The sequence below is a fragment of the Miniopterus natalensis genome, chromosome 5 (assembly GCF_054644295.1).
Source record: "Miniopterus natalensis isolate mMinNat1 chromosome 5, mMinNat1.hap1, whole genome shotgun sequence".
Lineage (NCBI taxonomy): Eukaryota > Metazoa > Chordata > Mammalia > Chiroptera > Miniopteridae > Miniopterus > Miniopterus natalensis.
The window spans coordinates 89,970,798-90,042,886 of NC_142085.1; positions in this window are offsets into that span (position 1 = coordinate 89,970,798).

Below are 72,089 nucleotides of genomic sequence, written 5' to 3' on the forward strand. Positions count from 1 at the left end.
GAGGCAGCCTCCCCTGATTCGGACGGTAGTAGAGACGTACAGGGAGCTCCGTGCAAGGTTAAATCCACCATCAACGTGATCGCACTGGTTGTTCACATCTTTTATTAAGACGTCTTGCAGTGAGAACACACACAGATGAGGCACAGGAACGGAGGCAGCCCGGTGAGCGAGGTGAAGGCCCCGTGCTGTAAGCCTTCAGGATGGAAGGGTGACCCTGCTAGAATAAACGCTCACAGACGCTGCACAGAGGCTGGGTGCAGGGTGCAGTTGGAACTACTCTTAAATATATTTTAAAGTAAACAAACCAGCTCCATGAATAATGCAGGACCGCTTGGCTGAATGCCTGGTGGCTGCAGATGTCCTCTGGGGACAGTAAGCTGAGAGTCTGCATTTATTAAAACATGCAACAATAATAACAATAATAACAATAATGAATCCTAAGGCTTGTTTTTCCGTCTTATCTTTCCTTTAGAGATGCAGAATCCTCAGAGCCTCTAATTACATAAAACAAAGTAATAACAATCTCCCCGAACTGCACCGAAGAGCTGAGGGTTTGAAACTCCCTTCCTGGTGCACGAGGGGCTCTCTGGCTCGGCCCTTCGGGAAGCACCCGCCTCCCTCCCTCCTCCTGGAGACGGGAATGGGCCCGAGACCCAGACCCAGGCGCTTCCGATGCTCCCGGAGGCTTCCCTGGCTCTCCCAGGCCGGCTGCAGGAGCGCAGGCCTTTCCCCCTCCCGCCTCCCTGCCTTGTCTTTTATCATCATTATGATGACCTGTACCTTGGTATTTTTATAACACTTGGCAGCTTTTAAAGACACTTGGTAGCTGTTGTTTCTTAAGGGCCTGCAGCCACCCTGCAAGGCGGGCTCGGTAAGTAACGGTGAGCCTTGCCTGGCAGCCCTGGCCCTTTTCTGTGACGTGGGCTTTCCGGCTTCTGAGGGTTACCTTATGCTTCTGTGCCAGCCCTCTGCCCTCACCCTCTGCCAGCAGGGCTCCCTGCCCTCGCTCCCTTTACCCAGATGCTCGGGAGACGCGTCTGATCTCCAGCCAGGCAGCCGGCGGGGCCTTCTCTGCTTCTCGGGGCGCCTCCTTCACGCGGACGGAGGGCCCCCCCGCCCGTTCCACCGCTCAAAATTGCACCTATTTTTTTTTTTGTTTGTCAGACTGGCAAAAAATATATTTTTGTGTGTGCCACGGGGTTTTAGCAATTAGTTTCTGTGCCACGAGATGAAAAAGGGTGAACACCGCTGCTCTAAAGACAGTTTATACTTTCAGGAGGCTGATATCGGTAAAGCAGTCTTTCCCCCCTTTTGACACATTTTACAATGTCTGCTATTAATTACTGTGAGTGTTTCAGAATCATTTATTAACAAACATGGCATTTCTCTGGCACGAAAATTCACATTAGTGCCTGGCTGTAAAAGCCCCACAAGTGCAGCTCTAAGTACTTCATCAGCTTCCTGTCCTCGCCTTGAACGACAGCCCGGATCATTAAGAACAGTCAGCGCTAAGATGATTTATTTCCACCTAAATAGAGATTACTTAATGTAATTAATTATGCTTTCTGCATTGCGATCGCCACAAAGTGGTTCCTGCAAGCGTCCAGCTCACTGCTCAGTGCAGCCCTGGCCTTGGCGGAGCACTGAGGGGACACAGGCTGTAGCCCTTTTAGTTGTACTTTGTAAACATCTTTAAAAATTCAAGAACTCTCCGGAAATTCTGTGTTGGCCCATAAAACTCACAGAGCTCCTGATCCTTTTTAGCTAAGGCTCTTAAAAATTTTTTTTGTACTTCTGTGATTCTGATTTGCTTCTTCTGCCTGTATTTACAACCCGAAGGCTGGGGATGACCCCCCCGGCCAAGCATTAAGAATTGCACTACATTTTTTATGGCTTTACTTAATTCACCCTAATTTTTTTCATCTCTATACAGAGGGACAATTTTCCTCTGCCAGAGCTTCATTTTCCAAGTTGGAAATTTTAAAATGAATCCGTTTTACAATTTAAAATAAAATTTGCTGTTTTCAAACTATGATTATACCGCATCTCGTCGAATTCTCATTACCCTGGCTGTCGTTTCTCCTGGGGATAAACATAAGTTCCCCTCACGTTTTTCTCACTGGCTTAGATGGCAGCGATTGGAGGCCAAGGTGGGCATGGTTGGTAGAGGTCCGGGGGGCGCCACCACCAAGCGCTGTGAGTAATTCTCAAGGATTCTGAAGTCAGAGGGACCGACTGACTTTGAAAACCAATTTTCTACCCCTGACTGTGTTGATACAGAGAGGTCACATTTTCTCTCTTAATTTCAATTCCTTTATTTTGTAAAATGACAATTATAATAGTACCCATGGGAGTGGGTTATTGTGAGAAATAAATGCATTAATATACATAAATTATTTAGCACAGTATGTGCCGGGTGAGAAGCGTTCAATAAATGACACCTTTTATCAGCTACCTTTTATTTAGCCCAGTTTTCACGCTGGATTTCTCTACTTTATGTGCCTCAGTCTTTACCTTTACATTATCTCTGCAGGGTAAATTCCGTGTAACCATTTTATAGGCAAAGAACTTGACGATTACTGACGTGCCCCAGGCCGTAGAAGAGAGGACTGCTGGAGCAGATGTCACCCAGGTCTAGGCCACACAGCATCAGCTTCTCTACGCAATGTCGTCCCTCCAGAATAGGGACATCGAGAAACAAACCAAGACACAGCAGTAAAAATCTTGCTCTGGACGCTCCAAATAGAAGACGCCTCCCCGCACTACTCCTTGTATTTGCCTGAAGGTAGGACACAGAGCCGCACACCTGTGTCCGGATTGGATTAGACCCTCCAGGGCAGGGTCCCACAGACACCGGTGAGGTTGGGGTCTGTCAGTCACGCATGTCACAACCTCACAGCTGCCTCCAGCCGGCCACCGGGAGCTGCCAGCGTGACAACCGGAGCCTCAGCCTCCGCCTCGCGATCACACACAGCGTGAGGGAGGAAGAGCCTCCTACCTACCTCAGGGTCAAGGGCACATGGCCATGGCCTGCGCTTCAATTTCTAAAACTCAGTGCGCCACGTGGAGATGTAACTGCACAGAGGAAATCTTGATTTTCCACTTTGCGGCCTCTCCCCGCACTCCCGGTCTCGGCGGATGGTGGGGGTTCCTATTTCTCCGAGAAACAGGAGCTCTCGGAAGAGACTTCCCCCAATCTGTGCCCACCACCTCCACCCACCTGAACAGAGTGCCCCTCACAGGCCTGCTTCCCAGACGGGGTGCAAAGATGCCCTCCAGGAACCACGGCTCCCCGGACACAACCCCCAGGGCTCCCTGACCCCGGGCTCTCCACGGGCGACCAGCCCTTCCAGCTCCCTGGGCTACGGGACAGCCTCTGACGACCCCTTAGCCACAGGGCCCCAGGACGTGCCTGGTTTATTTTAGGACAGGGGTTCCCACGTGGGGACTCGTGATGATCTGAGCAGAGCCAAGCTCCCCCCGCTCCCCAGGTGCTAACGCGTGGCCTCCGTTGCTGACCCTCAGGAGGGCCTTTCCGACATTCACACATATTTCTGCACAAAAACTAATGATCCAGTGAGCCAGGAGCTCGCCTGTGACAGCCGCTCGTGCCAGCTGTTCGGGGGAAAGCAGAGGGCCCCCGAGACGACGCTAACCGGGAAACTGACGCCAGCGAGGACCCCCGTCTGGCCAAGGTGGGCCGCCGTCACGGGGCCCCAGGCGAGGAGTCACTGCTGGCGACGTCTCATCGCAAGTGCTGCCTCACAGGCCATTGTTTATACAAATTACACCACGCGCGTTATGAACAGTTGGTAACTATTAACAGTTACCGCACTTTTCAGCAGCCGCTGACAATTTCCTTCAACTCGTACGATGTTAATAGATGAGTTAATCACGGCACTAAACAAGGCATTTAACGAGATAACTTCATTGCCACTATCTGTGGATGGAGAAAAGGGAATGTGGAAGGTGACTTGATGAAACAGCGCACGCTGAGGCGTTTTCTTAGATATCGCAGTGATGACAACCCTAGGTGGCTCGGGGGGAGTTTTAATAGTAAATTTAGAATATAAGAGAAATATATGGGGCATGCGCCTCTGTTCCCTACAGTTACTTATGTTAGATGGGGAAAGGGAGATGCGTAAGCTAAATAAAAGAGGTTATACTCACAGGGTTAACCTCTGGCCAGCCATTGAAATTGATTTTATAAAATATATTCATGAAGTAAGTAATGGTCACAGAAATGTGCACTACATGACTCATATGTTACCAGTCTACTCACCTGTTTACATAAATGAGTACTCACAGGATTTGGGGAGAAAATATACATATATGTCACAATATTAAAAATGGTTTTTCTGATTGGAAGGATTATATATATAACCTTTATCAATTTTTTTTTGTTTGCAAAAAAACATGCATTACATTGTAGTATAGAAAATGAGTTCTTTTAAAAAGAAAATTCAATGCTACAGTTGCTCAAAACAAAAAAGATCCTCCCTAGATACAGGCAGACACCCTCTCTAACAGTTCCCTCTAGAATAGTTGAGGCAGGTTAGAACTTTCCGGAAGGTCTTTAGTAAACTGCAAGACACAGAATAAAGGCAAATCAGCAAAGAAAACAGAAAACAAAAGCAGCCAAGCTCCTAAGCCTGGGTTTCGATGCCGTCTCACTGCTTCCCGCTCGCAGGCCGGGCTCCTGCCCCGTCACGCCCGGTCCCGGCGCCTGAGGGTCAGGGCCCGGCTCGGGCCCGCGCCTCGCACCCGCCCTCTCGGCTCCCGCAGAGCCTTAGCCACCCCGCGGGGCTAATAGCTCGGTCCTGAACGTCAAAAACTGGTAATAATCACTCCTTTCCAGGCGCAACACTAAATAGTCCAGCATCATACGGATGTATCATGCAGGAAGGGAAAATAAAGTAAAGCGATTTTATTCTATTTTTGGCTGTTACTGCAATAGGATTATATAAACTCCCGGAGGCAGGAAATGTATTACAACCTTTCTCTATCCCTCTGTGGACACCCCTGCTGTGCGTTTGTGCCGTCAGGCTGGCTGGCTGTCATCACTTCCTTGGGGACATCCTAAGACACCCAAGGGTGACAGGACCTGGTGGGAGCCAGCAGAGTTACAGGGGGGTTGGTCCCTGACCCCAGCAGCCTGACCATCTCTCCGCCCCTAGGTGTCCATTTGTCTCATTCCCATCACGAGGACAGATGCCTGGTCAGAAGGAAGGGGTTTTAAATTTAAGCAAACTCTGACTTGTCTATCTTCCCAGATTCTGAGCTTCTTGAAACAGTCAATCACGTTTCCTACTCATGCAAAATTTCTGAGGCCTTTCCCACCACCACTCACTCAAGGGGTGGACTGTTCACAATTAATGTGAAGAAGAAAATTCTGTTATAAATACAACATCACTGACACCTTTTAAAGCAATGCTTTCTGCCCCTGATATCAACTAATAAATATCAAGGGCAGCTTATTTAAAAAAAACCATCACATTTAGTTAATTCCCTCCACCGTAGAGTACTTATATATATTATTTATTACTAGTAAATATATTACATATTTTATATATAGCATTAAGTATTTATACTACTATATCATAATATAAATATTATTATTATTATTAGATAGCCACACATTTATTTATATGTACACACACACCTAGAAAATGTAGACCAATCTACCTATATGAATACTGTTACATTCTTTTTAATAAGTCATAATCAGTTTTATATGTAACTAAATGATCTTTGAAAATATAATTTTGGATATTAATAATATTCATCATTGGATACTTTTGTTATGAAGTAAACATTTGATCATTTGATAACTTGACTGTCCAGGGGTATTTTACTGTTTCTAAACTCTAAGTATTATACGTAATGTTCGATGACTATCCTTAATAAAAACCTTTGCCTGCATCAAATTTTCCTTGGATTACTTTGTAGGAGTATGAATAGTTTATGAATGAGAGAGAGCTAAGTTACCATCTCTCAAAATGTCCAATTCTTAAAAAGTATATGAGAAAGCTCATTTTTTCCCAACTTTTCTACAATTGGATATTACCATTCAAAGAATTTCACTCATCTCTCAAGCAAGTGTTATATTTTTGTGTTAATTTGACTTTCTTTGATTATAAAGCTCAATAATTTTAAAAGTTTTATCAATCGCCTAATTCTTCTCTAATAGTCCTGTTTATCTTTCCATTAAATTTAAGCATTTTTATTACCTATCTTTATAGACTTTTTCTACAATAATTTATTGTTTCTTCTCAGTTATATTTGTTGTAATTATTTTTATTATTTACATTTAAAAAATTAAGTTTGTGAATATTTTAACATCTTCAAATTCAAATTCATATTAACTATTTATTTTCTTCTTTTGTATTTCTTACTGATTGGGGTTTGGGAAGTGACTGGTTTCAAAATCAGATATAAGTTCTATAACTTTGTTTTTATTCTCTGTTTTTTTATTTTTAATGTAAATAATGTATTAGAATTTTAGTGTTTCTTATGAAGTGAATCTCTAAGGATCATTTTTTATTTCCACAATATCAAAATTAAAAAAATTATACTTACAATCCTTGCATGACTTTCTTTAAACACAGCTCCACTCTTCCTATTTTTTTTTAAGTAGGCGATCTTTCAAAATTTTCATTTTGAAAATGAAAGGAATGCATGAAAAAGATAAAATTCACCTGGAGAAACAAGACGAAAGATAAACTGTGACTCAGCGTTGCTGGTAAGCACCCTCCGTCTGCATCAGGTGAGCGAGGAGGTCAGAGAGCGCATCCGGGTACACTGATCAAAAAGACGCAGTGGCCGGCGAGGACGCGGGGCGGGGACAGTGAAGGAGCATGAGTGAGGGACAGTGGGGGAGACTAACCCCTGCCGGCCCCGCTCGGCCCCCCGCGGTCACGCCGCTCCCGTGAGGCGGCCGCCCTGACGCAGAGTTGGCGACAGTAACAGACGGGCCACGCTGATGACGGGAACCACCGAGGCCCTTCCCTGTGTGCGTTTCTGAACATCCCGGCTCTGCCTTTTCCCTGCTGTCTCCTTAGATGACGACAGCGGGAGCCTGGGGACAGGTGCCGAAGGCAGCTGAGAGCCACGCGGCCCTGAAACCCGGGAAAGGCTCCGTCCGCAGCCCCGGCCCCCGAGGGTGCAGCACAGGACAGGGAACTTACTGTCCCTTGCCCAGTGTCCCGAGGCTGGAAATGCCCACTTTTCTAAAGGAAATATTCGGGGGAGCTTTTTGAGATAAAGAGAATTAGTGAGTCAGGGCTCCCCTGACGTGAACATGGCCTGGGGTCTCTTTGTATCCACACTTCCCTGGGCCAGGCCCCGGGGGACACAGAACAGAGCCTGGGGTCCCCAACCCGGCCCTGGGCTCCCCCGGATTTGCATCAGGGAGACAAACGGCTGATTCACTGGAGCCGAACGGTGCCGGTTTCATGATTAACGGGAAGCCTCTCTGGACCGGGCTTCATTTATTTCCCCGGCCGTGAAATATGGGTGGATTTATATTTTTTCATTACTACACAAATACGAGCAGTTTACAAAGCGCTGGAGGAATTGTCCAAGTTCGATCTCCGGTTCCGAGGCTGCGGGGGGGTGTCCCCGCTGTTCCCTTCTTCGCGAAGGCACAAGCCCAGTGGAAGGATTTAAAGAAGAAAATCTATTTAATTACATTGTTTAAAAGGGGGAATAAATAGACTCCGATACTCCCGCTCGTTAATCCAGCTGGAGTCAAACCTTTGGTTTCTGGAACTGAAAGGCCGCTGCGGAGACGTGGACCACTGCCCTTCCCAAGGTATCGATTATGAATAACGACGGCATTTGAATCACAGTGTCAAGGCTGTTGTTTTAGTAACGTAATTATACCGTCAGTTTCGGGGTGTCAGAGCCTTGGGTGTTCAGCCACCCCAGGGACACGTCAGTGTCCGCCCTGTGCCGGGGGCCGTCTGGGAACTGGGAGCCAGGAGGAGCCGAGAGGAGGGATTAGCCGCAGGGAGCCGACTGTGATGCGGGCTCTAAGGTGTCCCGGCGGCACCTGCCCACGGTGCCAGTCCTGTGTTTCTCCTCCTTGGGTGTACCTTAGACCATTGCTGCTGATCGACAAAGAGGAGCTGGGGAAAGTGATGGGGTTTCGCTTCCAAGACGGTTCCAGGAGACCGGGTGCCCTTCCGACTCTTGCTCTCAGCTGCTCTGCGAGGAGACGCCAGCCTTGCCGCAGGCTGCCAGGGGAAAGCCCACGGGACGAGGGCCTGAGGTCCCTGCGAGGCGTCACCGAGGACAGGAGCCAGTGAGTGGCTGTGGGGCAGGACCCCCCCCCCCATGCACGAGGCGGCCACAGGCTTTGCTGTCCCCTGTGAGAGACCCGGGGACAGGCCTCCAGCTCAGCGGCTCCCAGGCGCCTGACCCTCAGTAACTGCGAGATGACAAAGGCTTCGCTCAAGGCCGCAGCTCTGGGCGGCGACATAACTCACAGGCTCACGTGCTGGTGGCAGCAGCAGGTAATAAGTGAAAAATGACGCCTAAGCTGAGGCCAGGTTGCCCTGGCTGGTGCTGAGCCTCCAGGCCGTGATGTTCGCAGGGTGCTTCTCTGTGTTTCTCGTGTTTAAGGAAAAAAAAATTTTTTTTTTAGCTTCTTGGAATTGTGGGTGTATACGTTTTATTAAATTTGGAAACAAAGTAGTCAAAAAATTAAATTAAGAAAAATCGATTTTGAAAATTTAAACCTGGAAAGTTTTTCCAATATTTTTTCTGCCCCCTGATGCCTCCGGAAGCCTGGTCCGTTTACTGGGCTGTTGGGAGTTGCCCCACAGCTCAGACCTGCCCGGTGCATTTTTTTAAATTTGGTTTTCTCTCTGTGTCCTTTTGCGTGGCGTCTGTCCTTAGTGTTCATCTTCACCGGTCTCTGTGTTGTTGCTGTTAAGGCGAATCAACTTTTAATTCTCTTCAGGGAACTTGGCGTCCCATCCACTGAAACTTTCTCCTCTAGATTGAGGTCTTCTATGTCTTCCATGTCTTCACTTAACTTTTTGAACATATAGGATTACAGTTCCAACAACCGTTTTAATGTATTTTCTACTAATTCTCACATCTATATCAGTGTTGGGCCAGTTTTCGTCGAATGATGGATTGATTTGTCGATGGATTGATTGATCTGACTCCTTATTAGGAGTCATTTTCTTAGAGGTTTTTTTTTTGCATGTACAATAGTTTTTTAATGAATATCAGAGTTTGTGAATTTCAACTTGTGCGTGTAATTTTTTATTGCTATAAATATTCTTGTGCTTCATCCTAGGATGGGGTTCGGCTGCTTGGAAACAGTTTGACTTTGGGGGTCCTTTAAGGCTTCGTCGGGCACAGCCCAGCGGCGCTCGGCCCCGCATCGGGCTCCCCAGGCCGCGCCGGGCCCCTGCTCAGCGCGTCCCGATGGGGTCTCCAGCCTGGCCCCCTCAGGCAGCACCCGCAGCTGCGTGACGCTGATCCTTCTAGGGGGTGCTTTCCTGGCCCGGCAGCTGCCTCGAAGGCGCACGCCGGGGGCTCCGCGGGCGCCCGGGCCCTGGGAGACGCCCTGCCGCCGTTCCTTCTCTTGGGCTCTCCGTGTCCTCGACGGTGTCCCAGCATCGACAGGGACTTGCTTCCTGCTCAGCAGAATCCCGAGGAGCTTCACCCAGGCGGCTGCGGGCACCAGGGGCTCTGGGTTCCGTCCCGAGGGGCAGCCCTGGGACAACTCTGTCGGTCTGATCGACACCCACCTGAAGGGCACCTGGCTCCTTCCAGCTCCCGGCCGCTGTGAGGAAAACGTCCTTTCCTTGTAACACTGACAAGGAAAGAAAGACTGGCCCCAGCCAGGGCCGAGACTGAAAGCTCCCCCGGTCCCCGTGGACTTTCCCTGGGTTCCCCAGCTTCGTCCACCCCAACGTGCACACGAGGTGGACCGTGTGTATACTGTCCTGGGCGAGTGGGGGCTGAGTGTGCCCTGCGACGAACGCCGTCCTGTCCTGGCGGGTCCCGCCACGTGCCCCGAGCTGCAGGGAGAGGCTCCGGCACCCCAGACCCCGAAATGGAATAAGTGGGTTGGAAATTCTTTTTTTTTTTTTTTTTAAATTCATCTTTCTCGAAGTACCTATAGCTCACATTTATTTCACTGTTAACAACAGAAGTCTTTGGGGTCTTCACTTAGAACTTTGTTGATAGTTTTGTGCCATAAGAAATATTCCATAGAAACTTAACTCTTGTTTGTGTCAACTAACCTGGGGTAAAAAATGGGTTTTTTGTGTGTCACTTTGCTTAGAGGTGTATTTTCCAAGAACCTCTCACCGACATTAAGTGAGGAATTCCTGTGCAGATTTCTGCGCGAACGTGTCTTCAGGGCGCCCAGGGTGCCGTGCTGGGGTGCGTGGTGCACAGCCGTGCCGCCCGGATGCACCGTTTTACGCCCACCAGCAAGGTACGGGACCCACTGCCTCACGTCCAAGCCAGCACCCGGTGGCGTCACTGTGCTTTATGCCAGTCGCTCCGAGAGCTGGCGGTGCTGTCTCCGTGGTTTTCACTTGTGCTTCCTCGGTGGAAAATGGCATCGAACGTTTTTATGTGTGTGTTTGCCTCTGTACGTCCTCTTAGCTAAAACGACCGGTGGCCTTGGCCACTCTCCCATTGGACTGTTGCATTGGGGTTTACAATCTATTTTTCTTTTTGGTGTTTTTATTAATTTCAGAGAGAGACAGGGAGAGGGAGAGAGAGAAACATGCACCAGCCGCCTCCTGCGTGCCCCTTGGTGGGGATCAAGCCCACACCCAGGCCTGTGCCCTCACCCGGAATAGACGCCGTGGCCTCCTGGTGCGTGGACAGCACTCGACCGGCTGAACCACGCCGGCCGGGCTTCGCGATCTACGTGCGTTTGAGTTAATATTTTGTATGTTCTTCGGCTTCGTGTCTGTTTTGTTTTTTCTGTCCCACTCATAGGTGTCTGTCATCGTCTACTGAAGGTTTACTTCCCTCCATTGAAATGGTTTTGCACTTTGTGAAAAATCAGGGGGGCCTATTTATGTGGTTCTAGTTTCAAGTCCTTTATTTGGTGACGGGTCTCTAAGGAAGTGATCCAGGTTACATGAGGCCATATGGGTGGGGCCTGATCCAAAGGGATTGGTGTCCTTATAAGAAGTGATAGGGACAGTTCTCTCTCCCAGTCTCTCCCTCTCCCCGTCTCCCCCGCCCCTGAGCTTAGTCACCGTGACAGGCCCTGCGGGAACGTAGGAGGAGGCGGCTGTGTGCAAGGCAGGTGGAGGAGCCTCAGCAGACACTAAATCACCTTAAATCTGGATTTGGGGCTCCTGACCTCCGGAGCCGCGAGAAGCAAGTCTGCGTTCCGTCGGCTGCCGGGGCTGAGGCCTTGTTCGGAGGCAGCGGGAGCAGGCGGACCCCCCCACGCCGCTGCTGGGACTTACCGAGCGGCTTGTCTTAGCTACGGGCACTGGCCTGGCTGTCGCTGCAGAGCCAGCACCCGCCCAGGTGGCGCAGCAAGACCAGCCCACAGGCGGTGCAGGCCCGAGGCGGGGCGGCGACGGGCGGCGCGGTCACGGGACAAGCCCAGGGCGCAGGTGCTTGCGTCTGGGGGTGTTTGAAAGCCGTGTGCCCGTTAACGGCTGGGGTGCAACTGTGATGTGTTAGCCCGCCTTCCGTCTGAAGAGCCATCCTTGTTATTCATCGTTATTTGCTTTTCTTTCAACAACTGACTGGATTATCTGCATGTAGCCAATCAATAAATATTTGCGTGTCTCTCATTTGCCCAGCGCTACTGGCAGGATAAAGGTTGCCGGCCGGTCAGTGTGGCGCAGTGGTTGAGCGTCGACCCAGGAACCAGGCCGCGGTTTGATTCCCGGTCAGGGCACGTGCCCGGGTTGTGACCAATGACTCTCTTTCGTCATTAATGTTTCTCTCTCTCTCTCTTTCCTGCTCTCTTAAATCAATGAAAGCGTTAAAATATTTTTTTTAATTTAAAAAAAGATTACAGAAAAAAATATAGCGCACTTAGCCCCCTTTTTGACGAAGTTGCCTTTTTAGCCTTATAATAACCGTTCCTGCGTTACGCCCAGGGAGAGAGAAGTCCTCTGTATTTAGGGCAGGTGCTGTGGGCACTGGCCTGGTGCCTGATTTTCTTTAACAACCCTCTTCTCCACTCCCGGCAGGAGCTGACGGAGGAGGGAAGAAAGAGCGTTAAGTGAATGCAGGAGGAAGCGCCTCTTTATCTCCAGCTCTGCATAGAATTTATCCCGAAAAACAACAGACTCAGAGGGCTTCCCGCTCCCCGCGGCTGGGCTGAAGCTTCAGGGGAGCAGCTGGTGAGACCCGCCCACCGCTGTGGGGCCCAGGGGACCCGCGGGAAAGAGCCAGTTAAGAGGACTTATTTTCTGTGTCTTCCCCCCTTCAATCAGCCAAAAAACCCTGTAATACTTAGACTGAGAAGCAGAAAAGGGAAATGGCAGGCTTAAATTATTGCTTCATAAAGTGAGGCGGCTGGCAATTCCGCTTTATCACATGGCAAGGACCGGGGGTAGTGTGGCAGGGGTGGCGGGCTGTGCAGAGGGATCCTGCCGTCAAAGGAAAGGACAGTGCTTGGGGGCCGCTCCTCCCACCGGAGTTATTTCGAAGCCGTTCTCTGCTCTCTTCACGGACGATCCCTAAGCAGAGTGCAGCACCAGCTCCGCCCTTTCGTTGCACAAGCTTGTTTTTTTTTTTTCTGTAGACAAATATATTGAAGCAAAAGTTTAAAGGAGAGGGTTACTCTGTTCTCTGCATTTATGGGTTTGTAGCAACACCGGGAAATCAGGCCTGTTGGTAGTTTAATATCCAAGTGAAATGCATTATGTTTTGGTAAAGAAATGAACCCAAGAAGTGGTTAACGTACTGTGAAACCCCTGAATCTCTAAGGCCCTCTAAATTTTGACAAAATGTATATAAATGCATTGTAATAGGAATGTAGGAAAACTGGCCGCGGGGGCTCTGGCCACATCCTGCGCCTCGGGGGGCAGGCTGACTTCAGCACCCGCCCGAGCCGGAGCCTGTTCTGCGAGGTCACTTACTGATTTATTTTTATTGACAACTTACAGCGCGTCAGGGACTGTTTCGGCGCTGGGATTTTAGGGCTAACTCCGCAGTAACTGGTAATTAAAAACATTGCCCCGGAGGAACAACGGAAATACGAGAGACCGGTGAGCTGGAGGCCCAGGCCCTGGGCCCGGCCGACTGAGCCCTGCCCTCCGCCTTCCCGCGCCCTCTGCGGCCACATGCCAGCATTCGCTCCGGTGGGGTGTCCTAAAGCTTGCGATGTCAGCAGGCCAGGCCAACACGCTCTTTCTTCAGCTGAGGGTTGTGAGGAAGGGTGTTCGTAAGAGGCAACCGATGGGGCTGTCAGCGGCTCACGAGGGAGTGTGGAGTGTAAAGGGGTCAAAGGAAACACGGCCAGAGAGGAGACGGGCGACACGTGGCCGGCCAGGCCGCCCCGGCGCCCGCGTCTCCCGCTGCGTGAAACTCCGCCCGGCCCGACTGGCTCAGAACGAGGACCCTCCGGCTGCACCAGCTGGCGGCTCGGGCGGGGACAGGCCCTGAGGCGGTCGGGAGGCTCAGGTACGTGCTTCTGGAGTTGCTCGGGGGCTGACTGTGCTCCCGGGGCTACTGCAGGCGATTCCAGGTTATTAGTGCTTTTAAGTCGAAGGTAGTTTGCTGTGGTGGTGGCTGAATACAGCTGTTGGAGTTGAGTAGGAGGAAGCACCCCTCTTGGTACATGGAGCGTCTCCCTTGGGGCACCTGACGGGGGCCCAGGGCCATCACCACTCACTCTCCTGCCTCTCCGGCCCCGCTGACGTCACCGCAGGACCCTCGCAGGTCACAGGTAAACTGCCTACACGAGAGGCAGGCGCAAGCAGCAGCGGATGGAAAACCGGCGCTAGGTCCCAGCACTTGATGTGCAAAGGGTGACAGGAAACTAACGGCTGCAGGCCCGGGAGCAGGCGGGGTGGATCGGGTGCCTGTTGGCAGTGCCCGTGGTGCATTTTCCTCCCTTCCCCACCGATGCTGACGCACAGGCTGACAGTCTCAGGGAGCCAGTGCGTATTTAGGAACAGACGCCAGAACCGACGCCGCGAGGGCTGGTGCTGGGCCCGGATGGGCGCCCCAAAGTGAAGGCCGCGCGGGGCTCTGTCCAGGACGGTCTCCCCGGGCTCCTGGCCTGTTAGCCAACGGGCCCGATTTATCAGGCATCTCGTCTCCATGTTACTTGGTGAGTCTCTGAAAACCGGAAACCGAGGGTCCGGCCCCCCCAGGCCCCCGAGCAGGGAGTGCCGTGGTGGGCAGAGCAGACAGGCACAGAGCAGAACAGGTTTTCTTTGGCTTTATCTTCGTTTTTGTTTGTTTATTTTATTTTATCTTTTACTCCCACAGTTCCTTAGCCCTGTTGCCTTGCTCTCCCAAGCCATATGATTTAAATTTCACAACACTGTGTTTTATCACCTGTATTTATGGAAGCCGTAGCAGGCCCTCGTGAAGCAGGTTGTGGTATCAGTGATTTTAATTCATTTAGAAATCAGGAAATAGTATTGTAATGACAGCGCAAAAGTGGAATAAAAATTACACACACTACGCACGTCTGCAAACGTGCCAACGCACACTTCTTCAGCTCTGTATCTATACCAGTATTTGTCTATTTTCAATCTATGATCTCTATCTAAAACGTGTGTGTGCCATTTAAGAATTTGTAAATTAAATCATTGCTAAAATCATAAAACCATCAATACATAAATTTTACCCAACTTAGGTAAGTACCAGGATTTTCCAGTTCAAAATCTAACACAATATCTTATCAGACACCCTGAAAAAAATTCTACCTTAATGGAGCATATATTGGGGCGGATATGAACAATGTGGCCCCTGAATTATAACAAAAGCACCCTCCTGATTGTCCAGGCAAGCATGCGGGTGAGTAAAGGCTTATTTCCTTTATTTTTTCCTTCCCATGGAGACAGGGAGAAATCCTAATGAGATGGAAAGAAGCAGTGCTCAGAGAAATAAGACTTGGTTTAATTTAGCACGTGGAATATCTATGGCAATTTAATTAAAGCTTCTGCCTGTTTCCTCATGTGCAAAAGTTCTTGTCCAAAGTTCTTCCCAGGACTGCTAAGAAGTTCAAAGCAGGGAGGTAAATTGTCGTAACCTGTAAGTACTACACTAACATAACCCACCAAATTAATAAGAATATATTGAAATTATTTATTGGGACCCTCTTTCCAGAACATTCAAATTATTTATTGGGACCCTCTTTCCAGAACATTCATATTCTCTCTCTCTCTCTCCATCTCTCCATCGCTCTCTCTCCTCTTTTTAAATTTTTACCATGGATGATTGTCTGTATTTTAGGTCTGTCATTTTTTCAGGATGTTTCCTATACAAACTACCTTTAACGATACTATTGAGTCAACCTGTTTCAAAGAATATTACACAGAGCATATCAAAGGAATCCCAATTCCAGCTCAATTTTGATTTATAAAATAAATTCAAAGTCAGTTTTAAAACTAAATGAAACATTGTACACGGCATCTCAGAAGCCATTAAAAACTAACCCTGACTGAGTAGGTGAGGTTATGAAAGCTAAGATGTCAAAAGAGTTTTGTTAAAAAAATATATATACGGTGTCCCCCCAAAAATGTATACACACTTTAACAGCTGACAGCTCAGTTATTTTGAACAGAGATTTTGATCAGCGTTTTCCAAAAACAGCTAAAAGGAATCCCGCCAGGCCTGCCGATGGCCTTTTGCAAATAGGCCTTACTGAGTCCCCCGGACCTGTAACTCTTACCAAACCCACTGTCGGCTCTTTCCCTCAGTATAACCTGACGACATAAACGACCCTCCAACGCGAAGGACGTCCTCGCTGAGTTCTGAGTCCTATTAGAGCCGTGGGGTTTTAAATTAGTGAAATCTCACTGCATCAAGTGGCTAACGACTGAAAACAGCAGAAACGGCCTCTTCTGCCTTCCACGCATCTCCACGCAAAAGACAAACAGGAGTGTCCCGTAAACCGACCCAGAATATAACCACTGTCTACCAACAGCAGCCATCGGGCGCAGCTCAGGGGCTGTGACGGTAAGTGCGCGTGCGGGGCAGGTTAAGGGAACAGCGCCTCTGCGCTCCAGGAGGAACCCACTAAGACGAGCCCGCAGCGACCCGCAGCGAGCCCGCTGCTCGCATCTGCCCGCAGAGCCCGTCGGCTCCGTCCACTGCGGGCGCTGTCCCCCCCCCCGCCCGGCGCCCCACAGCAAATCGGGCCCATTACAGACCCTGGCGGCGGGTCTGCGGAGCCGGAGTCCTCAGAACCCAAGTCCTTTCTGCACCGAGCTGCTAACCGCCAGCACTTTCCTTCTGGGGGGACGCGGGAGGGGGTGCTCTGCACGTCCTGCGTCCTGCGGTGGCACTTCCCAGGGAGTGGCCCTCAGCTTGCGGTGCCCGTCTCGGCTTTCAGTCCATTTCAGGGGGTGTTTCAACGTCTCAGAAGGCAAACTGAGCTCTGTCAATGACGGAGACCTTTATTTTTCCAATATTAGGGTATTTTCTGGAAATTAAGAATGAAAACATCAGTGAGTTGTCAACTGCTCTTCATGCCATTTGACTACATATAATATCTAGACAATCCTGAGGTTACTTTTCCTTAAATATTTGAAATTACTTCTGGAATAAATTGCCATCTCTGAGTAATATTTATTGTAACTCTGGAGGGAGGCATGAGAACTGTATTAATAACTCAAATCATGATTCATGAGGAGGAGTCATTATTCTATCTTTAGGAACCAAAAAATATAAATCAGGGATATTTATAATTAATGTTTCAGTCCCCTAGGGCCAGATAGAAAAATGAGAAATGAAATATAGAACATTCTGGCTGAAAGGGTTTTACCCATCAATACTTCTGTTCCTCAACTTTCTCCAGGACCAGAAGCAAATAAATAGGTTCCCAACCACCCTCGTGAGGCAGGTAAGGGCAAACTACAATGAGCGATCATTTATTTATACTTTCCCCGGGTATTATGAGAGGATTCTCAGCACAGTTCCAGAATAACAGATAAGTCGGCAACGTAATTAATAGATTTCTGTGGCAACTCTTCCACTTACTGTATGAATTGGGTTTAGGCCATTAATCTAAGCCTCAGTTTACTGGACCAAATAACACAATCTTAATAGAGTTTCCACAAGAATTTGTGTGTGTGTGTGTGTGTGTGTGTGTGTGTGTGTGTGTGTGTGTAAAACACAGAGCCCCAAGTATAACAGCTACATAATTATATAGGCAATCATATGGATGTATCTGCGCATTTTGGTCAGGATCCTATTACAAACTTTAATTTCTATGAGCACTTTATAATCACCCAAAGTGTAAAGTCAAGTTGGATTTAACAGCATTGTCTTTGACCTATTTTACATTCTTATGTGATGGAAATATTGTTTAAAGGTTATTATCAATTCATTATTTATTATGATCACATTTATAGAAAACACATTTATATTAAATTTATACAATTTTCTCTTTTATACATTCTTTCTGTCCCTTACATACATACCACTTGTCTAATTTAATGCATTTGATCGATAATTAGCATTTGCGTTTACTATGATATTTATTAATTTTTACCTTTCAGTCTTGTTGACCACACACATACATTCTGCTAATATTTAAATAAACAAAACACAGCACGTTTGCTATGTAAGGACGCTGCCCTGCCTTGTATAGAAATTCTATGGGACACAAAGAAAGCAACAAATTCAAGTCCAGGTGAAGGAACTCGTCATTGCTGTGGGATTTTTTTTCCAGCATATCAATAGCTACCAAGGGAGTAAAAGCTAAAAGCATTAAAAGTGTGTAATATTTTGAGTAGCTACATTTGTAACTTTGAGAAAATATTCAACATTAAATAGTGTTGGATATTATACGAGACTCCTCCATGGAGAAAATCTCATTTTTTCCCCAGACACTTGCCCAAATTAAGCTAAGTTTATGAAGAAAAATGTTCAATCTTTATTTTAAATATTACTGTTACTATTGTTATGAGCTACATTTCATTGTATAAATTATTCTTGGAAGGTGCTTTACACATAATACCTAATTAGTAAGAATGGCTTTGAGGACGTATTAAATTTCACTAAAATTCTAAGATCATTAGAATATTTAATAACTTAATAATTTTACAAACAATAAAAGCCCATTGCAGAGAGCTTGGAAATACTTTTTTCATATAGGTGCATATTATTAATATTTCCTATATCATATTTTTCTGTAACATTTTTAGTAGCTTTCTAATATTTTCAAAAATATTATGATTGAATATATACATTGTTTTTATTTCTTCACTATTTTAAATAATGCTGCAGTAAGCGTCCTTGGTCTGGGCATCTTTGCACACATCACTTATATTTTCCTAAGGAAATATTTTTTGAAGGGTAGAATTTATTTGGTGCATCCCCACACTATGCAAGCTCTTTACACGTCTCTCCCAATACTAACATACTAATAATCTCATTATTTGTAGATGACACATCTCTGATTATCCTGGTGATGGAGAATCCCTCTACTCTCATTGGCCAGCTATATTTCTTCTTTTATTAGCTACCTGTTCAAGTTTCCTTGTGGTTTTCTTTATTAATTACTTTACAAGCAACCTTTATAAATAAGGACTACCAATATTTATCACATATATTACACACATATTCCCCAGTAAATAATACTATGTGACCACTTGTTACATTCTCAAAATAAAAAGGGAGCAGTACTTGAAATTATCTTGCCTATATTTGAAATGTTATTTAGCTAAAACCTCCCTAAAATATCATCTAAATTTTGAGAATTAAGAAAAACCCTATATTACACATGTTGTTTAATTGTAGCTATCACGTTGTCTAGCGTAATTTTTATATGCTTTGTGCATATATTTTCAATGCTGACACTTATCCTAATATTGACATGTATCATTTTATACTCTACTTAGAAATAGTATTTTAAGCTGTAATAAATATTCCTGTGTTTGTTATTGTCATTGTACAGTGTATCAAGCATGTTCCATCATTGTCGCCATGTCCTCAACAATGTAACGAGTGACTAAAGCACTGTTACATAGTTTCTATGGGCAGGAAATTGGCCTCAGCTGCTACTGTAGCATCGCTGTTCTTCTCACCTGCTGGTGAGGGGACCCCCTCTTGGGGAGCAGCAGCCCCAGAGAACGGGGCAGAGGACTGCAGACCGCACCCCTTCTTGGGGAGGAGGGAGCGATGGAAAAAGGCGGAGAGGAACAGGAGCAGGGGAGAAAACTGGCCGGGGGAAAGGAGACCTGGGGGGGCGGCAGGCAAGGACGCTGGAAAGGGGGTGGTCCACAGGCCCCGCGGCAGAGAGCAAAGGACCAGAAACTGCTTGAAACTGGCAGGAAGAAGTTCATAAACCAAGGGGGTGAATCACAGGGGGAAAGCTAGAGATCCGGGAGAGGCCGTGCCCCGGAGCATCATCCCAGCGGAAAGGAGGCGGTGCAGGGTCCCGGAGCCCGGGGGAGGCCAGGAGGGTCCTGCCCGGGGCGGAGGGGGAGTGACGCGGGCGATGCCCTGTGAGTTTTAGGTCCTGGGCCCTGGGCGCTGAAGCGTTCACGAGGGGCGGCCGTGACTTTCTCAACAAGGCAGCTCAGCGGCTGCAGGTGGCTTCAGAAGAAGGGGCCGGCTTCCTGCCGCTGAAGGCAGGCGGAGGCCCCTCGGCAGGCGAGATAAGGGGCAGGGTGGACACCGAGCCGCGAGCGGGGCCCATCCCCGTGCCCGCGGGGTTTTACTCAGCATTCCCGCCTGCCCGACACGGGGACAGGGACTATCAGTGGCACTGCGGCCGCTAGGCCGGACGGATTAGGGTAGTCGCTGCAGCGACGCAAGACAGCAGAGGTTCGGTGAGTGGTCCTTCGGATGGCTCACTGCAGCGTCGGGACGGACGGGCTGTACAAGGCCGAGGAAACAGGGCCTGGGGGACAGTGAGGGCGGCCAGGGAGCAGCGTTCTGACGACAGTGTGGGTACCGAGCACCTGGCACAACCGTGGATCAAATGCTGTGGTTAGGGCGCTGGGCTCTGGGCTCTGATGATGAAGTTCAGGGCCTTTGGCAGGGGTAACAAGAGAAGCAGAGCTGCTGCCGGGAAACCCTGGGCAGGCACCGACGGGCCCAATGGCAACGCATCAGCAGCTACGGCAGAGGGCTCCAGGCCGAGTGCACGACCCTCCCCAAAGCCCTCGGGCCTCCGCCGGCAGCTATTGGCTGGCTTTACCTCTCACGTCCTCGACGTTTGTCTCAGCATCTACCTGGTCAGTCCCATGTTCTCAAATGTCTATTGGCCTAAAGCATTGAAGAATCTTAATACAGGAGCAGGATGAAAGTTCACAGAATACTAAATGGATGCCTCAGTCTCTTTGGCTGCTGTAACAAAATCATTAGAGACTGAGCGCTGTGTAACAACAGAATTTTATTTCTCACAGTCCTAGGGGTGAAGATTCTGCGTCTGGTGAGAGTCCCTTTCTGGTTCTCACACGGCCTCCTTCGCCCCGCGTCCTCAGGCGGCAGAAGGGGAGACGAAGGCCTCTGGGATCTCCTGTAAGAGCACGAATCCCCTTCGTGAGGCCTCCCCAGGGTCCCGCCTCCTGATATGGCCGCGTCGCGGATCAGGATTTCAAACTATGAGTTTGGGGGAACACCGACATTCGGTCCCTAGTATCCAAGGACATTGAAAGGAAAACAATCTAGAGGAAGCTGCAAATTGCACCGGGGAGCTGGCAGAGAGTATGTGAAATCTCAAGCAACGTCACTGTAAAACTATAACAACTCAAAATTTCTCTCTGCGATGGCCAGTCCTCTTAAGGCAATCTTGGTCAGACCGTCCAGATATTGGGTGGATTGTGCCAGGACCTGCGCGTTAAGAATCTCCCCTGAAACCTGCTTGGTGAGCCTCCGGCCCACCATGGCCCCCACCCTCTCGGCTTAGCTGTCCATCCCTGACCCCCAACTGGAAGTGCCTGTATCTGCACGATCGTCCTGGTCAAAGAAGCCCGGAGAGGTGACAACGGGCCACGCTCTCCGGGCACTAGCCGGTTTGTGAGTACACACGGCCTCCCCTTTCCTCCTGCCGCCCAGTCCTCTTTGACACAGACCGAGGGCCATTTTCCCTCAGTGTGGAGGCTGCAGGAAAGCGGGACATGAGCTGGAGCCTGGAAAATGGTATTTTCTTAAGATCTATATGTTGGGAGGGCACTCAAGCCGCATCTGATTGAGCTGGTAACGCGGCCCCTCGCGGGTGAAGCCCCAGCCCAGCAGCAGCGAGGGCCCAAGTCATTGTCCATCAAGTCGCCTTCGAGGCCTGTTCCGCTAGCCGGGGGCAGCCCATGCTGCTTCTTTTTTAAAAAAAAAAAATCTTTATTGATTTCAGAGAGAGGAAAGGAGAAGAAGAGAGAGAAACATCAATGATGAGAGAGTCACTGATCGGCTGCCTCCTGCATGCCCCCAACTGGGGATGGAGCCCACAACCCGGGCCTGTGCCCTGACTGGGAATCGAACCCCGATCGCCTGGATCCTAGGTCGACCCTCAACCGCTGAGCCACGCCGGCCGGGCCAGCCCATGCTTCTTAGGGCACAGGGGCTGAGCTTGCCACTCACGACACCCTCCCTCTCGCTCAGAGGCCGCACGTGCACTGTCAGCACCGGGACACGTGGCCGCAGGAAACCGTCAGGAACCCGGCCCGTGCCAGGGCCCCTCCGAGGGCCCTTTTGTCCCCCATGTCCCCATCTCTGTCTGGTCTGCGCTGCCTCCTGTCGGGGCCGTTGAACGTTCACTCCGCTGCGCCGACCCGTGGACAGGAGATGGGCCATTCCGTCTGCTCCGTGTGCTTTTCCTCTTCGCCGACACTAGAAATGGACAGAAATTTGGGACCTGGCCCGAGGCTGGCGGGACAGAGCGGGACTCACCGTATTTCGTTGTTATTTGTGCTTAATATTTCGTTGGCAGCCTTGCCCGTTTCGCTGCTTGGCGTCTCTCCTCCTTCGGCACCGGTCCCTCGCTTTTGCGCGCCCAGGTGAATGTGCGTGGAGGGCTCTTGGATCATCCGATTTTAGACCAGCGGCTGGAAACATCACCAGCTGACCCTGTCCCATCCGCAGCCAAGAAAGGCTGTCGTCGGAATCAATACTCACCGGCTGCAGGCAGATTTTGAGTCTGGATCTGTAATGCCCGTGACACACCAGGGCAAACCTCCAGAAGGTATTCGGTGGGTGTTAGAATCTCACTGTGCGAGAACTCGAGAGCCCCGGAACAAAAACTCGCTAAGAGAATGCAAAATGCGTTGAAATGCAGATCTTAGCGACCCGCCGCAACGACAGTGAACCCTATTAGCGTTAGCTTGGGCGTAGCTCTGGAAAAGGGCCGGAAGAGGCTGCTCCCTGGTGACCAGTGGCCGGCTGCTTCCCGGGACCGTGTGACGTCCATTCCGGCTGACACAGCACAGTCTGCGGCGTCCCGCCCCGGGGAGGTTCAGTTAACCAGGGCTGTTGCTTTGCATAAAGAGAGATTCGCCTGGACACTGGTATCTGCTCAGTCATTTGTCTTGGCCACCTCTCATTTTTTTAAAAAAGATTTTTTATCAATTTTGAGAGAGAGAGGAGAGGGAGAGAGAGAGAAACATGGATGTGAGAGGGGAACATTGACCGGCCGCCCCCTGCACGGCCCCTACTGGGGATCAAGCCTGCAACCCAGGCATGTGCCCCGACCAGGAATCGAACCAGTGACCTTTCAGTGCACAGGACGACGCCCGACCAACTGAGCCACGCCGACCAGGGCTTGGCCACCTCTCGTGAAAGTCACAGAAGTTTAGAGAACAAATAAAAACATGAAAAGAAGTCCATTAAAATAGGAAGTCAATCGCCAGTGTATTTTACCGCAGGGCCCCCTTTCTCGATCTACACAACAGGGCCCCCCAACCTGGACTTCATTGTGCTAGGTTTTGAAATAAAAGATTTCAGCCAAGAACTGGCAAATGGCAGCAAATCACAACGGAGGCAATAGCATGGGAAATTAGGTTTGAAATCAGAAAACTATGTGACTTGAATGCTTGGACGCTGACTGCAGGCCTACCACGGGCAATGGAGCCCTGCTCTCTGCACCACGGGGAAGACCCACGCTGGCCTGGTGGGTTCCTCGAGGACTGCGTGAGATGCTATGCCCACGGCGCTTAGCACAGTGCCAGGCTCTTTGTGAAACTGGAACACGAGCCAACCACGGTCTGTGACGGCGTCGAAGGCAGTGGGGCCTGGTGATCCGTGAACTTGAGAGACAGAAGAAGCCGGAGACCAGCAAAGGACTCGGGCAAGCGCCGCTCACCAGGGCCCGCTGCCCCTCCACACCCGGGTGCAGAGCGCACGTGGCCGCAGGTGCCCTGCCGGGAGATGTGCTGCGTCGCTCCCAGACGGACGTCCCCTCAGCAGGTGCTCCCTACCCGGTGGCGCTTCCCGTGGGGCACTTGCTGCTTCTGAGGTGTGGACAGCAATTCCCGGTGGACGTGACCCAGAATATCAGGCTAGCACGTGGAGCCAGCTGCCCTAGAGACCCACTCGCACCCGGAGCAGTCTCCATGGGAGGACACCCTCTTCTTGTGGTCAATTCAGACAGTAACAGGGGCTGCCTGGACTCACAAAACACGCACCAAGTTAAAGTTCAGCAAATTGCTAGAATTAAGCGAAGGCTGTTGGAACGTATGTGCCTTTGTATTGCCATTCACATTCCCCGTGTCCCCGAGTGCAAGCCAACATTTCACATATTAAAGGGAGCGGATACACATGCTTCAGCCAAACGCAACATTCTTCTCACAGTTTGCAATTTCTATTAAAAAAGAGAAAGTGCTGCCAGTCTGGTGTGGCTCAGTGGTTGAGCGTCGACCTATGAACCAGGAGGTTTGGATTCGATTCCTGGTCAGGGCACATGCCCGGGTTGCGGGCTCGATCCCCGGTAGGGAGCATGCAGGAGGCAGCCGACCAATGACTCTCATCATTGATGTTTCTCTCTCTCTCCCTCTCCCTTCCTCTCTCTGAAATCAATAAAACATATTTTTTATTTTTATTTTTTATTTTAATTTTATTTTTTTAATATCTTTTTATTGATTTCAGAGAGAGGAAAGGAGAGGGAGAGAGAGAGACAGAAACATCAATGATGAGAGAGTCATTGATCGAGCCCACAGCCCGGGCATGTGCCCTGACCGGGAATCGAACCCCGATCGCCTGGATCCCAGGTCGACGCTCAACTGCTGAGCCACGCCCGGCTGGGCTAAAACATATTTTTATAAAAAAAAAGATTAAGTGCCGTATTGTATCTGGTGTGTCAGTACTTGCTTTTGCAGAGTAATTTTCCAGCACAGTGTGTCGCCTGCGCTGAGTCCGCAGCTCAGAATTCATATTGACAGATGCCCGCTTCCTTCCTGTCCTGACGAGTGGGACGCCTGTCAAGGTGCTGTCCTCTGAAACCGATTCTGCGAGAAGGAAAGAGCCAGCGGAGGGAACGTCGATGATCCCGGGCCTTTCAGTTCTTGGTAAGCGGAGATCGATACCGTTTATTTAAATGACCGTGCATTACACCTGCTGTAATTCTTTCCACATTCATGTCAACTTGTCATTTCCCTAGAAAACTTTCTACCAAAAGCAGCAGCAACAATGACGTGAGCTTTTTGGGTTTTCTTTCCATCCTGTGAATCTATATGAATGATTTTTCTATAGAAAGGCTCCAATGGCCAGTGATAAAAATTAAATTTTGAATAAAAGAGAAAGTACTTGCTAGTGAGTGGTCTCCGGTCATTTCAATGTCTCACATGGGATATAATAAACACTTTTTTTTTTTTCTGTTCAGTTGAAAGTATAATTACCTGGCAGAGGCTGTAGAGTTCTTGGTAAGAAATGCTGGGTGATTCTTTGTATTATTTAGATATATTTCATCAATCCTAAAACCAAATCTATGCATTAAATTTCCTTTCAATACATTTATCCGTGGTTCTTACTAAACTCACCACTTGGCAGGCCTGGCCCTGTCACCAGCACCGTCTCAGAGCTGCCCTGGCATTTAGCCTTGGGGACAGCACAGCTGTGTTTCTGGGTGCAGTGAGGTGCCCAACCTCCTGTAATAACTGCCGCGATTTCTTCACGTTTTGCATTTTACCACCATGCGAATTATGCTTCATGGCCTTTCTAAGGCTCTTCCACTGCTCCCTCCTTCATTCTACCCGCTTCAGATCCGGAAAAGCAGGATGTTCCTTCCCATGTGTCCTCTGCAGCGTTACAGGCTCCAAGGACGTCCTATAGCACATGTGCTGGGGTCACCCCTCACCGTCCTGAAGTTTCCACAAAACTGCCGCACCCTCAGTTTCAAGACGACCAGAAAGGCCAAGAGAAAAGAGATTTATTTAGATGGTGGCCCAGGAGCACGTCAGTTAGAGAAACAGCTCTTCTGGGGACACGGGGACACGGAGCTGCTGGGCGGCCTGATGGGAGTGAGCTGGGTGAGGTCAGGGGGTCCTTGCAGACAACACGTACCTCCTGGGGTTTCCTCCCCTTGGACAAACACTGGATGACAGCGAGGCCGAGGAAAGGACTTGGAAACTACCTGCAGACACGGCTGAGAACACATCACCCTCCATATGTGACCGTCACGGGTTCCATCACATCCCCCAAAGCCAAAAGCCAGCTGGCAAGTGGGGATGAGCCTTCAGTGCCCCAGAGGTTGTGGCCAGACACCAGGGCCCTGACTGTCTCTCAGGCCCTGTGTGCCACGGTCACAGCCAGTGGGGAGGGTGGTAGGGCCTTCCAGGGGCCCACGAACAAACAAACGAACCAACAAACAATCACGCCATCTCGGGAGGCTGAGCAGCTACTAGCTGCAGAGAGGGAGGCCTGGTGGGCACAGGACACGGGCCAGCCCGAGGGCCCAGAGGAGTCCTGCAAAATTGGGAGAAGAGAGAGGGAACTTTAGTGGTTTGAAATGTGACACACACACAATTCTTTCTGGGGTGAAAAGGAAACACATGGTTTTCTTATTACAACATGTAACAGGCGCACTGAAGATAAACATGGTCACTACTGAGACTGGTCGGCAAAACTAAGTTCAAGAAATGTCAAAGCTTAGCCCGGCTGGTGTGGCTCAGCGGTTGAGCATCGACCTAGGATCCAGGCAATCGGGGTTCGATTCTCGGTCAGGGCACAGGCCCGGGTTGCGGGCTCGATCCCCAGTCGGGGGCGTGCAGGAGGCAGCTGATCAATGACTCTCTCATCATTGATGTTTCTATCTCTCTCCCTTCCTCCCTCTGAAATCAATAAAGGCATATTTAAAAGAAAAGAAAAGTCAAAGTTTAATGCAAAATATGTGAAAGTGGCACCCCGAGGGGAATATGAGAAAATCAGGGAGTAGGTTGGGGAAACTAACATGTTTCTCCCAGGAGCTTCAGAAGGAAAATATAGACACACTGAGAATGTTTTCTCAATAATCATTAACTGACTCTTAGTGATAACTATTAATTAAAGATGAGAAGAAGGGGAAACGTCATAGGAAGAGCGACCCCAGGCTGCAGGTGGCGCAGCCCCCCCCCGGCCCCGAGAAGGCTGATGGGGGACATCAGGGCACCGGAAAAGCCTTGGTTTGGGGGACGCAGGGCAAAGCTTAAAGGTTTTTAAGTGAGGGCCCAGTTTTCTACAAAATAAAAAAAACTTTTCCTTTGTAACACTGAGAGCAAAGAGGAAAAGAGAGAAAAGCACACGTGACTCATATACAACTGTCAGCTTGAAAAAGAAAGAACTTGATGGTGTGGACGCGAAGGTTTAGAGCCCACGGCCCGCAGGGCTGCCCGGGGGGGGCCAGAGGACACGGCAAACATCGGGGCAGAACGAACCCGAGGACGGCTGACCACGGAAGACGACGCCCTGGGGGGACGGTAGTTATACACACGCACACACACACACACGTGTGCACACACGCATGCACACACCTGTGCACACACACTGATAGGGTTTCCTACGGCGCTGAAAGAGTCCGTGGGGCTGCTGTTGCGTCGGCCGCCACGGGAACGTGAATTAGGGTAACGTGCTTCATTGTATCTGCTCTGTTCTGGATTGTTTTTATTTAATTGCCCCCTAAGTGGACGGAGGACACTGTCGTGCAGAAGTATGAAGTGACTTTACTGTTGCATGTAGTGTTTTGCATTTAATTTTGTTTTCAAAGTTTTCATAATTAGAAGCAATGCGGTACATTCTTGTAGCTAATCTGGGCACATATCCCGTGTTATTTCCTGGATTTAAATTTCTGCGCATGAGATTGGTGGGGCAAAGGGCAGCCTTATTTTAAGTATTTTCAGGTACTTTGCCAGACTGAGACTTATAACCGATTTTCCCTTCTATAGGCTTCACATGAGACAATTTTGAGCTCTGCCAACGTTGTGTATTAACATTTACTGCTGCCAGTTCGAAAGATGAAAAATGGCTTCTCGTTTTATTTATATTTGCATTTCTTAGATAATTAACAAGTTTGGATGTTATCATCGTAATTTATGAATTACTTTTCCACATCTTTTGCCATTTGTAATGGAGTCCTCTTTTTCTTCCTGAGTTTTGGGGGGGTTTTCAAATAATAAAATCATTCATCATTTGCCTGTCACTTTATAAATATCCTTCCCAGTTTGTAATCTGGCTTTTATTCACACTAATAATTTTCTAATAATATTCAAACTTAGTTTTTTTCATTTCTAGCACCCCGGTTATCAGATCATGCCAAGAAATCTCAAGTAAGTTTTTTTTTTTTAAATTCCTTTTATTACCTAATTATTTGGTGTGTTTCTCCCATTTTCTTTTGAATTTACTTCTTTCTGTAAATGCATTTAAATTCTGTGGATTTGAAAAAAATCACCCATGACACATAATTGTGAACGTGACAGAGAGGTGTCGGCTGAACGCTGCGGTTAGGTAGCACCACAGTTTAAATGACACATGACAAGTATATCGCTCGTGCCAACCGGGAAGCAGGTGCCCACCCACCTACCGGGTGGACTGCGTTTCTGATCATGACCTTTCCTTCCAACGGTTAATTAAAGTGTTAATGACACAGGAGGGGATCTGCACATAAAATCTAAGGGTGGCACCAGGCGGAAGGGGGTATTAATTTTACGTGGACAGCCAGGTTTTAAAAAGATCCCCGTAGACGGTGACAAAATGAGACCAGGACGCCTCTGTGGCTCAGCCCCAGGGCACAGCCTCCTCCCCTGCGGCCCCGGCAGGGAGCCCATCCCGCCGACGGGTACGCGGGAGGTGGTCCGGGGAGGCCGCGGAGGCTGCCGGGCGGCCGCGGGTGCTGACTCCTCCTGAGGGGGGAAGGGGAGCTCCAGGGGGTCCGCGAGCTCTGGAGATGGAGCTGGTGGGTGTCCCCAAGCCTAGTGGGGTGATCAATGCGTCCTGTTCACACGAATGAGCTGATGAGAGAGACATTTCCTGGGATTAACCTTAGGCCTTGCCCAGTTCATGCTCCGAGTAGAAGGATGACTTCAGCCGGTGGGTGGGCCACAAAGGCCGAGGGACACAGCCAGAGACACAAGTGGGTTGGTCAAGAAGGCCCCAGGTGAGAGTTTTGTAGCCGAAGGTCCCTGAAAAACTCAAATGTTCCTGCGTCAGGGGTAGACAGAGGCACCTTTGAATGGCAGCCAGTGCTGGGGGGTCTCGGGGCAGCGCCAGTAACATTCAGTGTTTCCAGCCTGTTTCCCCCTGTGCTTCACGGCCCACCCCTGACCGTAGGGACGTCAGGAACCATCTTCCACGAGGCGGACAGGACCCCCCCGCCCCCCGCTCCCCGCAGGAGCCGCCTCCCAGCCAGCCCCGAGAGCAGATTCAGTCTCCAATTCATTTGGAAGGTTTTTTTCTTTTTCTTACTAGATTTAGATATTTCAATGGTGGAGATTATGGAACTGAGACCATTTGCAGAAGGGAGAAGCTTTCTGGAAAGCTTCCACCACCGAGCGGGAACTGAGAAAGCGCTGCCACCAGGCCCACCTGCTCCTCGCGGGCCGGAGGAAACTTGTCCCACAGCGCGGGCTCCAGTGCTCGGCGTGGGGAAAAGAACGATTGTTTCCGACCCCGTGGAGGCCCTGTTTCTTCAACACGATGGATGGAATTCAGTAAAAATACAAGGAGCTGGAATGATGACCGAGACCCACCCACGATGCAAACACGCAGCTGGGAACGCCTCCCTCTCACCAGCAAGTCACCGCTGCTCAGTGGGCCCCCCAGCCTGCTATGCAAACGCTCGAAGTCACCAGCAGCGACGTGACCCTGTATTATTTATCTGCTGTCAAAGATGATCACAAACATATTAACTTGTAAAAACATCGTGCTATTTACACGCAGTTCTAGAGGTCAGATGTCCAAAATGGCCTCGCTGGGCTAAAATCAAGGCCTCGGCCGGGCTGCGTGCCGCTCTGGAGGCCGGAGGCCGGAGGCTGGAGGCCGGAGGCTGGCCGAGTGAGTCCATTCTCTTACTTTCCAGCTCCACAGGCGTCAGCGTCCTGTGGCCAGTGGCCGGCTTCCGCCTTCGCAGCCACGGGTGCTGGTGGGTCTTTCTCAGGCTCCGTCACTCCCACGGGCCTCTGCCGCCTCCTCACGGACGAGGCCCCGCGAGGTTGTGACCAGCCCTCCCGGTGACCCAGCACCGTCTCCATCTCCAAATTAGCCGCTTAGCAAATTCCATCTGCAAACGTAATTCCCAGTTGTGGAAGGACATGGCATTCTCACGGGTTCTAGGGGTTCAGATGTGGACACGGGGGGCCTATTTTGCCCCCCCCCCGCTGTGAGAGCCTGTCCGGGTGTCCCTGGTGCATACATTCCCACCGGCCCCACCGCCAGGCTGTGGAAAAGCCAAAAACACATCAGTCCTTAGCGTTTGCCTAACAGGAGGGAGCCTCCAATCATAGTTTAAAATTGTGTTTTTATCCCCGAACGGTCTGCTACGAAAGGCAGGATGGGTTTGCAAACGCCTGCAGGGCTCCCCCAGGCTGACCCACGCTCCCCCCTCCCAGGGGAGCCGCGGAGAAGTTGCTCGCCGGTCCCCTGGCTGGAGCCTTGGCGTTGCAACTGGGTCCCCGCACGAGGGTGCTTCGGGTGGTCCCCCTCGGTCCCCAGAGAGTCCTCCATCTCCACGGGGTCCTCCCGGGGCTCCCGGGCTGTCAGCTACTCCCGGTCCTTGGCACCCCACGGCTGCTCTGTTAGTGTGTCCCCAGGGCTGCTCCTGGGACGAATGCGTCAGCACCCTAACAGGTGGCCGCCTTCAACGCGGAGCACAGCCCCCGATACATCCCCCAGGCTCCCAGGAAGGCGGGCTGGGGACATGGCGACGCCCACGGGAGTCACAGCCGGCGCCACGGAAGGGGCGCGGGAGCCAGGCCCCCGCTGAACTCGGCCCTGGGAGGGGCACACGGAGCGACCGCTGGAGATCGCCCCTCCGCGAGGGCTCGGCCGCTCTGATTGCGGGGTAGGCCCCCTCCTGCCACCCCGCTGCTCCACCCGGAGCCCGTCGCTACCCTTTTTAAGTTAAATTCGCCTGGAGAGTGGAGATGGCCGCCTTTCGGTGTTTGAGGGGGTTACAGAGAAGGCGTTTTGAGCGTGGAGGAGCGACGCGCAGACGCAACCGGAGCAACTGTCCCACGGTCGTTCCTGGGAGATGCAGCGTCGGGTGCAGTTAAATTAATCGGAGGGTCAGCACGAATGGCCAGTGGCTCTCAACAAGGCCCTCAGTGTTTGGGAATGCGTCCGTGATTTTGCATCGTCAGAAAGCGTAGCAGTGCTCTGAGTTTTTGGGGGCGGGCCCGTGTGAGTTAGATGGACGGAAATCCACAGGGCAGCCCCCCAACACAAAGCTGCTCTAGGTCCCCCCACTTGACCACCAATCGTCCCGTAATGTTCCTGCAGGTGGGTGACTAGCTGAGTCTAGAACTTAATACTCTTTGAAACATAAGTAGTTTTTTACTGGGCTTTAATATCCATGGAATTACCCAGAAACACAATTACTGGGCGAGCTGAGCGAGTGTAGACTTTGTTTTGCTCAGGCATTTACCAAAAGGCGTTCCCAGTGTCAGAAAATCAAAATCCCCGTTGCCACGCCGCTCTCGTGTGAATCACCAACCCAAGACGCGTTTCAGCGTTTGTAACTGTCCTGGGCACAATGACATTTATATATAAGAATATCCTCAATTGCCCCTCATTTCAAAAATGCAAAACTGCAGAACAGGTGTGAATTCTAACTAACTGAGGTGTCGCCTCTTGAATATATACTTCGGCGGACGCAGGCATCCGATTGCGTCGCCATCTAGTACGTTTGTTCCCGGTCATTTACGTGTTCAAATGCATGTAGCTTTATTACGGGTTCCTTTCCTTTCGTATTTTTGTTCATTTGAAGGTGGAATGTTTGATTTGGGGTTTACTTCTGCGTGACTGTGGGTTACACTATCCGTGCACTTTTCTCAAATCGTGGGTTGATTACATTATTGTTTAACGTATCATTTTAGGGAAAGAACAGAGAATCACCCAGAATGCAGCCATTTGAATTTGGCAGACGGGAGGTGAAATTTCAGGGACTGTGTGGTGTCAGCGGGCACTGGCCTCGTGACGCTCTGCTCCTGAGGATCACTGTGGCAGCCGCCGCGACGAAATAAAAATGACCATGTACAGAGATCCCTGCTTTTAATGCGCTGGGATCTATTAATACATTTATTTACGGTTTGCATGTATTATCTTATTTAAGAAAGTCCGTCTTACCTCAAAGAGTTAAAAATATCCTGATCTATTGTTTTCAAAAATATTAAGCTTTCGTCTCCACATTTAAATTCACGATTCATAAGAGATCCAGTGTTTTTGGCCACGTATTAGTTGCATTGCCTTTTTTAAAAAACATGCTCTGAAAGAACCAAGTTCTTCCAGAACAGCGACAAAAACTACGGAAAACCCACCCCGTTCCCCGGCTCCCTCGTCCGGCGCGTCTGCAGCCCGGGGGCGGGCCATCGACGCCACCAACCCTAACGACTCGAGTAGCTGCTGAGCGCAAACGTCACTAGTCAGATGGAATGAGTCTCAGTTTATTACCGAAGATAAATACCTGTTTCTTTTTTCTCACTTGAAGAACAGATTATTTTGTGGTGATTTTCCCCACTATGGAAAAACAGCTGCGACGTATTTCAGGATCTTATGTAGCGTGGGCCCATTTACTGACCCCTAAACACGTACCACCGTTAGATTTAATATAGCTTTACAGCAAGTGTCTAGAATACGCCTACTTGTATTTACACGCACGCGCGGTGTTTTTATGCACCGGTAACGACCCTCAGGGGGAGAAGCAGAGGGAGACGCGCCCGTGGCATCCGGCTCAGGAGGGGGGCCCAGGGAGGCTGCGCCCTGCACAGTGACACGCCAAGGGGAGTCTCCGCGGAAATAATGAAGGAGAGAACCGTGACGCAGAAAACAGTCCAAACGAGGCCCGTTTCTACGGACGGTAACTCCCACAGCCCCGCCCGTGTGTCCGGCGGCTCACGTCGGCCAGAGCCGGGGCGGGGTTTGGGTAAACTTAGTTTCTGCGGGAGGCGATGCCCCAGGAGCGAGAAGACGACAGAGGCGGCACAGGGCCGGCACGGGCTGTCACAGCGAGAGCCGCCCGCCCCAGGCGACACCCCGCGTACCCGCCGAGGCCGCCGGAATCACGCAGGGCCCCAGAATCGCCACGCCGAAGAACTGCCCAGCCCCTCACTCGGACTGGACACACGGGCGAGTCTACAAAGCGAGGGGAGAAACACCCCTTGCAGCTGTGCTGCATGCGCGGCTTTATCGCATGTGTTTTGCTCACCCACGTATGTTTGTCCCAGTGGCTCTGCCAGCACCAGATGTGGGAATGTTTAAATAGGACAGAGGCATGTCCTCCTGGGGCAGCAACTTCCAATGCCCTGGGTCCACGGCGCAGGTGGGACGTCGTGCCAGTCGCTCGCGGGGACGCGGCCTTCCCGGGAATCACCATCCCGAGTGCGTCCCCAGTGCCCCTGGATCCTGGGCACAGCTACAGCCTCCGGCTCCCCGAGGCCCCCGCAGCATCGGCCGTGTCTGCTGGACCTACAGTCAGGAGACGCGAGGGGACAGGCCCGTCTGTCAGGCGGCTCGGGTGACATCAAATGTCCCTCCTATGGGTGCAGCGTTGTCGATGGCGTCACTCTAGATTGGAGTCCAAAGCTTGTGCTTCTCAAGCCAAATGAAACAGGATGGAAACAGAGAGCCACGCCGTGAACCGGCCCCAGCAGCTGACGGGCGGGTGTTTGAGGTTTCAGCTGTAACAGGACTACATTTGCGGATCACCAACGGATTAGGGGCGACGCGGACACGGGCGCCGTAAACCTCAGGCAACAAGACGTATCAGAGCTCAGGTCCTGTCCCATCCGTCGGGAATCATAAATCAAGTAGACGATGGGAGGCTTGTGCATTTACGGCAACGCTGCTGCTGTGGCTACGCGGATTTTAAATGTTCTTCAGAAAGTGTTTTAGCAGACGCTGAAGAAATCATCCCTGTACCCACGTCGCTCTGCCTTGTTGGGACACTAAGTTCTACGAGGACCTTTTACCTTATTCCATTGTCAAGACTGACGTTTGGATAAGTTACAAATGTTTTCAAAAATCATAGACATCGCAGCCCGGCCGGGCCTGGCTCAGCGGTTGAGCGTCGACCTGGGATCCAGGCGATCGGGGTTCGATTCCCGGTCAGGGCACATGCCCGGGTTGCAGGCTCGATCAATGGCTCTCTCATCATTGATGTTTCTATCTGTCTCTCCCTCTCCTTTCCTCTCTCTGAAATCAATAAAGATATATTAAAAAAAAAAAAAAGTTTAAAAAAAAACAAAAAAAAATAAAATCATAGACACCACTTGTTATGGGTTCAGGTGTGACTCCCCCAAATATCCTGGGACACAAGAAGGAAACCAAATTATTTGGAAAGAGGGTCTTCGAAGATGTTACTGTCACAGGATGAGGTCATTAGGGTGGGCACTGATCTAACGGGACTGGTGACCTTATAAGAAAAAGAGGCAGGACAGTCGTGTGACTGCAGAAGCCGAGGTTAGAGTGAAGCACCTGCAAGTCAGGGGAGGTCTGGGGCCACTCGACGCGGGGAGAGGGAAGAGAGGACCCTCCCTGCTGGGCACACGGCTTGTCGACACATCGATTTTGGGTTTCCGGGATCCAGAATGATGAAAAAATGACTTTCTGTTGTTTAAGCACCCCGGTTTGCATTAGGGCACCCCTGTGACATTAACTCTCCACCGAGGAGGCCATCGTCAGAGCACATGAGTGTCTGCAAAATTTGGGAAATTAAATTGTAGCACAAACACATGATCAAAGACAGCCACCACGGGCCCACTGACTGTCCACCCCCGGGCTCCGGCTGCTTCCCAGAAATTAAATTGATAAAAATAATAGAAGATTAAGAGAGAAAATCAGTCCGGCGCTGAAAACTCGGAATACACATGCCATCATCTCTGACCAATTGTTTTTGCTGAATGACATGACGAGTGACACTGAGTGATGTCATGTCGAAAAAAAGGGATCATGAAAGGGTCCCACTAACTTCCCTGCAGGGGCCAAGGCTGTGAGGACAGTAGAGAGCATTGCCTTCGAAGTTCACTCTGTCAGATAAACCGCTTTCATAATCACGTCTCAGGAGGCCTGAGGGTGTCACCCAGAAACCCTCGAGGCGGAGGTGTCCCCATGGGCACCCTCCCTGACCCTGGTCTGGGGAGAAGAACACATCTGGCCACATCTTTAATGCAAAGTCTGTGCAACGTATCTGCTCCATTCCGGACTCTGTACACGCGTGAGAACGTTGATGCGCCTGTTTCGAAGCCCCAGCGAGGGAGGCTGTGGGTATGATCAAGAACACAACCCAGAGTCCCGATTTCCACTGGGTGTGAGGCTCTGGCCAGGAAGCTCGTCTCTGAAGCCCTGACACTTAAGCGGAGGGAGACCTGCTGGTTGCTGAGTCGCTCAGTGGGCTCAGGGAGTAAGTCACCCCGCAAATGGACCGGAAGGCTCCAGCGCCATGCTGGGAACGTGCAGAAGCCGAGGCATGGCGGGAGCCCGGCCCTAGAGAGGACAGAGCGAGTGACATGAAGGGGCTTCAGGAGCAGGGTCCGGGGTGAGACACATCGTGTGGCAATCTTTTGAATTTTGTATTTTAAAGAGAGTCGCGTATACATGCCTTGGAATACTTTAAGGGAAGGGCTGCGTAAGTAAATCCGGGCTGAGAAATGACCTGGGTATAGGCCAGTGCTCCAGAGAGGGGCAGGAGTCAAGGTCAGGAGATTGGCTCGTTCTGTCGTCTTGTAGACCCGTGGCGACTTTAACAAGAGTATTGGCAAGGAAGAAGCAGCGGGATGGACACTTCTTGCAAATATCCTTAAAGTTGCATGACCGGGGTTTTCAGCGGTCAAGGAGGAGTTGATGTCTTCCCAGATCTGACTTGAGAAATTGGTTGGACGTAGGTGCTGCTCCTTGAGATGAGTAAGACTAAGCGCTGGACAGTGGGGTGAGGGAAGCGGCTCTCGGACCAGAGCCTGTACCGACGAAAAGACTCGCGGCTCAGACACGCCACCAAAATACAGCTCCCTCAACTCATCACTCATTTCACCTCCCAAATTAATATTCAAGAAAATAATGCAATAGCCTCAAACGAACCATGAGAGGATATATCATCTCACTCGAATCCAGCAACATTACGGGCAAAGTTAGCAGGATTTTTTATAGAACCTAACAAAATGGTCCTAAAATGTACACACTACAGCACATGCGCGAGAAAATCCAAGGCCACTGTGGAAAATAACAAAAGAAAACCTTTATCTTCAATATATGAAAATATATTTTACATGCCAAGTTAATAAAAAAAAATGTAGGATTTGTATTAACTGAGTAAAATGGAAAATAACTGAAGGCATAGAAATGACGATATATGTTCATTCATGGGGTTGGATGGTAAAGTTTAAAATTTTATACCCAGTTGGCACGTGGGAGGGAGCACACACGCTTGCGCACGCGTGGTTGACTCTCATGTCATCTAGTCCTTCCAAGAAAGAAAGAAAGAAAGAAAGAAAGAAAGAAAGAAAGAAAGAAAGGAAGGAAGGAAGGAAGGAAGGAAGGAAGGAAGGAAGGAAGGAAGGAAGGAAGGAAAGAAAGAAAGAAAGAAAGAAAGAAAGAAAGAAAGAAAGAAAGAAAGAAAGAAAGAAAGAAAGAAAGAAAGAAAGAAAGAAAGAAAGAAAGAAAGAACCTGTTGGTGTAGAATCTGCACCCTGAGCCTTTGTTAAGCTCATGAGGTCTCCTCAGATGTGCTACAAAAAAAATGTAAAAGGTAAGAACTGAAAAATCTTAGAGTGTTAGCACAGGTTATATTCGGTGCAATTTATTTGAATTATCTAAACACAAGTTGAAAGTATCCAATTCAAGTTGAAGTTAATTCTTTTTGGCCTTAAGTGCGCTGAGTTGCCATGGGAACTGTTTTCCTAAGAAAGCCTTTGGAAGCACACCTGCGGGGGGCGCCTCTGCGCGGAGCCCCAACCAGGCGCGGTCATTCCCGCCCTGCTGGCCCCTCCGGTCCGCCCAAGGAACAAACATGAGTAACTCACCTCCTCGCTGTATCGCTTCGGGCCAAAACGTTTCCAATTCACGCAACGAAACTTTTAATCATTTCTTGGGAAAGCAAAACGAAACTTCAGTGCAAATGCTTTTCGGAACGATCGTTTTTTCCCTCTGAGTAGAAGGAAGGAAAAGGCAGGAGGCCGTAGGCTCCTGAGGGGAGGGAGACGGGACCGGGACCCTGGTCGGTGAAACATCGTGAAGAAGCTCCCCCGCCGCCCAGCACCCGGGCAAGAGGCGATGGGGCCCGGCGGGGCGCTGACGTCTCCTGGGCGCCGAGGCGGGAACGACTTCGTCGCCGCCCGGCCGGTCTCCGTCCCCGCACAGGGCGCCATCAAGGTTGAAACACGTGGAAGAGAAAACGCAAGGCCGGCGCCAGCCTCACTGCCCTGTCTCAGTGACAAAAGCCCCAGTGCGCCCGCCAGAAACCCAGGGCGTCTAATGATGGGGGCTCTAGGGAGACTCTATGTAGACATGACACTGGGGGTCTCCCTCATGCCCCCTGACAGCATGTAAACTGCCCCGCACGGGCTTTAACGGGACACCAAGGGTGCTGAGCAGCCGGGCAGGGAAACACCCGTGATTGGCAGAGGAAGGGGCTTTAAGGGAGAGAATAAAAATGTGTGTGGAGACAGGAGCCGTCTCTTCCATCCAGTTTTCTACTAACAGTGGTTGTGTGTGTGTTAATGAAAGTGTGGGCAGGTCCTGGATTGAGCCTTCATAGAAGGGCAGCGGGATTAAATAGGAAATGATCATAAAACACTATTCGTGTGCCCTTTAAGGTGAATTTTTCGCATCTGAAAGTTATCAGGCTGGAAGTCAAGATTTACCCTGAGGGCTGGAGTAGACGGAGGCTCGTGGGCAGTAAATTCCTAATTCCGTCATGTGTTCATAATACTTACTCTATTCCCTGTGGAAGGGAGGGTGTGTTGTGTGCATGCATGTGTGTTCATGTATGTGTTTGTATGTTCGTCCGTGTGCATGTGTGTTCATGCGTGTGCGTGTGTGCGTGTGTGTGCACATACACGAGCATATGCACCAACAGGGAAAGCACAGAGAAACAAGGAATAAAATCCCACATTCTGCATTTAACACACTGCTCACGCGTGTGGCCTGTGCTTCTCCGTAAAGGGAACCTGGGGAGCAGGTCCTGCTGGTAGAACTTTCCCGGAAGCCGCGTATCACGTTGCTCCTCAGACTGTGTGTTTCCTTAGGGTGTCTGGGAGTCAGCTGGGACATCGAGGGAGCCGAAGCTTCCCTTTGCCTCCTCTCTGCTGCTGCTGTTCTGGACTCCTCGGGACTCAATCCCAATGTGATGTAAATGCCCCCGAGGTCATGCTGACCATGGCCTCACGATTCTCATCTTTTCATTTCAGAATCTCAAATCCCTAGATTTTCCCACCCCGGAGAGAAAACCGCAAGCCTGACAGCCAGCCTCAGGGGCGCTGCGCGCTTGGGTGCAAGGGCTCAACCAGAAAGGTGACCGCGGCCAGATCACCTGGCACGAAGGAGTCAGGAAGGGGAAACGCTACTTTCTTTGCAGGATTTTGTGAGTTTTGATTTTCTCCAGAAAGGTACCTAGTAAGTGTCATGCGCTGTGTAAACACCGTGCCAAGAATGGACAACAGTCACCGGTTCCACTACGGGCCGCCTTCAGGCTCCCAGACAAGGTTTAGCATCATTGCACCTCCATTTTCCCATCTGTAAGTCAAGACACGAGTCAGATCTTTTCTGTAGGATTATTATAAACATTAATTGGGAGTATAAAGATCATGTATGTAAACAGTACCTGATAAAAATAGAAGCACTCAGTAAATGCCAGCTATTGTTATTATTATTACAGGACAATGGCTTAAACATTTGCTGAGGTTCCACATACAAATGGCCATGCTGGTTGCTCAGGCAACACCCGGAGGCCACAAGCGAATCCGGCGGGATGCTTTCCCGCATTCCTAGGAGACGTCGCTAAAGCACTTTGAATCCATCATCTTGAGCAGCTTTCAAAACCTACACAGTTTGATTTGAACATTTGAATTACTCCAACTCAGAGACATCAGTTCTGATTTCATTTCTATGCCCCCAAACCGCCAGACGGAGCATACTCAGAAGCAGAAGCAGCGGGGGTGCTTGTGGATGAGAAATCCCCAGCCTGCCCTCATGGAGATTGTAATGGAAAGTCCAGACTGATGCACACAACAGTTAACTATGCATCCATTTTCTGATCAAAATTAAAGGGATAATTACTTGCATTATGACCCACGTAAAGCCAGTAATGCACCTCTAAAGAAGGGTTTTAAAAGCTTGTTAATTCTGAAAATATAGTCAATTAGAAGAATGAAATCTGTTGTCTATTATTAAAATTGAATAATCATGGATTTACACAAACGTCATTTATTGCTAAGTGAACTTGGCAACCAGAATGTTCCGGTCGCTCTGTTACCTGCTTCTGTTTGTGCAGAGTGGGGTCCACAACCTCCCAGAAGCCCTCATGTGAATTTGTTTTTGTTTCTTTGATGGAAGCAGCTTCCTGTGACTCTTGAAGAGTCCTTTTGTCATCCATCAGTGCCTGTCGCTCTCTCCCATAACCACTCTGCCTCGGTGAGTCTATGATCCTACTTCATTGTCTCTCACCCTTTAGAGCAAGGACGGTGTCCTGCTGGCTATTATTGACACAAACTCAGCAAAGTATTGGAGGGAAAGGCATACAGAGCTTGTCAGCCAACAGCTTAGAGGAGTGCACGCCCGGAACCAAAATGCCAGGGAGATGAGGTTGCAGTAGAATCAGGTGAAGGTGATGCTGGTATCATGTGAGATGGGAGGTGCCGTAGACAGGATTGGTCTTCAGTTGGATCTATCAGGAAAGGAAAGGGGCAAGCCCCAGGTCACACCCAGTTTTCTGACTTGGGCGCCTGGGGGTTTCCCCACCACCTTTTAAGGGAAGAAGTGGATTTATAGGAGAAAAGGCTGAGATGTATTCATCTTATACCATGGATCCAGTAGGAAACACAACCCTTGGCACACAGAAAGCAAAGAACTGACTATAACTAGGACACTTAAACAAACCTGAAAGTAAGGCTAGAAGAGAATTCGAGAATGGATGGAGAAAGAACTGGAGAGCTGGCTTCAAGGGAGACTAGAAACCCAGTGACCAAATAAATGTGCTGAAATATCCTTCCCAAAAGCCTTCTCATCATAGAGATTCACAGAGGCCAGGTAAGGACGTGGAAGAAAATTCAGCTATCTAGACATTCTGTTACAATAAAATAAAATAAAAAAGGTGTTTTCTTTACATTTAGGTTTTGAGGTATAATTTACATAGAGTAAATTTTACACTTTCCAGGTATATATTTCATGAAAATTGACACATAGACACAATTATGTAACCTCCACCACATTCAAGACTCAAAACAATTCTATATCCACAAAATATTCTCTTGTGCCCCTATGTTATCAATCCCCTTCTCCAACCACAGTCCCTGGCAACCACTAATATTTCTGTTCTTGAGAACTGAATATTCTAGAGCATCATTTATAAGTGGAATTATACAGTCTGTAGCCTTTTGAGTCTGGCCTATTTCCTTTACCTTCATGCATTTTTGTCATCAATGGTATTTCATGCATTGGTAGCCCACTCTTGCTCTCTGACTTTTTAAAATTAAACATTTGAAAAGACTGTGGATTCCCAACCAGGGAAATATGCTGGCTCAGAAAAGATCTGAGAAGACCTTCAGTTTACACCTCAGGGTAACCCCTTGCACAGACAGTGTACAACAATCAAAAAGTAAAAGTGAAAACAGCAAAGAGCAACCATACTAAGGGGTAGAATCTGATTTCCAGAGTTACCACGTTACAAGATTGAAATGTCCAATTTTCAACAGCAATACAAAAATTAAAAGAAAAACAAAGACGCCAAAGAGCATGGCTCACTAAAAGGGAGAAAAATAAGAAATCAGCAGAAATGTTTCCTAAGACTAGGCAGACTTACTAGACAAAGACTTTAAAACAACTATCTTAAAAATACTCAAAGAATTAAAGAAAGGCAAAATAATCAAGAAAACAATGTATTAAAATGGAAAATTAAATAAAGAGACAGAAAACATAAAAGAAATTCTGGAACTAAGAAGTATAATAACCACATTAAAAATTTACTAGAGTTTTTCCAAAACAATATGACCAGGCAGAAGAAAGAACTAGCAACCTTGAAGATAGGATATTGGAAATTATAGAATCTGAAGAATAGCAAGGAAAAAGATTTAAGGACAGTTAACAGAACCTAAGAGACCTGCAGGGTATCATCAAATGAACCAACATATGCATTGTGGGCATCCCTTACTGTGAAGACAGAAAGGGGCAGAGAGATTATTTGAAGAAATAATGGCACAAAGTTTCTCAAATGCGATGCAATACAGGAATATAAACATCAAAGAAGCTCAATAACTTCCAAGTAGGATGAATTTAAAGAGACCCACACCATGCCACATTTTAATCAAACTGTCAAAAGACAAAGAAAGAATCTTGAAAGCAACAAGAGAGAAGCAACTCATCACATACAAGGGATTTTTCAATGAAGATAATTAATAGATATCTCATCAGAAACCATGAACGCCAGAAAACAATGGGCTGATTTTTTCAACTGTTAAAAGAAAACCAAAAGCAAACAAGAATACCATATTTGGCAAAACTCTCTCTAAAAGTGAGGAAGAAATGAAGACATTTCCAGATGAACAGAAGCTACTGAGCCTGACCTGGAAGAAATGCTAAAGGAAGTTCTAGAGGTTGAAATGAAAGAACACTGAACAGTAAATCGAATCTATATGAAGAAACAAAGATCTCATTTAAGGTAAATACACGGGCATTTATAACAGCTAGTATCATTATAACTTTGGTTTGGAATTTCACACTTTGTTTTACATATGATTTAAAAACTAATGCAGAAAAATTATTAGTCTATGTTTCCTGACGCAAAATGTATAAAGATGTAATTCTGTGATGTCAACAACCAAAAAGGCTCAGACAGAGCTATTTATTTAAGGAGCAGAGCTTTGGCATGTTATTGAAGTTAAGCTGGCATAAGTTTCCCATCTTCTTATGCCTGCTGGCCACCTTTTCTCTCAAACCCACCCACATATCAATTATAGCTATTTAAAAACCCGTGTAGGGAGGTGGTAGTGGTGGTGGTGGGAAGTAGTCTACCTTCATTCTCTTATTTGGTGTTGGTCTCAGGCCCTTTGTGCCTGGGCTTTTGATGTGGGTCTTTCTCGGCATTCTTGCTTTTACTATTTATGCATCTCTGTGTGTCATAGGTTTATGAGCTGCCTTGGCGATATTGTTGTCTCGGCCAATGATGTAGCAATGAAAAACAGGGGTGAACTGACCAGCAAAGGTAATGCAACAACAACAACAACAAATATGTTGGAAATGTATTATTTTCAGCAAAAACTGCACCAAAGTTCCTATATTGTCAGACTCTTTAAGGTAGGATCTTGTCATTTGCCTTTAGAGATTTCTCAATGCTTCATGTTGCGTATTGTGAGGTAGTCAATTTGTTTAAGTCTTGCAAAGATATGGCATCCCTTATAGACCAGGAGGGTGAGTGTTTGCTGTGTAGAGTAAGTAAGGACAGATCCAAGAGTTTGTGTTTTCAGACACAGTGGGGCCAGAGCGGTGTTTCTACCTCACTCCGCGTGGGGCTCCTTTAACCACAGCAGCAACATCAACAACAGAACAGCATCCCCTACCTCCCCTCCAAAACTAATTTGAAGGGAGAGATCTTCCCAAAATATCTCTGAGAAATTAAGAATTAAGAACCAAGTTCCCAATATATTGCTGTATCTTCCTGTTGCGTACTCTGCTGGGATTTATCTGTCACTTCTAATAATTTTAGGTATTCAGATTGGGTTGGTCAAAGCCAAAAAATCATGAGTGATAAAATCAAATTGATTCCCTTTCCTAGTAAGTCCCGTTTCCCTTGACAGTCCTCTAATAACCTGTGGCCGCTGTGAAAGTGCAGACGGGTGATGGGGGGTAACGAACCCCACAGTAACAGGACCGCCCCGCCTTGTGCCTAATGAGGCTCATGCTGAAGTCCCCCAGGTTTGCGGAGGCTAACGCTGGCGGAGTCCTTCAATCAGGACGCTGATGCCTAACTGCTATTTCCCCCTGGTAACTGCCAGCCACGGGTTTACCTTGATGAACGTCGATGCCTCTAAACAACGAATGAGAGGCACCAGGCGCCCGGTAAGTGGCGCCCTGAGTGTTCTCTGCGGGCTGGTTTGCTGTCGTTACCAGGATGCGTCGATGCTGAATCGCAGCCGCCCGCCGCCCTGCGGTGTTTCATCTTTCCGGGCCGTTCTCTCTGCTGCCGGGGGCTGCTCTTCACTGAGGGCTCGAAATCATTTTCATCCGTCTCACTGAAGAGTGATTCAGAACAAGTCGTTTGTTTTGCTGGTTTTTATTTTCTCCCCCTAGACGAGCGTGGTCAGGACACTTATTTAATGCACATGCGTTGCTTGCACGCGGTTTGTTAAAAACGTTTGCCATCGCATCGTCACACGGATACCCTCGAACCCGAGAGTCGTGAGTGCTCATGTGCGCAGAGCCTGGAAGGTCTCCTGTCCACAGGAGCTGGTTCTTCGTGCCTCACGCAATGCGAAATAAAAGAGCCCGAATGACGCAACTCAGCTCCAAGCTCATCTCCTAACCCCACCGATAAGACTTGCTCTCTGCACGTTCTTTCTAATCTTGCACTTTACACACTTTTAATTGAATTAAAAGTCACCCTCCATGTCCGATGCCTTCTTCCAAACCTATCAGCATCAGTTACACAGCGAATAAATAAAGTAAAATCAACACCATTTCTGCTTTTCCTGTGTTTTCCTGGCTCTTTCCGTGCGAAATCTTCCCAATCTGCTCATATTGTTCAGGAGAGAACGTCTCCCATACATCACACCTGTTGGTATTTTCTATTTTAGTATCAAGTGGGGGTGTTGGTGGGACGAAAGCCAGGATACTAACCAGGATGAAGTTTATACTTTTCCAGAAGTTTTAGAACAAAATAATACTGGCATGTAAAGCTCGCTTTTAAGGCCTCCTCGTCACGCGTGTCCGCGGGCTGGGGCGGGTGGACACGAGCACGCACGGTCCCACCTGCACGCCCACTGCATTAGGGTCTCCATGTAAATCAGACATTTCATGGTATCAGATTCTGGGTCTTGTTTACATATATGGAGAAAATTGATATTTTTGTGAGTTCAGTATTACCACCGAGGGGCTGAAAAATCATCCCTGGGGGACAAAAATCGTATTATTTTCATGCCTAAAGCATAAAAGCGTATGCCCAGGGGTGGGCAAAAGTGGGTGAAATCGCCAGCCAGTGTCACTTAAACGATCAATCACAAGTAAGGATATGAAATAACAACAGCAATAATAAAAAGACAAATAACATAAACAATACAACAACTAATAAATAAGTAATAATACAATAATAAACTGTTTCGCCGGCACACAACAGTAAACCCACTTTTGCCCGCCCTTGTATCCTGCGTTCCACCGGCGGATACAATGTATACGTTGTGTTAAAATAATAGAAACAGCTGAAAGGTTTCTTAAAGGGCTGAGAAACTGCTCACAGGGGCATGAAGACGCTCCTTCCTTGGTAACGGGAGTGAAAGCGGAGGCTCGGCGCAGGCACGGGGGGGGGGGGTGCGGGAGAGGGCCCCAGGGGGCGCAGCCTGCTCGCCTCTGTGTCCCTCGGGGGGAAGGAAAGGGTCTCCCCTTCTGGGGGGGCTGGCCTGGAGGGGATGCTGGGGCCTAGGAGGAGGTGGCGTCGGAATCATCCCACAGCAGCAACTTGCTGGCGGGACGGGGTCCCCAGGCTGCCTGAGGTCGTGGCCCCCGAGGCCCTTCTCCCGCCACTGTCCCTTCCACGGGACGCAGACTGTGAGCAACCCGCGCGTTTCCCGGAGCGCTCATTCCTGTAAGAGCGCTTGCCGAGCTCGGTCCCCTACAAGGAAATTGCCCCAAATGAGTAAACTCGCGTGCTAGGCGTGAGCACCCGAGTTCTCGAGGACGGCAGGTAATGGCTTTAATGAAAGGCGCCTCCCCTTAGCAGCACATGCCTTCGTCGAGACGGAGTTCAAAGGAACCCCAGGCCGCGATTTCATTTTTGTGACCTGGCACACAGGCCTCTCTGTGTATAGCACGTGTTAACGTACAGACGCACGTGTCAAGCGAAATGCAGTGAGAAATACCAGGTGATTTTTTTCCGTTGCACATGGTTGTGCACAAACACATGCTTTGAAAAGTGTGTCTTTTTTATGTTAAATCGTATTTATATACATATTTCTCGTCATATCGTTGTACGGAGATGAAGCTGCATGTAAATCCCCGCTTTATTGTTTTAATTTCTAATTGAAGTTATTGGGGTGAGTTGGTTAATAACATTGTGCAGGTTCCGAGCGCACAGCGCCGGACCGCGTCCTCTGTGCACTGCGTAGCGCGTTCGCAGCCCAGCCTCGTCTCCCCCCATCCCCGTGACCCCCGTGCTCTCTTCTGCAGTCTTCTGACCCCTCTCCCTCCGGCAACTGTCAGTCTGCTCTCCGTCTCTATGAGCCTGTTTCTGCTTTGTCAGCTTATTTCGTTCCTTAGATTCCACGTGTAAGCGAGATCATATGGTGTCTGTCTTTCTCTGACTGGCTCATCTCACTCAGCATCACCCTCTCGGGTCCATCTGTGCTCTCAGGAAAGGTGAGATTCCCCTTTTTATGGCCGAGTAGTAGTCCCCTGTGTGACGGTCCCACAGCTGTTTCGCCCCCTCACCTACCGACGGGCACTGGGCTGCTTCCAGATCTTAGCTGTTGTAAATAATGTGGCTATGAACACAGGGGGGGATATATTCTTCCTGATTAGTGTTTCAGGCTCCTTAGGATATATTCCTAAGAGTGGCATCCCTGGGTCAAACGGCAGGTCAATTTTTAATTTTTTGAGGACCCTCCACACTGCCTCCCACAGTGGCTGTGCCCGTCTGCACTCCCGCCAGAGGGCACAGGCCCCCTTTCCCCACCCTCGCCAGCACCTGTCGTTTGTTGACTTGTTGATGGAGCCATTCTGACAGTGTGAGGTGAGACCTCATTGGGGTTTTAATTTGCATCTCTGAGGATTAGCAACGCTGAGCATTTTTCATATGTGCCTTGGCATCTGTCCGTCCACTTTGGAGACGTTTCTATTCAGGCCCTTGGCCCATTTTTCAATTGGATTGTTTGTCTTCTTGGTGTGGAGTTGTATGAGTTCTTTATAAATTTTGGATATTAACCCTTTATCAGAAGTTTATTTATTTATTGGTTGGTTTGTTTGTTTGAAGTTTATTGTCCTAGCGCTTGTACATTGTGAACAAATATCCCTGAAAAAAGCCACGTGTATTTGAAAATGTCTCACGAATGGTCTCTGTTTGCCACGGACAAATGGGATGACCGTCTAATTTGTGCCTGTGTTACATAGATATATTTTTAAATTTGTCCTTTTAGGAGAACAGTTTTGAGAATTTTTTCTTTTACTCTCATGAAAAAGCAGGATGTAAAACAAACAAAAAGTAAAGTTCCAAAATCAATTACAAAAGAAGAGCTTTGCAAGGATTTAAAGCGGACGCATGTTCTCTTATTTCAGAACTAAACTTTAAAGCAAAACTCTTAATAAGCTCAGTGTAATAGTTAAACATTCCAATGTCTAGAAACCCACACAAATAAGCATATTACCTTTTTTTCCTGCAACTAATTGAAGATAGAGCTGTAACCACTCGGAGAGGCGACTTGCTGACTCTCCTTTCCCCGGGATTCATGCATCAGTGGCCCCATCTCAGCAAATTTGTCTTTACTGCTGGGCCTCGGGAACCTCGCGCTAGGTGAAATAATTCGGTCAGAAAGAGCTAAGAACCGTATGATTTCACTCGTGTCTTGGATATAAAATGGAAACTCACAGACACAGACCGCAGGATGGTGGTGACAGGGGCAGGGGGCAGGGGGAGTAAACGGCGGCGGGGGCCAAACCCGTGGTGGCCGAAGGTGGTCTGACTGGGAGCTGGGCACTCAGTGAGCATGCGGGCCGCGTGCCATAGCCTTGTACTCTTGAAACCTATAAAATCCCAGTAACCAACGTCGCCCCGATAGGTTTAATTTAAAAAAGATATTAAAAGAGAGAAAGCACTATTATTATTGGCAGTAAAACTTTGCTTTTCTAAAATAAAATTTTGTTTCATAAAGAAAAAAGACACATTGAACCAAACTCTAAGACACCTCACAGCCGACAGCACTTAGAATGGGGACGCGCGCGGAGCCTTCCCGCAGAGAAGCCGCTCGTTGCCAGCGACGGGGGCCTGGTGGGGGCGTCACTGAGCTGGCCCTGGCTCCCTCCTGGGTGCCGGCGGAGAGCATGGCCACGGTCACCGCCTGCTCCTCCCCAGCCAGGGCCGGATCCAGGAAAGATCCCCGCGGTCAAGCCTGACGGAACGTTTCCCCTCCTCTGATGAAAGGTATGGAGCTGGATTTGTACCCGAGGCCCCGTTATAAATACTCCGGTTGCCATGGCACTGGCTGAAGCCAGAGGAATCAGACGCTGGAACGGGCGTCGGAAGGGCAGCCACAGGCCGGGCGAGTGGCGGCCCTGGGTGGGCAGCGCAGGGCAGAGGTGCCAGGAGACCCGGGGCAGGGCACCCTGGCGGGAGCGGCGGGACCCTCCCTCGCGCCGCACTCACCTTCCTGAGAATGAAGCACTTGGGAACCTGTCGTTGCGACTTCCCAAACCTTGGTTCAGGTGAGAACTGCGGGTGATACCCACAGAGGGCGGGGCATTGTCCTCCTGCAAAGGGGTACGTGCTGTCTTCCAGGAGGCCCCCAAATTCCAGGGTGACTGCACCTCCGGGTAGAGCGGGGGGCCCGGAGCACGGCGGAGCCCCCCCCCCCCGCCTCTTCCAGACGCTCCCCCCACTCACCTCCTTCCGGGGTTCAGCGTGCTCGTCTGACGTTTTCAGTGGTACATACACCATTTCAACGAGAGCCTTGAACACCCCGCCCCAAACGTTAGAGCGACGCCTGGTTAATTTTCAGCATCGGGGCCCGGAGGTGTCAAAGCGCCAGACCAGGGTCGGGGCACGCAGGTCTCAGGTCCCTTCGTCACTGGTAGTTATACGAAGGCTTTGGGGGAATAAGGGCTCTTCTGTGTCAGGTTGTGTTAAAAAGGAGAGAAATGGAAAAGCAGTGGCTCTGAATACAAAGTGGCCGCAGGACAAAGCCCTGGGACCCGGGGCGTCCTCCGGCTCAGGACACGCTGTCCATAGGCATTTGCTCCATCGGACCCCAGGGCCTCATTGAAGCAGGTGTCTAATCCCAAGGAGCAAAAGCAAACGGAGCCACTAAACCCCAGTCCTGGAAAATCAGGCCGGATGCAGAGCCCTGCTGCTGATTCCCGCCGCGCAGGTGCCCTCGGGCATGGCCACAGTGCCCGTCTGACGGGGCGGGTGTGGGGAGCCCGGGGCCTAGGCCTCTGCATTTCTAACCGTCCTCCCGGGGATGCCGGGGATGCCGGGCATGGGCCACACTGAGCGGCGAGGCTGTGGACGGCTGGAAGCCGCCTCAGAACCGAAGCCACTCTGGTTGGCAGCTCTATGGGGTAAATTGATTTTTTAAAGAAAAACCTTCAGGCTGATCATTAAATCTAGAGGCAAATGGCTCTTTTCAACAATCTATTTAATGACAATCCAATGGCAATGCTGAAGCGCCTCTTTCAGGCTCCTAGAAATCCCCGATTTCAGGGCCACCGCCCTTTGCATCTTTGAACACAAAGGCAGATACACACGTAAGGCATCCAGGATGTTAATGTCCAATTTGAGTGCAATTCGATTTCACGGGAAAGGAGCACCACTTGGTGAGAACGTCATTCCTGCAGGAGAGCGTCGAGAGACCGACCCCTAGAGATGCAGGAACAGCTAATGCTGGTGGGTCGGTTCTACGTGCAGACGTTGAGGGAAACAACCCTCTTGCTGGTGGCATTCAGAAAAGTAAGGGAGAGATCCCCCAATCCGAAACTCAGACGCCAAAAGGTGTTTGTGATGAATTACAGGTGACAAAGTCGCCCGTAACAAGGGCGGAGGGCCAAGCTTTCTCTGGAAAGGTGCTGGGCTTGATTTGAGATGATTTACGCTGAGCTCACGCCCTTAAGAAGTTTGTAACCAAAGACCAAAAAGGGCAGGGCCACTGCCTTTCTTGTCCAAAGAAACGAGGTGAGAGGCTCTGTCACAGGGAACACCTGCGACGCGGCTAAGGGGGTCACAGGAAGCAAAGCAAGGTCTCCCCGCCGTAGAGAGATCACCGAGGACAAATGTATTCATGGCCCTTTTAACTTCATCACCGCTTCTAACCAGCAAAACTGTGACACCCCGAAGGCCAGTGCTCTGTGCCCGCTGAGGAAACCGGAGGTGCTTTTGGAGTCGTGGGGGGTCCTTATGGAGCACATCTGGGCCCCATAGCCTCCGATCGTTTTAAAGATGACCTTGGGTGCAAATGCCAGGCAGCCTGCACAGGTTCCGGACCGCGGCTCAAATGACGATAAATCCGCCCCGTGCACCTGCGGCTCTGCAGGGGGTGGGGGCCCGGTCCCCGGGTGCAAAGCGCTCATGCCGCGGGCGAAACAGAGCTAGTTCGTTGAGGAGGCTGAGGCCGGAGGGCCTCACAAGAGCAATGGTTTAAACACTGTCCGTGAGGTTCTGCTACGGAGGGAAAAAATTATTCCCAACCTCAAGACATTTTAAACCATATTTAATAGAAACAAATTTATAGTACAAGAGAAAACACATTTTATTTTGCTTAATATGTAGGTTTTAAGCCCATGTATACTTCATTGACTCTATTTTTACGGAGAGAAACGTGATGGTCACGTGTCTTTATGAAAGAGTATTTGTCCCCCTGGAAACTGTCGGCTGTAACAAGTGGGCAAGTTATTCACTGAAAAATGTAAAAGGAAATCTCTTAAGGAAATAAAGTGAATGGATCGCATCTGTCTGCGGACATTTCTCTCTCCCTGCCCATCCTGTGCAGGTGTTATTACCCAATTACATCTCCTGGATTTCTCCCCCGACTCTCATAGAAGAATTTTAGTTTAGATGAAGACAACTTAATTCTATATGTGTCTATGTATTTATCTCATATCCTAAGATAATTTAGGTTTATGTTACAAATAATGCTTATAGAAGACCTTACGTGCAAGTGCCTAATAACCTTTACACGCCAAGTAAATAGGAACCGGAAAACCATTCGTATGAACAACGGTCCCCACCCTCTCCCCAAACCCACGACTGTCATCATCACTTGTCCTGGACACGGATGGAAAGACGCTGGACCGAACTCCTGCTGCAGCTTGACTTTTAATCTCCCCTTTAAGCAAACGAAACTAGAGTAGGATGACATAGGATACGACGGGGGTAATCTTTCGTTCACTAACCTCACCATGTATCTGACCACCTTGAAATGAAATAACTTGCCTGGACTTTATTAAATTTCCTGCTTTGTGTCATCTCAGGTTCCTTCACCTTCGGACCCAACTTAATGCTCAGGTGGCTCATTTCTTCCCTGAGTAACCACCGGTTTTGATGGCTCTTATTTTCTGGGTTTTGGCCCCATTGCTTGAGCTACGTTTCACTGAGCCTTGTCTGTCTGCCTTCCTCTGCCTCATCGCTTTCCTTGACCTTGACTTCCAGATCCCCAGGCCCGGACTGGACCCTCAGTTCTGCCCCGTTGTCTCCACCGTGAGCTCTGTCCCCAGGTCAAGCGCCCCGTCTTCCTAACCCACGCACGGAGGGCCTCGGACGCCTCTCAGCGAGGAGCCCCCGTCTCGAAGGCCTTGTAACTCAGGACCCTGGCGGGCATGTGCGCACTGCGTTGGAGCCGCCAAGAGCGGGAGCAGCAAGGTCGCTGCTCACGTCATTTCTACTCCTAAGAACCCAGTTCGCCTGCTTCTAAAATCCGCCTCTTCTGCTCACTCGGATGACAAATAACTTGCTCCTCCCGCCGTGAAAACAGCGATGCTGGAAACGCGGGCCTCAGGCTGGTTCAGAACCCGATCCCACCAGGTTGAGACAGTGGGTTTCTGATTATTAAACCCGCCGAGTGAGCGTGAGTATAACTTCCTGGGCCTTGGGATAAAGCCCAGCAGGTCCGCAGGGTTGTCTCCCGCGCAGGGGACGGCAGGACTGGCGTGTCTCTCTGCCGCGGGAACATGTTCCTCCCGCCGCAAATGACTCCCCTTCTGCAGGGACCGAACCCCTGGGGCAGCTCGGGAAGCCTTTCCAGTCCTACGCGCACTAAATTTTTATTATAGAAAAGATAAGGGGAGTTTTTTATCTTCCTTCAGAAAAGTCTATCACAGCACTCGGCGCGGTGATTAGAGAGCTGGCGACTCCGTCTTTTGAATATAAAAGGAGAGGAAGGCAGCCTGGGGCCATAATCGCTGCTCAGCCGCTTTGGTTAAACAGAGGCTCCGAGAGAGTCCCCCTCACTTTAGCTCTCGGCTTAGGAAAGAAAAAAGCCTTTGATCTTTCAGACCTGCATTGGCTCTGGGTCCCTTACGGACATTTTCTCCTCGGTGCGTCACCCAGAGAGGAGGCCCGCCGAGGCGCGGGAAGATAACAGGGAATCTTATATTTATATTTCACGTCCTGGAAGCAGAGTGGAAATTTAATTCCGTGTTTCCACCAATGCGTCACGCACGCCCTGCCTCCCGCGTCTCACCCGGGCCGTGAATTCTGTCTCCTGAGACCCGCTTGTAAATAACGTGACCGCTTCCACTTGAAAAGCACAGCCTCAAGATCATGCCTTCAATAGCAATTATGTTTTTTATTCTATAATTTTTGAAAATGTGCTCTGGCTCCACCGTTTATTTATAAATAAGCCTCGGAAATGTGAAGCCCGTTGAACGCAGCAGAGGGAACCATTCAGGCCGTGGGGGAGCCCTGCGGGTTCCCTCTTCACGAGGCAGGAAGATCTCTAAGAGCTTAATTATCGTGGGTGCCGTTCATCGATAGCCTTTTAGAAGATGCTCGCTAAAGATATTTTATCCGTGGTGAGGCAGGGTACACTGGATGCGGTAATGCAGCTAATTATTAGGACTCTTTGGAGGTTAACCTGCTAACTTAGTCTCACTTTAAAACACCATTGTACTAATCAGTCCCGATGTGCGCAGACGACCTGCCGTGACAGCCACACGCCGGGCGCTCGGAGGGCGGGCGGGCGGCCAGGCACGTGGGTCCCATGTGCCCCAATGCCTACCCCAGCCTCAGAATCCAGGGGGTCCTAGTTACACGCCGACGGATGAGCTAGTTAATTAGTAATTATTTACGTTCGGATTGAGATGGGCGACCTATTCACCCGGAGCCGGGACCGCTCGCGCGGTTACCCAAGCTCGACGGCGCCGAGCTCCGCCGTCCCAGCGGAGCCGCCGAGTCCCGAAAGCCCTCTGGCTTCCAGCCCGTGTGGTCCGGACGCCGCAGCCCCCGATGGCAGTGCTGTCCTTTTGGTGGGAGGGGAAACCACGGTCACAGAAAAATGCTCTATTCGGGCCCCGTGTTTGCTTATCGGTCTTTACTTGTGATCCTTTCATGAATGCAAAATTAGTCCATTTGCACTGTGCAAATGAGGACCTACGGAAAAGCAAGAGTAAGAAAATAAAAATCACCCACAAACCCGTCAGCGAGACCCTCTCTTTGCAATCTATTATTATATCCAAGCCCTTTCTCTATTTATTACCATTTGATTTTTTCAGAAAGAGATCATGTAGTGCACAGTTTTCTTAAATGTGCCTTTTATATAGCAAATGGCCCTGTTATGAACTATGGCTCTACAGCATAATCTTAATTCACTGTATAATAGTCCAGGGGTAAGTGGGCCGTTATTTTTAAAAATTCCTTTTGATAGACACTAAGATTATATCGGTTTTCAGATTTAATAAATAAAGTTGAAAATCTGCAAGTAGCCCTGTTCCTTTGGCTGCCTTTACACAGAGCTGCTAGTTGGCGAAAGCCCGTGTCCCGTGAGGGGTCAGCTTGCGTCAGGCCCCACCCGCTAGCCGGGGTCAGGAACCTCCAGCCCTCAGGCCACGTAGGTCTGGCCCTGCCAAGGCAGCCTCAGGCGGGACTGGAAAGTCAATGACTCTAGGAGCTTTTTCCATAGCTAATTTTTAACTTGATAATTTCGTATGGCCCTCGGATGGTGTTATAAATAGCCAAATGGCCCTTGGCAGAAAGAAGGTTCCCCACCACTGACAGGGGAAGGAGAATCCTCCACAGAGTGAGGGCCCTGCCTCTGTGTTATTTATTGTTTTCACATGTTGCAATGACGGCCATCGTGGCGGGTCCCACTCTCCGTGAAATCCCAAAACACCTTCCACCAACAGGCTTTCACAGTGTGGCCTGGGCGCCTGCCACCAGGAGTTTGCTCAGTTTACGTCTGAGTCGGCTTGTGGCCCCGAGAAGGCGACCCTACGTGGCATTCGGGGGCAGAAAACAGGTCGCCTGCAGGGCCCCTGGAGAGGCTCGTTCCTGAGTTCGCCATGGGCTGAGGAGCAGAGAGGCCCCTCGGGCGGTTGTGTCCGACACTCTGCCCCCGCCCCAGCGAAGCCGATGACAGCCAGCGTCAACCAGCAGGCATGTGAGTGACCCTCAGACTGGCCTGGGTCTTCCTGCTGTTGGCCACTGCGCCAGATGCACCAGCGACACCACCTACCGGAGCCCAGGCAGGGCCCAGAACCACCGGCGCCAGGGATGAAGCGACGGGGGCTTTTCAGAGCCACTGATTTTGAAAACAGTTCTGACGCAGAAGTAGATGGAGCCCCACAGAAGACTAAGCGCAGGCATCTCAGGATGAAATTCCTCGCTCCCTTTCCAGCTCCAGCAGGCAGGCTCTACAGCCCACCGAGAAATTAAAGAAGATACGTTTCCCTAGTCACCAACGGCTGCCGTTCTGACGGGAGCTAGGAGATGCCAAAGGAAATGTATGTCCAACGGTCGTATCAACTGTTAGAATCAATGCATGTTGATAAAAACAAACAAAAACAAACAAACAAAAACACCAATGGAAGGGATGCAAGATCTTCCATAATTTTCAAATAAATCAAGGTAACACATTCTACGTGATTGTAGAGTTTGAAATTTAACTCTAACAGCCCTTTTCTTCCCTGACCAAGATGGACTCGCAGGGACGAGATGTCGCCTCCCACCTGACACATCCAGAAAGGAAATAAGGAACAAAATACACGAAACGTTGATTCGAAGACGTGGTTTCAGGCCACGAGAGAGCAAAGGCCCCCGGAATGTCTGCAGGAAGACACTCTGTCAAGGGAGTGGATTCGGGTAACGGAGCCGCCGTCTTTCTTCCCTCCTCCCCCCCAAAAAGTGTTTCTTTTTTCCAGTTTTGACCATCAAGCTAATCTACTGGAATTTCACGTGTTCTATATTTCAAGTATAGAAAAATGACCTTTTCCAGTTGTTCCCAGCTGCAGCTGTGAGAAGCTGAAATTAATATCGCTGCTAAATGTGGCCGGGAGCTGGAGAAATGCCAGCGCGTCCACTTGGGCACACGCGTCCTGCCCAGGGCCCGAAAGGGCAGCTGCTCAGGCCGTTCGCTAGAGAGACAAGTGCGTCGGGGAGCTGCCCCCCAAAGTCTGAGCCCCTGCATCCTCCACTGGGTTTTCATTCCTGTCAGTATCTGTCTGTTCACCTTTCCCGTCCTCACTGTTTCCTGAGCGTTGACTTGTCGGCCAAGACTCCGCCTGAGTGAGAAGCTGTGCACCAGGGAACCTGCACGCACCCCGTGGCAAACCCGGGGTGCTGACACCACCCACGCCTGGAACCTGCACACACGGCACACCGGGGGACCTGGACACTATAGCGCGCCCGGGAACCTGCGGCCACAGCACGTGCGATGTTCTAGGCCCTGGTCTCTTTCCAGACTATGCCATCTGCTTTGGCAGAACGCAGACAAGACTCAGCGCAACAGATGCCTTACCTATGACACCCGTCCTCGTTCTACACTAAAAAACAGAAAATGGCATAGGTCCCGCCCGGCCGGCGTGGCTCAGTGATTGAGCATCAACCTAGGATCCAGGAGATTGCAGTTCGATTCCTGGTCAGGGCACAGGCCCGGGTTGCGGGCTCGATCCCCAGTGGGGGGCGTGCAGGAGGCGGCCGATCAATGACTCTCATCACTGATGTTTCTCTCTCTCTCTCTCCCTTCCTCTCTCTGAAATCAATAAAGACATTTTTTTTTTTTTTAAATGCCATAGGTCCCAGAGATGTCCATTGGGGGAGCTGTGAGACTTTTCTGTTTACCTGTCTATCCCCCCACTAGATGGTGACTTTTTCAGTGAAGGGCCAGGTGATCCATCTTTATCCACGGCCCAGGCCTGTGAGTGTCTGTGCCCTGCCTCTGTGTGTGTGTGTGTGTGTGTGTGTATGTACCATGCCTGTGTGTGTGTGTGTGTGTGTATGTACCATGTCTGTGTGTATGTGTGTGTATGTACCATGCCTGTGTGTGTGTGTGTGTGTGAGAGAGAGAGCGAGCGAGCTCCGGGAGGTGTGGGCTGAGGAGTGGAAAAGTGCGCAGTGTGATTTTCTTTGATTTGGAAGCATCTAGAGAGAATGTGTGTGCGTAGGGTACGGAAGGAGGGTAATTAAATGTCTGATGCAATCTAGCGCCATCCCCTTCCTGCTCCTTTTCCGTGTTTGCTCTGAATCACAGCCTGCGTTCGGCCTGCACCCTGTGCTAAGCATTTCTGATGGTTTTGGCAGGTTTTCTGATGAAGTACCAGGTGTGCAGGAACCAGAATAAGGCCTGCCAGGTCCTATCCACTCACACCTTTACACTGACAAAAATTGGCATTTATTCCTTATGGGAGAGCCCTCACTGCGTGGGTGCTTTTCTATTCACAAGGGGACAGCAAAGAACAGAACAGCCCACGTGTGGAACAATTAATGAGCGGTTGCCATATACTGATACATAGTATCTCCGACTGGCTACAGACTCAGTTTGTAACTGTATCAACGCCACGTACGCCACGTCCTCCTCACACGCATGAATTTTTTAACACACACCCCTCCCATCACAAACACAGATACTGCTTCCCAGCGAACAGTCAGTGTAACATGTACACGAAGCAGGGGACCCCCATCTCCACCGCCCCCCGCTCCCCTAACCACCCTGGGCCTCTCTCCTGGATGGCTCTCTCAGGAATTCTGACTGTAGGAGAGGAGAGCAGCAGCAGGAAGGACATACTGTATTTTCGTGCCCGCTGCCTGTAGATCGCTACTCACGTTGCTCTAGGAAAGAAGTGTTTACAAACGCATCGCGATCCAGCAGGTCTTCAATTGCAGGACTATTAGCCGTTCTTATTGGCGGTTGTCAGCCGGGCCCCTGCCTGGGAAAGGTCAGGGCTTTGCATTTGTAGTTTCTCACGTGATGAATAATAACAAATAACGGACTGTGGGATTTACAGGGCTGCCGAGATTTCTTTCTCGTATCTGCAGACCGGTTGCCGGTTTTATACTTTCTTTGCTGGCACCTGACAAATCAGTTCATATTTATTTCACTTTTTTTTTTAAATCCCAGAAAGGAAATCTGATTGGGGAAATGACTGCTCAGAAGAGCAACTCCAAGCAAATTGTATTTCATGTAGAAGTCGCCACGTGATATTTCGTGCCCTTAGCCACAAGCTGGAAGACACTGGGCTCTGCTCGCAGGAGTCAGGAGATCAATGGGCCCGAGGTGTCCAATGGCCCTTCTTCTGTTTCCACACGGGCCTGTGGATCTGAGTCCGAAAGCAGAGAGGCTGGGCTTTCTCTGCTTAGCAGTCCACTGACTGAAGCAGTCACCTTACCCAGAGAAGAGACAGAGCCATCTCCACGCCCTGCCATGGACTCTGCCCCTCCCAGGAAGCATCCGGACCCCGAGGCAGGTCCCATTGGAAACATCCCAGGCAGGTGACCACCTAGTCGCTGGACAAGTGCATGGGAGTCATACCGACCACTTCTGGGAGCTGCCCCAGGACATGGGCCCTGCTCTCTAGCTCATGGATTTGGGGTGTGTAGGTGACCAGGCTCTGAATCTCCCCACGGGCAAGGGCTTCCAGACGTAACAAAACACACCACCCTAGGGTTTAGCAGAGAAGATGTCTGAAAAGGGAAACATAGATGAATGTAAAAAGCTCTTGGGGTCGTTGCAAGAATTAAGCACAAAAGCCTTGCATGCTACATGCTCAGCGCTTTCCTTGCTGTCATTACTGTCAGGAAGAGCATGATGTGTGAGGAGTAGGACTCAGCACACGTGTTCCCGTCCACTCCGCAGCCAGCGCCCCACTCACCGCACACAGCCGGACATCGCTACAGGACCGGGCTATAGGAGACAATTTGCAAAATGGGTTTACTCAGTCCTCAGAACCAGCCTATGAGACCCATGATCACCCTCACATGTAGGCACAGAGACACCCCACATGTCACCAAGAATCCCAGGGCCCCCAAGACAGGGTCTGGGACCCCCCAGCGTGGCTGCCTTCTGAGCAAACCCCACCCAACTGCTCCCCAAACTCTGTCTACAAAGCAGGACAAGAGCCATAGAGAGGTCAAGGGGGCATGTAGAGAACACAGCATAAAATAGCAGAATAAATCTAAACTAACCACTAATCACCACAAAAGAGGGACTCGAGTTAGGAAACAACGTATGCGATTAAAGTGTACAATTCCGAAATCCTAAGCTATTTATAAGATATAGAAATGAAACACAAGAAAACACTATGAAAGTAAAAGATAAAACAATACTAATCAGACAAGATCTTTACATAAACTTAATAAAAACTTCAAGGAATAACGTCCAACTCTACAAGAAAGGAACATTATATAATGATAAAAATACTTCATTCAATAGGAACAGCAAGAAATTCTAAACATGGATGCACTCATTAACATGCCTCAAAGTATATAATGAAAAAAGAAACAGCTCCAAGGGGAAAGTGAGTCCTCCATTACATAAGGGAACTTAGCGTTTATCTCTAAAATAGGGCAGATAAAGGTTAAAAAGAAGACTAAAATAATAAAAAAAAAAGCTTGAACTAAAAGCAGCAGGAGCTATATTTTTAAATAGCCACACACTGAGAATTTTAGAAAATTAACATATAAAGACCTGAAATAAGTGACATTTCAAAGAATAACAGACTGAAAATCAGGTCTCAGACCTGAGTACAATTAATTAAATTAGATCATGATCCAGAAAGGAAGAAAATATCTAATAATTATGGAATAAGCAGTTTTCATAACTCAGGGATGAAAGATGTCCATTAGGTTAAAATACATAAATATTTACAGACATGCATATTTAAGGCTATAAATTTACCCCAAATCGCTTCCATAGCTGCACTGGTGGCTGAAAATCAATCTGCTTAAGAAGTCGAGATGGGAAGTAACCAAAAAATAAACTAATTAAAAACAAAAGGAAGAAAATAATATTCAAAACAGAAATCTTCAACAGGAAATTAAGTAGTGAGTAGGAGTAATTAACAAAGATAAAAAAATGCAATTTTGATCCATATGTCCCTAAAATATGCAAACTGCTCTTTGACTGGTAAGAATATTTAAAAAGAGCAAGACAACGAGAGCCTTTGTAGATATTAAAATGATGGTAAAGAATATTATTAATAATGCTACATCAATGAATTTATTTTTTATTATTTTATTTTAAAAATCTTTATAGTTGAGAGTATTATAGATGTCCCCCCATTTTCCTCCCCTTTGCCTCCCTCCACCCGGCTCCTGCCCCTCCCCAGGCCTTCCCCACACCGTGTCCGTGTCCGTGGGCTGTGCGTACATGCACGTGAGCTCTCTGGTTGATCTCTGCCTGCCCCCTTCCCTCTGAGATCCCCCTTCCCTCATGAAGCAAGGCTGCTCCATGCTTCCAGGCCTCTGACCCTATTTTGTTCATAATTTATGGCAAGAACCTCCTCTGCCTGGACGTCTCTGCACGGAGTCTCCTGTACGCAGCGTGCCTTCCTGTCCCTGGGCTGCACGGCTCTCCTTTCTCTTGCCTCGCACTACCAGACAGAAGGAAGGCGTTTGAAAAACCGTTTCGTCTGTTAAAGGCAACAGCTTGCTTTTAGAACAGTGCGCGAGGCCTTGCGTGTCTGCAGACACTGGTGCGGGGGGCGTAGGCGTGGACGTGTGCGCCTGGGCTGGAGCCCGCAGGCGGCACGGGCGCAAGGAGCCGCTTCCTGGCTGGAAGGGGCCGAATCCACCTGAGACACAACCCACACGGCACCTGCGCAGAAAGGGAACCCAGGGGGAAGGCGCGTGGCTCGGGAGGGGCCCCGTTTCCACCCGGCAGCTGCCTTTGGGGACATTGATTTTAAGCTGGTTATTCAGAAACGAGACTCAGGGGGAACCTCTGCCCTCCCGTCTCTCCTGCCCGAGAGTCAGACGGAGAAACCTGCCTGGGGAAGGGAACCTCAGGAGCAGCCTCCGCCTCCCGAGTCAGCGCGGGAGACAGTGGGCTGCGGACAGGGACCTGCTGGCTGGGTCCCCCGTGTCCCGTGGTTTCTGAGCGGCCCAGGCTTTCCCTGCCCTGTGTGCTCAGCTCTTCCTCAGCTACCTGGAAGTCGCCCCCCTCACTTCTGAAACCTAAGACCCTGTCCCCCCTTTTCTCCTGTGTCCAAATGTCTCCCAGTGTCCAGATACGTGCCCCAGTGTTGCCTCGCTGTCGTTGCAATTCTCGTGCTTCTGTGAATCCCCCACGTATTAAAATTTTATTTTCTCCTGTGAATCTGTCTCTTAATTTGATTATTAGACCAGCTAGAAGAACTTGGAAGGTGGGAAAAGGAATATTAATTCTTTTAGCCCCCACAGCACTTGCTTCATGACAAATTATGCCTCCTTTTATTTGCTAGTAAGTTTCATAAAAATCTCATTTCAATTTAGCATAACTCATTAAGGCTGCAGCGTAATACCATTAAGTACTTCTAGAACATTCTGGCTGGTGCTCAGTCGAAAATTATTCTAAATATGGGGACTAAAATTAAGCCCACGGATGCACACCCAGCTGGCCACGCTCAGGCACTGGGGAGTTCCCATTGACGACATTGCCTTTTTTACTTTAGATCTGCTCTTTTCAGTGTCTTTTCTCATGGAAGCACCACAGACGGCCTGGTCGGTGGGGAAAGAGGCTTGTAATAAACGCGGGTGGGGAAAACACCGGCGACTCCGCAGTACCACCTAGAGCCTCAGAGGGTGGTTACAATCATCCCAATAGACAAACACTCCTTTGCTCTCCCGGGAATTCAGAGGGCTTGGCGGAGGGGAAATGTCTTCTCTTCTCCTTACATCTCATCAGTATAACCCTGGATTCATTAAACCTGCGCTGTGCCCAGGGCCCGCGCCTTTACCCCGCCACATTTCCCAGAAACGCCCCTGCCTTCCGATCGCGGGACCACTAAGACCGCACTGGGAGAGCGGGAGGATGACAGTCCTGCTGTTGACACTGTGAAACTCAGCCCTAGGCCTGTCAATATCTTTTTTTTCTTAATTTCAAGAAATATTTTGTATTGAATTTTAGAGAGAGAGGAAGGGAGAGGGAGAGAGAGAGAAATATGAATGATGAGAGTCATTGATCGGCCGCCTTCTGCACACACCCTACTGAGGATCGAGCCTGCAACCTGGGCCTGGGCCCTGACTGGGAATCAAACCGCGATCGCCTGGATCCTAGGTCGACGCTCAACGGCTGAGCCACGCTGGCCGGGTAGCCGTCAATTTCTGACTATACATCCTGGGGAAAGGTATTTAAAAACGTTACATCAGATAAGATTTTATTAAATATAGGGAAATATTCAACTGGACATTTAAGCAAATGCATCTTAAATACAAATTTTAAAAAATCTATGTTTTCAATGCCAAGTAAAACGCGCTAAGGATGAGCAAAGGAAGAAACACAAAGCGCCAGTTATCCCCCCCCCCCCCCCCGTGCTTCCTTTCCCTGAAAACCCGCTTCTCCACCTCAGGCAGGCTGGCCGTCCCTGGGGGTCTGCCTTTTAAGAAAATCTCCCTTTCGCCCGGGGTTGCCCAGAGCTATCAGTGGTCCCTGTCTGCTCTGAATTAATGCCATTGATAAGCAGTAAAAGGGAGAGATGTTGGCAATATATGATTATGGATTAAATGATGCAGTTTCAGGGTCAGTTCTACAGAAAGCACTTAGGCGGAATCTGACACGTGAAGACGAATGGAAATGAGCCCGAGCCCGCCGGCCGATCCCAAGGCTCTGCTGCCCCCTGCTGGCGGCGCGGAGACGGAGCCCGGGCGCCGCTCCGGGTCCTGGCTGGGCTCTCTCCCTAGGAGGACGCCTCCCGTTCCGGTCACGGGTGCGAGAGCCTCGCAGGCCTGCCAGGTAGGCCTCTTTGGTGCCTGCTCCCCTCCAGCAGCAGACATGCAGAAACGCGGGGAAGCGTATCCCGGACTCGAGTGGTGTGTTGTGTGTCGCAGGCACACGGGTGCTTGGTTTAAACTAATGGATACGGTTCAACAACACGCCCGCGGGAGCCGGGCGCCGGGAGAGGCAACCGGCCGCATGCGAGGCTGTTCTTTACCTTGTGCCTTTGTGGCTTAGCCTCTGCCTCCCCTGCAGTGAATAAGCGCTCACTTTGCATTTGACACCTGCCTGCGGTTAAAATCCGAGGGGTTCACACATGTGGCCGGGCCGAGGCTGCTCTTCCAGCTCCCCCTTTCCAGTCTTGGAGGCGCTGAAAATACATTTGAGCAGGATTTCTAACCACCCCACCCCCAGCTGACTTGGAGGGTGATTTCTCCCTAGAGGCTGGCTGCTACCTTTAGGTCCAGGTGAAATTTCTGTTGTGCGTTCAGCTAATTTGGGCTGTGAAAAGTACACGATTCTGACACCAGAGCCCCGAGACGTGAGTGCGGCGAAGGGGGGGAGACCCCGCTGGAGACAGAGCCTCAGATCAGAGCTCTGGGCGCTGCGCCCTGGGCACTGTGGTCTCGGCCCCTCTTGGGGTGTCCCTCCCTGCCCCTTTTGGGGTGTGTGGCTTGCTCTCACCGCATCAGACACGAAGGCGCGCCTCCGGGCAGAGCTTGGGCTCCTGGGGCAGAGCGCAGTGGACTCCTGACGGCGTGGGGGCTGCCGTCCCAGGGCCCCCAGCTGCATCCCAGCCGCAGGGGGAGGAGAGGAGGGATCAGGGGTCTTTCCCTGGCCACAGAGACTCATTCGGATGTTGTGATAACACCCAGCGGGTGAGCAGAGAGAACCAACCCCGAGGGGCTCACAGAGACAACACTGTTTTCTCCACGGAAAAGAGGAGCTGGAGGCAAGGGCTCCTCTGGGAAATAAGCTTTAAGAGTTTATAAATATCTGGAGGTTACACCGTCCTCGATTGCAGCGCTGCTCTGCCTCTCCCTCGGTGCACTCGGAGAGCTCAGCTTCTTTATTTGGGTCTGTAATTCCCTGGGTCCTTGGCCAATGAATATGTATATTAGAAGGTAATAAATATATTCTTTCCCTGCCATCCTAATAAAATGAATTAGATGAAGCATAGCCCCCCAAGATCACATATTTCTGAAACGAATGTCATAGAGAGAAGGGACGAACGTCCCTGGTCTGAGCTGACGAGGCGCAGGGACACCCAGCGCAAAGGGAAAAGCAGTGTATCCGATGTGCCAGGGAGCGTGGGGCCCGGTGAGAGCCTCGCAGGTGAACCGCTGGCCCGGAGAGTACCGGGCGCCGTGGGCCCGCGCCCAGGAGCTCGAAGAGGGGGTCTCATGGTCCCTGTCGCGGCCCAGGGCCCAGTTTTCCCTTTCCCACCGGAGGCGAAGCCTGGACGGTTACTCCTCTGTGTGATATACGGGTTACACCCAGTCACCACTGAAACGAAACATCCTGCGCGTCCTGGGGCCCCTGCCGGCCCTTTCCATCTGACCTGGGCGAGGTGGGGTTTCAGAAGCTCGGGGGGGAAACGACAGCCGACCACACCCTCGGTTCCAGGTGTCACGTAACCAGTGAGGGCTTTTCCCTTCGGTTCTTTTTTCCTCGTGAGTATGTGTGTTTATTACGAGACACTAATGCAGATAGATTGTGTTCACTATTTTTTACTTAATACTATGGAGCTGGGGTTTCCTACGTTATAAATGTATGTGAAACCCAATAACTGGACCTATGGATTCTTTCCATTTTCTCTCAGAGGCCTAACAAATAAAAGTGTACATTAGCATTTGTCCATATTTCTGGTTATTTTCCTGGGCTACATTCCCGACAGTAGAGATCCCGGCGTAAACAGTAAGATCGTGCAAATGACTTTGACATGCCGCCAAAATCCTTCCATAAATGAGCGTGGACCCTCGAAAACGTATATAAAAGTACTAACTCGTTTATCATCTTTCGTTGTATTTTTAATCTTTGTACTTTAATTTGGCTAAAACTGGTTAGCGGGTAAGGCGAGCTATTGGGTTTGGTTTCCCTGGTCTCCCCAGTAGAGAAGATCCCCGGGGAGTTGGGGTACAGTCCAGGGCCCGGGAGCAGGCTCCGTGCAGGGGAAGCTGGCCTTCGGGGCCCGGGGAGCGCGGTGCCGGAGCCGGGGCGGCTGGGCGGGCCCATTGTCGCCGTCGGCTCCCTTGAAGCCGGACAGGAAGCGACAGAAAATATCGAGAAGCCCAAAAACCATGTAACCGGTCTGACCAGGATGCCACGGCCCCGGCACCGACGCTCCGATTTGACACCATCTTTCACTGTAATTTTTCACCAAGCGACCAAACTAAGCGAATCATAACCTGGAACGATCCACCAGCCCCGCAGAACTAGGGCCTCTGTTCAGCATTTGCAAAGACCCAAGGTAACAACGGTCGCCAACTGAAAGCGCCGTGGTCCCTGGGCTCTGCTTTCTACAGGCCTCGCGTGCGGGAAGACGGCCTGTGATCGCGGGCACACGCGTCCGTAGGGGCGACCGCGTCTCCCCAGAGCGGCGCCGGGAGGGCGGAACCGGCAGCTCCCGCGGAATCGGGCAGGTGGCGAGCTGGCCCCGGGAGGCCGACGCCCGTTCCCAACGCCCCTTCCCTTTAGGGGCAGAACCCGAAGTTATTTACTTACTAAATTTTATTTTTGACTCCCTTAGGCTTTCCCTAAGATTGTTTAGGAAACCATTATTTTCAGATTAAAGTTACGTCACCGATTTAAAGGCGAACAATTCCAGGTGTAACGTGATTATCGGGAACTCGGCCTCTCGGGCAATCAGCAGGCCTTTCCTGGGAGGGTGTTTGCCGCAGTGAAGACGGGACGATCCGTCCCCTGCGCCGCAGGGGGCTGCGGGCTGGGAGAGCGGGGCCCGTGGGCTCTGCCGGCACCGGCGTTCCCTGCAAACCCTCGGGAAACGGGGTGCCGACGCCGTGCCCTGTGACCCCGGCCGGGGAAGCTGTTCTGTGCGCCGGGCTCCCTGCTGAGCACACGGAGACCCGGTGACAAATTGCCAGGAGTACGTTCCTTTAACGTACCCTGCAAGGACCGGCGACGGCGACAGCGATTATCCTGCAAGGATGGAAACGGAAGGTCATTTGGATCTAAAAGACCAGGCGTCGTCCGGCGTGACCTCCGGGTGAATTGATTTTTGGCGGCGGGGGGACGACAGGGAGAAGGGCCGAGGGAGGCGCTGGCCTGCTGTCCCCGGGAACGCAGACGGGACCGTGGCCGTCCCTGCTCCCTGCAGACAGCGGGCCGTGGGCTCTGCCTGAGGCTTTTCTCGGGTGTCGAAACCGAGGAGGAAAGCTCTGAGTCTGCCGCCGGCTTCCAGGGCTCCCGGCCACCTGGCGACTTTGGGCAAATGAATCCCGCAGACCAGCCTCGTGGACCCAGGACTCCCCTTCTGACGAATCTCAGGCTTGGTTATTAAAAACTATGATTTGTGGGCCAGCAGCAAAATTATCAGCGATGGTGACGTCTTCCCACGAGGGAGTGTCGGCGTGAGGAGGACAGTCGGCCACGTCACCGCCGGGCGCCAGCCCCGGGGGAAACACTGCCCTTGGGAACGGGGGCAGCCCTGGCCGCGTGGCTCTGTTGGCTGGAGCGTCACCCCGTCACCCTGTCACCCCGTCACCCCATCACCCCATCACCCCGTCATCCCGTCACCCCGTCACCGCATCACCCCATCACCCCGTCACCCCGTCACCCCGTCACCGCGTCACCCCGTCACCCCGTCACCGCATCACCCCATCACCCCGTCACCCCGTCACCCCGTCACCCCGTCACCGCATCACCCCGTCACCCCGTCACCCCGTCACCGCATCACCCCGTCACCCCGTCACCCCGTCACCGCATCACCCCGTCACCCCGTCACCCCGTCACCGCATCACCCCGTCACCCCGTCACCCCGTCACCGCATCACCCCGTCACCCCGTCACCCCGTCACCGCATCACCCCGTCACCCCGTCACCCCGTCACCGCATCACCCCGTCACCCCGTCACCCCGTCACCGCATCACCCCGTCACCCCGTCACCCCGTCACCGCATCACCCCATCACCCCGTCACCCCATCATCCCGTCAACCCGTCACCCCGTCAACCCGTCACCCCGTCACCCCATCACCCTGTCACCCCATCACCCCGTCACTGCCGCACGGGCCCCTTCTCCTCTCACACCCGGGTCGGCCCCGCCAGGCGGCTCCTGACGGAGTCGCTGTTGGTACCGAGAGGATGGGGGAGGACCCGGCCCCACAGCGGGACAGGGACGTGCCCCTGCCCGGCCCCCCGCAGGCCCTCGGTGAGCCCTGGGTGCGAGATGAAGGCTCAGGGCCGACGGTCCAAGGGAGGCTGTTCCCAGGGCCCTTCTCTCTTTTCCGAGAAGCTCCGGGAGGAGCGGCCTCCGAGCATCCGACGCCCCTCGTGGGACCTGCCTCGGGACCCCCCCCACACCGGCCCTGCGGCTCCCGTCGTCCTGGGAGGGCCTGCGGCCTCTGCGATGATTAACCCGGGGGCGGAGCAGGCGGGCACGGGGCAGGTGCAGGCATCTCTCCGCGTCTGTCCTGCGCCTTCGGCGACGCCGCGTAGACGGGGCAGGAACCAAGAACCCGAGACAGCGCGTCCTGGAAACTCGCGGCGGCGACGCCGCATGGGGCGGCAGAGAGGACGGCTTGGGGCTAGTTCCCAGCCCTGTTAAGAGGCCTTCAGCGCGATTTCCCCCGAGCCCGGAGTGAAGGGGCCGGGCCTGCGACGGCAGGGACGGCGTCACACAGAAAGCGCTGGCGTCCGCGGGCCACTCGCCTGCCCGTGAGCGAGTCGCTTCGCTCTCCGAAAGGCCGGCGATTCCGTCCACAAGGCAGAGAATGGCATTTCCCTAAGGACTTCTGGAGGGATTCGGTACGACACTTACACAAAGAGCATTTAATAAATACCGGTTCCCACTCGAACCACAAGTTACGTTCCTCCTTGGAAACCCCTTCAACTGGCCGGTGAACCCCGATCGTCCCCGGGCCGCGCGAGCCTGACGAGTGACCCGGCCCGGGGGACTCGGGGGGAGAAACCTGAAGAGGCTCTGCCCGGCCCCACGGGCAAAACCGAAACATCGAGGCGCGTAAACCACAGTGGATTTAACACAGCAAACGCTGGCATGATGTCTCCTCATTCCAAAAACACTAAAATAAGTGAATAAATGAGCTTTCTGTTCACCTTGTCAGGAAACTACAAAAGCGACTCATTAGTTTGAAAACTAGTAAAAAACAAACAAGCAAAAATGCTAAAGAAAATCAGTCCTTTATCTCGCCTTTCCTCTACGAGCCCGGTCACAGCATAACCCAACGTGATGCGTTCTCTTGCCAGAAGTGCGCCAGCTCATTAAAGAAGAATGCATAAATGAATAATAATGAGATTGTCACCGTCTTGTGAAACTGTGGTCCGAGGTTACAAACACCCTCACGAACACTTCTCATCACAAAGGGAGGACAGCCCCTCGCCTTCCCGGCGCAGCGACGCTCCCTGGGAAGCCATCCTCCCGAAGCCTGGCTTCAAATTAAGCCGTTAGGTCTCGCTGCCGACTCCCGGGAGAGTCAGGGCGAGATGACATCTGAAAGGGCACCGCAGGGACGCAATTAACAGCTTCCCCACGACAGTCCCCACGGAAGGACAGGGGACCCAGATCCATCAGCAAGCAAAACCGCAAGGAAAAGAAACGAGCCGGGCGTTCGCGTGGATTCGGAGACACTTACGGGCCGGGCTCACTAACGGCGATGTCTGAGCGTTACTGGGATACGGACGCCAAGCCTAAAATTCAAAATTATGGGACCATTGAACATGGGCCAGCTGGTTGTTAATGTTGAAATTTATTTTTATTTTTTGGGTAGATAGTGGTATTATTACATTGCTTCAGGACCCTTACCTTCTAGAGGGATGTGCCGAGAGAGTTACGGAGGAAAGAACATGATGCTTTGCCTTGGCTTCAAAGTAAACCCGGATGGAGGGACCGCGCGCGCGAGAGGGGGCGTGTGCCGCTCTGCGCAGATAAAACAAGATTAATCATGAGTTGGTAACTTTTGAAGTTCGGGGATAAGCATGCAGTACCTTCCTCTCCTCTTTTATGTGTTTGAAATTTCCATCATTAAAACACCACAGACGCATGTGAAGAACTTTGAAAAATGAGAGACTCCTCGGCACACTACCTCCCCTTTGTAACTTGGCTGTAAGCTGCAAAAGCCACTTTTCCCGGGTGGCTCTCACGTTTCTTTGTACTCACCTGAGGATTTGTTTATTGGTTTTAGAGAGAGAGGCGGGGGGGGGAGAGACATCGATCAGCGGCCCCCATACTCGCCTGGGCTGGGGATCTAACCCGCAGCCAGACACCTACTATGCGCCCGACTGGGAATCGAACCTTCGGCCTCTCAGCGCGCAGGGCGAGGCCCCAACCAACCGAGCCCCTGGCCAGGGCGCCCGCACATTGACCTCGTCTTACAGCTGCGTCTTTGCCTGGCTGTCCCCGGAAGAGACTGTCCTTCTGTCCGTGCCCACTCCTGTGTGGAGCTCACATCCAATAGCATTTCTTCTTCCAAGGTCTCTCCCCAGACCCAGCAAGTACGAACTGTGACGCCTTTCATCTGTCCATGTCGTCCGTCCATGGCCCCCGGTTACGGCATTGGCCTCCCTCTCCTTGTTTGCGTGGCCATCGGCGCTCCCGCCCCACCCTGAGCCCCGACAGCAGGCCCCAGGGGCCACGGATTTTACATCTCAGGTCCCAAAGGGACAGAGCTGCTGGGGGGGGGGGTCTCCGAACCCAGCGTCAGCGTCTCCCCACGCTAAGGTCCTCGCGGCCTCCTGAGAACGCCGCCGGGCTATCCCGCTCGGCCACCGGCGGCGTGTCTGGGGCTGGTCTGAAAATATTGGGACTCAGAAACCTCTCTGCCTGCAACTTTGTTTCCCTCTTTACCTGCAACTTTGTTTCCCTCTTTACCTGCAACTTTGTTTCCCTCTTTACCTGCAACTTTGTTTCCCTCTTTACCTGAGGAAAGTATCCTTGAAGCTTTTCATGACAGAAACACAGCCTTCTCCCATTTGATACATTAGCACTTAGCTAATGGATGTGTTTTTCACATTTAACTGCTCAAGTAGCGAAAACAAATTGTATACAACAGTAATAACTTTCCTCTTCTCCGTTTTTACCTATCCTCAAAACATTAAATAGTGTCTGGAATAAAGTATGTAAATAACACGAAAGACCAAAAAAAAAATGAACTCGATGACATTACAAAACGACAAATGCACTTTTCTATTTTATATGCAGCAGAGTACATATTTCAAAATCTTAGAGGAAAATGAAATGATTTCATTTATACAAAGAATGTAATGCTGATTAGGTTTAAATGCCTTTCATACATTATTATTACAAATATGAAGAAAATGATGTATATCTGAGGCATTCAATGTAATTTCACTCTATAACACAAGTACCAACGCTGCAAAAACTGGCCCCCAAAAGCTTCCCCTCGCTTCACCGGCCGGCAGGGCCGCCTTTCCTCTTTTATCGCTACGATTCCTTCCTCTGCAGCCCCTCAGCGCAACTTCGTGAGACGCTGGGTCGAATAGTTTAGTAAAATAAGAAATTAGGAAATAAGTGGCATCACATCACTTTCCAATGGAAAGAGAAATAGTCACCAGCCCAGCGATTTTCCTAAGAGGGCGTATGCTCCAGGAATCAAGCTGAATGTACAGTATGGAAAAACTAATGGACACGAAATCATCACTTATATGGTGATGGATTCTCCAAGTATCAACCTATATTCTACCATCAGGTGGAAAGGCAAGAACACGTTGATTACTGGAGAAATAAAGGCTCAAAAGGGTGAAAGCTTTAGGATGAATGCATGAGAATATACGGATATCCTGTGGATTTCAGCTAACTTAACCATGATGAAAAAATTAGACTATTTAAATCACAAATCCTGCTGAGAAAATCTCTAGACATTGAACTGTGCCTAAGTAGGTAAGTAGAGTTTTCCTGAAATTAATAATAATAATAATGCAGAGGAGGCTTCCCCTTATCTGTAGATTTTCTACAGGGCATGGTAATGAGAGAAAATCATAGAATTTAATACAAATATGAATTTGAATCCGCATATTTCTTTACTGCTTCTAATAAAACTAGTTTTCAAAGTAACTTTTTCGTACCAACTTTCATATGTAAATTCCTATATCGGTTGCTGTGCCGTAATGGGGAAAAATTCTTTAGCAATATAAGCCAAAGAACTTGGCTTCAAGTGCGCTGATTTGTAAGCGCTTTGTCGGTTCTTCCTAAGCCAGTATCCGTTCCCGTTATTAAGTTCCTAGCGATCTTGCTTTGAGGGAACAGGTGAGTGTCCTGCACTCACCTGGGCCTGGGGGCGGGGCTCCAATGCCCCCTGGGGGTGGAGACTGTGGCGCAGGTCTAGCTGAGGACACGTTGCACTTGCCTCACCCAGGTGACTTGGTGATAGATCCGTGGCCTGGGATCTGTCAAATAGTGTGTTTCCACCCCCTGGGTCCAATTTGACCCAGCAGGAGTGGGTCTTGGGATTTTTCTGAAGTAGCCAGGTAGAGGCAAACTCCTGCGGTCAGACTTGAACTTCTGATTGTGGGACTTAAAAACAGCCAGAGACCAAAGTCGATATAGTTGAAGGCAGGCCAGGAGAGGTGGAGTCCAGAGCAGCTGAATTTCAGTCCCTGGGCCCAGTCATGCCGGGAGCCAGCCCTTGGGTCATTTGATCAAACAGATTGTTTTCACTCAGCCGACCCGAACTGAAGCTCTGCCATGTACACCTGCACTTACGTGTACATTGTACTAGGCGATGCACTTGCTGTAATGAAGCTCCACTGTTCAACTTGCAAATAGGCTTAGGGAACAGGGTACAAGACCAGATGAAATAAATGCCATTGTCCTGTTAGCACATCTCATTTCTGATCCCAAATATTATTATACGGGTTGACCTCCAAGCACATTTTCTCTGGGCAGTAACAGAGTCAACACACATGCACACACACACATTCACACATACACGCGCACACACACACACACGCACACACACACACATGCACACACACACAAGATAAAAGTTTTCCACCAGGCAGAATATTCAGACAAATGCGTCCCAGGCTCCAAAGGTAATTTTGGGGGTGATCTACATGTGCCCCGAATGTCTGCAGCAGGTGGGCGGTGCACATGGCATCCTCACATGGCCGTTTTGCATGTGCAGGGTAACAATTATCTGAATAAATAATTCTTCTTGTTTATTTAATTTTTGTTTTACTAAGCTGAGGAAACAGTATCAGTTCACCTGGGAATTCATTAGTTCTTTCTGGATTAGGAAATGTGGCCTTTTAAAGAAATGTTCAGGTTTTCCTAACTTATTATGAAAAATTGGCTGCAAATAAAGGTCAGAAGTCAGATTCTTATGAGGAGAAATGTAGGTAAAGACCAGATAAAAATGTTGCTGTCGGATAGTCCATAGTTGGCAAATACAATTATCCTTTATTGTTTTATTTGCTCAATATTTATGGAGAATCACTGGGAAACAAAATAAGTAGCTCCTCATGGCTAAAAACCAGCTCACAGAAGGTAGCCGTGATATAATTGGCGTTACGTAATTGTCACTGTTACGACTCAATTAAAAATATCCCAAAAATGTAACAGAGAAATAATGAGAGAAAATAAAATAATCTCAGGATTAACACATATGCGAGGTTTGCAGTTATTCACAGGAATGAATTTTCCACGGACATGGTTAAAATTAATGACATTTTCAGAAAATTTCATTCCAAATGTGAAACATTTTTTCCCTTCAAATCACCACGTCCACTAATGAGACTTTCCCGCATCCACGGGTGGTGGCGTCAGTGACCACGATCAACTCCTGGATCCTTCGGTTACTGGGCTCCTGCTTCCTACGGTGCCCCCTTTATTTGAATTTTAAAATATGTTTAATGCTGCATTTGGTATTATGTATATTTTAGCAATTTATAATTTCGTATTTGTTAAATGTCTAATATAAAAAGGGGGTGAATCTCTATTTGCACAGGTTACAAACACCAGCTGTGGAGCCCCCGCTGTTCCGCAGGGCGGGAGGTTCTGCAGGGCGGGAGCCGGCCCGAGGAGGGAGGAGCCGCGCGAAGGGCCAGGCCCCGGAGGAAGGGCCGCCCGCAGTCCCTCCTCCGCACAGAGCCCCTGTCGCCTCCGAGATTCAACAGGACACCGGCGCCAGGGAGCATGACCACGTGCAATGTGTGAACATAGCCTCCGGTTCCGCAAATCTAACCCGGAGCGAAGGCCCATAAAATTGAAAGCAAGTCCTAATCCTTTAAGAATAAAAGTGAAAACTGGACCTGAACACGGCAGTAAATTAGGTGGAGGGTTTGAGCAAAAGAGAAAAGAAAGAGAGAGAAAGAGGGGGAGAGAGAGAGAGAGAGAGAGAGAGAAAGAGGGAGAGAGAGAGAGAGAGAGAACTCAGGGACAGGGACCACAGCCTGGCGACTGCGGGGCGAGGGGGTGGGTGGAGCTGGAAGAGGGCAGAGGGATAAACGGCGATGGAAAAAAGAAAATAAAATGAAATTTTGAAAAAGCCTTGCCTTCTGTCCACACTTAACTATTTACAAGTGAAAACGGGCATTATTACCTCAGCGCTAACTATACTCATTTCTATAAAAACACACACAACCCCACGAGTTTCATACATCACCACGAACCTCCAACGGTAGCCTGGGCGTGACATTACCAGGCAGACGGCTGGGAAACAGGCCGCCG